Source organism: Mesoplodon bidens (genome assembly GCF_964165515.1).
Source record: "Mesoplodon bidens genome assembly, contig: HAP1_SCAFFOLD_863, whole genome shotgun sequence".
Classification (NCBI taxonomy): Eukaryota; Metazoa; Chordata; class Mammalia; order Artiodactyla; family Ziphiidae; genus Mesoplodon; species Mesoplodon bidens.
Window position 1 is genome coordinate 48,716 of NW_027671256.1, and position 72,089 is coordinate 120,804.

General features: G+C 41.3%; 2 protein-coding genes across 3 annotated transcripts; both read left to right on the top strand.

Moving 5' to 3' along the window:
* Window positions 1-3,869: 3,869 nt before the first annotated feature.
* Window positions 3,870-17,507, top strand: LOC308611659 (neuromedin-U receptor 2-like; the record flags this gene model as incomplete). The annotated part of the gene is given in 5 exon segments (XM_081260363.1): window positions 3,870-4,842; window positions 4,846-4,863; window positions 11,766-11,850; window positions 14,311-14,436; window positions 17,212-17,507. Coding segments are annotated over 5 exon segments (1,221 nt in total). The 5' UTR covers window positions 3,870-4,146.
* Window positions 17,508-64,171: 46,664 nt separating this feature from the next.
* On the top strand, window positions 64,172-65,703 carry LOC308611660 (casein kinase I-like). 2 transcript variants are annotated; one of them, XM_081260365.1, is made up of 2 exons: window positions 64,172-65,511; window positions 65,548-65,703. In XM_081260365.1, the coding sequence occupies exons 1-2, from the start codon at window positions 64,542-64,544 to the stop codon at window positions 65,553-65,555; spliced, it is 978 nt and encodes a 325-aa protein (XP_081116491.1). In that variant the 5' UTR covers window positions 64,172-64,541; the 3' UTR covers window positions 65,556-65,703. The 2 variants fall into 2 exon arrangements, with proteins under 2 accessions (XP_081116491.1, XP_081116490.1); XM_081260364.1 differs by having other exon boundaries at window positions 64,173-65,701.
* Window positions 65,704-72,089: the final 6,386 nt, after the last annotated feature.

Genomic DNA, 72,089 nt, shown 5'->3' on the forward strand with positions numbered 1-72,089 from the left:
TCTTACCTCTGGATCCATCTAAGAGGGGCCTATTGGCTGCCTTTCCAATGGGCCCCTCTTAGAGTGTGACCTAATGGATAATTTTTATAAATGGTTTAAAGAAAAGTTAAAAAAGGATACTTTAACATTTTTGTGCCATATAGACTAATTGAAAAGAAAAACTAACAAAAATGATACTAAAACATTTTAAAATAAGAAGCTTTCTAAAGAAGGCTACATGCACTCTGATTTGGGATATAACCCGATCAAAATCAAGTGAATAATTCTCCCAACCCAAACAAGATTGATTTAAAATTAAACAAGAAAATCAAAAACCGAAAAACACAAACTTCAGTGTTGTACAAAATTCAGGAAAATGTGAATTATCCTGTGGAAGACATAAAGTCATTCGTGAACCCTCTGAGATCCTGTAAAAGTGTACACAAAATTAATTAAATAAAAATGAAATAACAAGATTGTGCCAGAATTAAAGATTATGTATGTCAGCATCCAATAATTCTATTCCATGCTCAGTGTACCTGAGCCTATACAGCTCCAAAATGAAAAGGCATCTCCACTTAAGCCTCCATTGAGACTGTTGTGACTACAGGCAAGACAGAGTTCTGAGCTCTGCTCCGTATCTACTACTGCCAATAGGCCTGACGTATTATTAAGGACATTCTGAACTGTGATCTCAAAAGGTAACACCATTTTCCACACCCAATGTAACTGTTAGAGAAGGATACCACTCCTGCATCCAATGGAATAATCACCATGAGAGAGAAACACTACTTAGATAGAAACACTGTGACAGAAAACACTCTTGAGGCATCTTAATGGATCATAATGTAAAAAGTATTAAGAGATTGTCTCAGGAATGTGAGGCAGTAACAGGGGATTCCTGGTCCACTTGGCTGTAGCATGCTTCTTCTTCTTCAAAAAAAGAATGTATATATGTGTATAGCTGAATCACTTTACAGTAATAAACACAACATTGTAATTCAACTATACTTCAATTAAAAAAAACAAAAGGCATTAGTCTAGGGGTGAGATGGTGGGAAATGAGAAAACTGTTATTAGCAGATGGGAGGATCCACATGGGGAGCTGGTTACATGTCCTTCAGTTTATAGGTCTCAGGGACAGACAAGAGGAGTCACATGTAGATCTGATGGAGAGAATACCATGTATCACCCAGAGTTCCTGGACTTTTAACTTAAAGCTGTGTCTGGATAGGCATGTTGAGGCATCTCTGTTGGGGCAGGGAGAAGCGTATTTTTTCCTGCAAGAAAGAACACAAGCTAAATCTTTGGTATCCAGAGGGGCAGAATGTACAGTCACTAATTCTGTTTGCCAAATACTGTTGGTTTGCTCTTCCTAAACACATGGTAAAATTGTTCTTCTTATCCTTTTGGGGGTTAGGAGTGGCCATGTAATTTGATTTGGCCTATGAAATGTGATTGGTTGTGATATTTGTCTTTTCCAGGAAGAAAATTCAAGAGCCAAGGTCCCCTTTGGGCATCTTCCTTTGGGGATTATGGAAGCATAGATTGGAGCCTGCATCCCAATGTGAGAACAACATATAACAGATGCTACAAGGCAACCCTGAATGGATAGGTAGAATAAGCAGGAAATAAACTTTTGCTTACTTTAATGCACTAAAATTTGGGAATTTTTGTTACTGAAACATAACTTAACCCAAATGCCTGATACACTATGTGAGCTTGAACAAGCCCTATAAGTGTGTGCCTCTGTTTCCTCACCCGTGATGCAGACATAAAAAAAGAACCTACCTCATAGAATTATTCTTCCTAGGCACTATTGTAAATATTTTATATATAGCACATGCAGTCTCTACAATAAGTGCCTAATAAATATTAGCTACTGTTTTTTTTTAATTTGAAAGATTTTCACAGATGACACTGGTACCCCCATATCACATCCCCTTGGCCCACCTGATTTCAGCCACAGAGGGTAACCCTGTGTTTGCTCAGACTTACCTCTGTTGATAAATTCATGCTGCATTTCTATTGTCTACCATAATATGGAAGCCTGTTCAATCTATGGGCAGAAACAGTCCAGAGACACTGGGGAGTTATTGGCCCCAGGAGCAACCCTCCTGCTCAAAACCCTCCAAAGATTTCTCTGCAGCTTGAATCAGATCCAAAGTCCCTGCATTTTGAATAAGATCCAAACTCTATCAAATCCTAGAAAAATTTATATAATCTGGTCCCTTCCAGTCATTTCAGTCTAAACACTCATACTCTCCTGTCCACTCATTAAGTTCCAGCTATACTGGCCCTCTTGATGTTCCTGAAACACATCAGACTTGTTACTGCATCAGAACCTTTGCACTTGCTATAACTTTTGCTGGGAATACACTTCCCTCAGCTCTTTGATGCTTGACTTTTCATCTGACAGAACTCAGCCCAAATGACATCTCCTGAGATAAATTTTCTTTGACCATTCTTGATAAAAGAATGCCTCCAGGGCTTCCCTGGTGGTGCAGTGGTTGAGAATCTGCCTGCTAATGCAGGGGACACAGGTTCAAGCCCTGGTCTGGGAAGGTCCCACATGCCACGGAGCAACTAGGCCCGTGAGCCACAACTACTGAGCCTGCGCGTCTGGAGCCTGTGCTCCGCAACAAGAGAGGCCGCGACAGTGAGAGGCCCGCGCACCGCGATGAAGAGTGGCCCCCGCTTGCCAGAACTAGAGAAAGCCCTCGCACAGAACTGAAGACCCAACACAGCAAAAATAAATAAATTAATTAATAAACTCCTACCCCCAACATCTTCAAAAAAAAAAAAAAAGTCAACCTGGAATCCATTTCAACATGGAATTGACAAATAACAATTCTCACCTGATACTACTGATTCTTGTTAAAAAAAAAAAAAAAGAATGCCTCCAGTCTTATGTTTGTAGGTCCCTTAGCCTTCTTTTTCTTTACAGCAAAAATTATGATCTGTAATTATATTAATTCATTAGTTTGCTTTTACATTTTCAGAATTCCCTATTATAAGAAAAGTTCCATGTAGGCAGAGACATTTTCCTGCTTGTTCGCTGATGTTTCTACAAAGTCTAGAACACTACCTGGTACACAGTAAATCCTCAAAAAGTATTTGTTGAATAAAATAGAATGAGGGCTTCCCTGGTGGCGCAGTGGTTGAGAGTCCGCCTGCCGATGCAGGGGACACGGGTTCGTGCCCCGGTCTGGGAGGATCCCACATGCCGCGGAGCGGCTGGGCCCGTGAGCCATGGCTGCTGAGCCTGCGCGTCCGGAGCCTGTGCTCTGCAAGGGGAGAGGCCACAACAGTGAGAGGCCCGCCTACCGCAAAAAAAAAAAAAAAAAAAAAAAATAGAATGAATGAATCTCCAATTTACAGATAAGGAAATGTGGTTCTGAGAGTTGGAGTCACTTTCCCAAAGTCTTACAGGGTTTCTACAGATGTTCCTGATTTTAAATCCTACTGACTTTTGCAACAGCAAGGTACTGTCTAAAGAGATTGAAGTGTCAGACAGCAGGCAGGGCGAGATGACATGCAGGTGTTGAATTCCATCGTGGACACAATCAAACCCAAAAAGGCATATTGATCACACTTTCCCCAGGGAGCCCTGAATTGCCAACAGAACAAGATAACTTGAGAAATCTATTGATCTCCCATTTTTGTTATGCTGTACAGGTGACAAGGATCAATGAAGATTTGTACTCTTCTACACGTGACCTTGCGACCTAAATTTGTATTTCCACCCAGATTCCCAAAACTTTGCAAAATGCACAGCTCCGAGTGCCCACACCTTATTTAACTTAGTGTCACCGTCTGTGACAGCTCTGCTTTCCCAGCTCCTGTCAATTCAGAGAAACGTCTCCCCGTCCTCTCCTGCTTCCTGCACAGGAAGCTAGCACGCCCCACCCAGCTGTCCTCTTACTGAGCGTCTGACACACACATTGGCCCACAGCCCGCAGAGGGGTGGGGCTTCTGTCTCCCGTGGGGGGCTCTTCAGAAGAGATCTGAGGTCTGAGCAGCCCAACACTGCTGAAGCTCTAGCCCTCTCCCGGCCTCTTTCACTGAGCCTGTGCTTTCCTGCCTGCTTTCTCTTTCTTTTCCGGCTCAGCTTGGGACAGAAGATCATTCCAGAGGAGGCTCAGGTCTTGGATTTTAACGGCAGTGATGGAGAAACATGAGAATGTTTCCTGGATCTACCAAAAGGAACTGGAAGATCCATTCAAGAAATATCTGAACAACACTGATGACTACCTAGCTTTGCTCTGCGGGCCTCCACGCAGCCACCTCTTCCTGCCAGTGTCTGTGGTGTATACTCTGATTTTTGTGGTGGGGGTCGTTGGCAATCTCCTGGTGTGCCTGGTGATTCTTCGGCACCAGACTATGAAGACACCCACCAATTACTACCTCTTCAGCTTGGCTGTCTCCGACCTCCTGGTCCTGCTTCTCGGGATGCCCCTGGAAGTCTATGAGATGTGGCGCAACTACCCCTTCCTTTTGGGGCCCGTGGGCTGCTACTTCAAGATGGCCCTCTTTGAGACGGTGTGCTTCGCCTCCATCCTCAGCATCACCACGGTCAGCGTGGAGCGATACGTGGCCATCCTCCACCCGTTCCGCGCCAAGCTGGAGAGCACCCGGCGGCGGGCCCTCCAAATCCTCGGCATCGTTTGGGGCTTCTCTGTTCTCTTCTCTCTGCCCAACACCAGCATCCACGGCATCAAGCTCTGCTACTTCCCCAATGGGTCCTTCGTCCCGGGCTCTGCCACCTGTACGATCATTAAGCCCATGTGGATCTACAGTTTCATTATCCAGGTCACCTCCTTCCTCTTCTACATCCTCCCCATGATGGTCATCAGTGTCCTCTAGTACCTCATGGGGCTCAAAGTGAGTATCCAAGCTGGCTGCAACCGTTATGGCAGCATCCCTTCTTTTTTCTCTTACTCAAAGTTCGGAGAAACAATTAGAACTGGAGAAGTTCAGAATTGGAAGGGAGCATAGAGAAAAATAGGATGAGCTCAGAGGGGAAACTCGGAAGCTAAAGGACTGGATTCAAATTGGACAAAGAGTAACCACAACTATAACTCATTTCCTTTAACTCACCTTCCATTGTTCTCCCCTCTATACCTGTGGTTCTCAAACCCAGGTGTTCCTACAAATCACCTGGAAACCTCACTATGGGTACCCATGGGCAGGTCGCTCCCTCCAGGAAAATCTGATTCAGTAGGTCTGAGGTTGAGCCTCATTTTAAATAGCACAAGGCAGCTGCCCATGGAGAGACTGTTTCACACCCTGCTGTCTCTTTCCTGCGCTCACCTGCTTTGCCTGCATTGAAATTTTCCTCTGCACCAACTTGGTCTGAGTGTAAAATAAACTATCCCTGCCTATTTTATACTCCAAGACAGACAGAGTTTTAAAGTCAGACCCTTCTTTGTGGTTGCTTTGATCCTTTGCTTGAAATATCAGATTAAAATGTAAAAATATGGCCTAAGTGAGATCAACCTGGACTTCTTTTCAACAGGTGGAGACTGAGGGACGAGGAATTAAACAGAATACATAAAATAGATTAGAAGACAGTGTGAATAAGAGATAGCTGGAATTAATAGAATATTATTACTTAGTTTGCAACATTTTATAATTAGAGCTTTCTCTCCTGTGCTCATCATGGTAAACCGATTTCTTTCTTTTCTCTTTCTTTCTTTCTCTTTCTTGCCTTTCTTTCTCTCTGTCTCTCTCTCTCTCTTCCTTCCTTCCTTTCTTCTTTCTTTCCTTTCTTTTTCTTTTTTCCTGCATCTGAATTGTCTGAAACTGTTGTTTTGCTTTTGATGAAGGTAGGAGTGAGTCTATATGATTCCTTTCCTGGTATATTCTGCAGCCAAATTCATAGAGATGAAATCTAATGATGACAATTTTATACCCATTTAATAGGTAGGCTGTGTAGGAAATAGTCATGAGACCACTCAGACTCCCAGGTCTGAAGCTCACATATAATATGCCTTTAGGTAAAGCCCCTTAATTCTTTCCTGGAGTTAGGTTTTACATTTATAAAATGAAAAGCTTACATCAGATCATCCCTAAGGCTCCTGATAGCTCTAACAGCCTGTGATTCCTTAAAAAAAAAAAGGAAAGGAAAATCTGTGAGTGGGAGCAATGTGAATTATAAATGAAAGGAAAACAAAGCAGACATCACATTCACATCATATGTACCAAGATGGCTCTGATACCCTGTATTATGTGATAATTAATATACTCCCATCTCAGTGCATCTCTGAGAAAGGTGTGTGTCAGAAACGAGTGCTCCACAGATGGTCCTTTCAAATAAATACTGTGCCTAAGCAGAGTGGCAATGTCTAAGGAGAAAGAATAGATTTTAAGTACAACAGATGTCTGGACACAGGAGTAAATCTAATCAGGCAGAGTTATGCCAGTCTCCTGGAGGGCTGGCTCCTATAATTCCCAGAGACAAGTGTCAACCCAGACTAGTTTACAGTCATCGTGTCTTTAGAAAGCCCTGTGTATCCAACTGTGGCGGAAAGGACTTCTGCAGGATTCCAAATATCATGAGCCCTATGAGAAATATCCATCCCAAATTTATCAATACCATCTCTTCAAACAGCAAACAATCACTTGCCTTGGATCAATTTAGAGGAGATATTTAACTGTGAATAGGAAACATGTTTCCTCCTCCAAGCAATTAATTTAAGTGTCACTTTGTTTTGTTGTCATGAATCTACAGCTACCTTGTATCAGGAGCTCAGTGACAGCTCAGACAACAGCTTAGAAACCACCCTAGTTTGCTTTGTGTGTGTAGTGCAACTTATAGCATCCTATTTTCAGGAAGGATGAGGTGTTACCCAGAGGACACCAGGAAAGGAACTATTGCTTAGAATGTCACTGCTATAGTAACATTTAATTTAAAGACCTCTAGACTAGGAATCAGAAGTAGGCCTTAGTCTGTGGCATTGGTCTCAAGACCTTTGCACCTTCTGCTCTAGTTTTGCCAGAAATGTTCCTTCTGTCTACTACCACAATTGTTTTTGCCTTTCTAACTCCCACTGATCCTTTAAATCATACTTCACTCACACTTCCTCCAGGAAGCTCTCCCTGATTCCCTAACTACCTGGTCCCTCTCTAGGTGCTCATGATTCTTAGCAATTTCCCATCATTGCATTTATCACAATTTATAATTCTATATTTGTGGGTTCCTTAACTTCTTCCTCTCCAACTCGACTGTAAGCTCAATGAATGAGTGAATGAGGCTAAATTATTTCCTTTATTGCTGGACTTCAGCTTCTCTACCTTCAAAATGGGAGACTTGGAAACATTGTCTCAAAAAGCCTTTTTGAGCTAAAAGATTTTTGAAGAGATTCAATCAATTCTGAGGAGTACTGATTCTCATGGCAAGTCGAAAGTTATGAATGACTGTGGGCCCCATTGCCTTCAGAAGGCAGAAAACCAAGACTGATGTAATCCCAGGACCAGGGAAGAAGGAGGGGAGCAATATGTATGCTCAAAGCTGAGCAAGCAGAGCTGCTTCATCGTTACAGGACACAAGTGTCCACCGAGCTGCTCTCCAGGGTTCGAACATAATGGAGTTGGGAAACAGGCAATCCCAGGGCAAGTTCCTTCCCACCTGGGAAGCTCTCACTTAGTCCTTTTATCTCCCACATGCAGCATTAAAGCTTGAGCCGAAGCGGATGGATTATGAATTGTAGCAGAATTCAGCCAGGACAAACAGGGTTGGACTGATTTTTTTTTAAATAAACAGATTTTGTTCAGATTCTAGAGATATTTACACAAAAGCTATGATTATATCTTGGCATCCTAAAGCTATATAAATGAATCACAATCTATATAAATGAACAGCTGGTGAAATGATTTTAAGCAGTATAAACAACTGATCAGGATTATACATCAATCTGAATGATAATCAACCTCACGTCTCCCCTTCACCTTTTATCTTACGTAAAAATAACTAAAAGGAGTGAGGTAGGAAGAGTTCTGAACTTCCTATAGAGTGATGACCATTTTCCTCTCCTATTTCTGTAAGTTGACTTTTAAAGTGTTTAGGGGTGGGTGAGAATAATTAATGGATAAATATCTACTCTACCAAATATCTGAAGAGAAATGAAATTATTCAACAAGAAATAAAGCAGCATTTAATGTTGGCTAGACAAACGGTTTGGATTCTATTCTACTATGTCAACCCCTTCAAATTCTGCTGGAACAATGTATAATATGCATAAATATTCTGTTTCTGACTCTTCTTCTAGTTGGCTAGTTGTGTCACTGTGACCTAAGGAAGCTCAAATGTGATGATTAATAGACTCATAATTTTTCTTTTCAGGACAAACTAAGCTGTACAAGAAGCTTGTTCATATAAAGATTGTGTGCACCATTTGCTTGCTGTTTGATTTAAGGAAATTTTTCCCTGGGGTGGAGAAATCCCCAGTGAGAATTGTTAGAGCCACCGAAGAAGTGACTAACAGATCTTAAAACTCTTTCTTTGTTCTTGATTATGGACTGGAATCAAATAATGGAATAACTATCTTGTAATAAGGACAAACTTTTTTAAATGGTATGAAATCATTAGAACATAATTGAAGATGCGTTAGGAAGATGTGCAGTTTGATGCATTGCTCTAACCTTCAACACCAGTGGTTTTCTTCTCAGTGTATCTGGATGCTTCTTTGCATCAGCACGAGTACAGCTTGTGGTGAATGGTACCATGAGAAGGAGAATTACTAGAAGGGACTCAGTAATACACATGAGTGGGCCTACAGCTATAAATAAATATTTCATAAAAATGCCTTTCAAGTAAACCCAGGACAATAATCAGAATCACAATATATGAAACTTTTTTTTTTTTTTGGCCATGCTGTGCAGCTTGCAGGATCTCAGTCCCCTACCCAGGGAATGAACCCGGGCCATGGCAGTGAAAGCCCGGAATCCTAACCACTAGGCCACCAGGGAACTCCCAGAATCACAATCTATAACTTACTGAGTATCATGTGCCAGACATTGAGTTAAGAACTATACCTGCATTATTTTGTTTTACTATTATATTAATAACATCACCTTTAGTTCGCTCCCATTTATTCCTAATAACTGCACAATATTTTCCCCTATTTCGTTCAAGTTCTAGGTGACTCCAAAGGGTCAAATCTCACAGAACTTTAATCCCTCACTTTCTGAAGACACAGGTATATGTAGAGAACACCAATATATCCAAGAGACAGATGGCCAGTTTTGTTAATCATCCACATGGATACTTCAGGGCAGTGCAATGCTGAAAGCAACCTGACTTCTAGGAGCCTACATGTTTGTTAGAGACAGGATACTGATCTGTTGAACTTTGGAGGCAACTATTAATGATCTTTTCTTCCAAGTCTTATTTAATTTTAAATACCTTCTCTAAAATATTCTGTAGGGACTTCCCTGGTGGCACAGTGGTTAAGAATCCACCTGCCAATGCAGGGGACATGGGTTCGAGCCCTGGTCTGGGAAGATTCCACATGCCATGGAGCAACTAAGCCCGCGAGCCATAGCCACTGAGCATGTGTGCCACAACTACTGAAGCCCACGCACCTAGAGCCCGTGCTCGGCAACAAGAGAAGCCACTGCAATGAGAAGCCCATGCACTGCAACAAAGAGTAGCCCCCGCTCGCCACAACTAGAGAAAAGCCTACATGCAACAATGAAGACTCAATGCAGCCAAAAAGAATAAAATAAATAAATAAATTTATTAAAAATAAATAAATTAATTAAATATTCTGTAAAAATGCCATCTAGCCCAGGAAGCTCACTGCATCTTAGAGCATTCTGTTCCACTGTTGCACATAACCACACTAATTTCTTCTCTATCTTGAATCAAAATATGTCTCCCTATAATTCAATAAATTGATCCCAATCTACACTGAGACTATATAAAACAGGTTGAATTTTCCTTCCACTGATGGTCTTAGTTTGTCAAGACTTACTACATTGCTAATGAGGGAACTCCAACTCAATCTGACAAAATATGAAAGAGAGCATAGACCTGAAAAATCCAGAGGGAGAGCTGGCTCTTGGGGAAGATTAATCCAGTAAGACACACAATGTCAGCAAGGACTAACTTTATTTCTGTTTCTTTGATCTTCTTTCTATGGTATTGGTTTCAACCTCCAAATCTGCATAGCAGTCCACTGGTGGCTCTAAGCACATTCCTTATGGTGAGGAAAAAAACAAAAAGCTCCCTCTGGTAGTTCCACTAAAAGAGAAATGAAACTTTCATTCCTAAATGTATAAGCAAATATCTGAAATCTCATTGGTCTCAATTATCCAATCACTGTGACTGAAGGATAGCAGCTAAGTTATCCAGGGACTAAACCTGTATCTGGAGGTGGGATCATTCCCACCCAAATTAATGACTATGAAATGGAGAAGGAGTAAATCAACTAGGAAAATCAGGGCACGATTGGTAAGAGAAGGGGAGAATAAATGCTGGAGAGCCAATCGGCAAATATATACTATATTATCTTCTAGATATATGATGGTAGTTTATCATGAGACCTTAAAGCTTTTTTTATCTGGCTGACTATCACCACAAATTAGAAACATATGAATTAAAGAGAAAAAATTCACAACTAGATGAATGATGTAGATCTTCAGTGGTAAGTGAGTTCAGAGAAAGGGGAGGACAATGGGCTACAGTGGCCACAAAAGTCTTCCAGGAGTAGGTGGGACTTGAACTGGGCAAGAGAGATTGCATGTACAGGAAATGTTAATATTTGAAATTTTCAGATGCTACTTTAAGGATCACCATATCTTCCAACAAGGAAGAGTATATTTTAACATCTAAACTCAGAAACACATATACCCTTATGGGTAATATTTGTAAAGCAGAGTTTCCCAAATTGTGCTTCTCAAGATGGTACCAGGTGTTCCACTGAAATGCGTTGGGAAGGGTATTGTTTAGTCAAAGAAGCACTATCCCCTTTGAGGGTGGGAGATGTGGGATGTGCAAGGTAGGGGTGGAGGAAAGGTGATACATTGTCCCCCATGGAAATGTGTAAAGTCCATTAGCATTTTAAGGCTCTGAGATGACCCAAAATAAAGACTATAAACTTCATGAAGCAGCAATAATACCTGTTTTTGTTTTCTACTGCCTACCCACCGCAAGGCAGAGGGATGTCATTCTTTTTTTTTTTTTTTTTTTTTTTTTTGTGGTATGCGGCCCTCTCACTGTTGTGGTCTATCCCGTTGCGGAGCACAGGCTCCGGACGCGCAGGCCCAGGGGCCATGGCTCACGGGCCCAGCCACTCCGCAGCATGTGGGATCTTCCCGGACCCGGGGCACGAACCCGTGTCCCCTGCATCAGCAGGCGGACTCTCAACCACTGCGCCACCAGGGGAGCCCCGAGGGATGTCATTCTAATAGATGTCTAATAATTATTAAATAAATGAATGGATGAATGAAAAAGCCTATCTAACATTTTTTAACTTCAGAATTTCTTATTTTTCATGGAATATCTATTAATATGCTACAAAACTAGGGTTCTACAGAGTAGCATAGGATAAATGGTTGCCTGGAATTTGGCCACAACCATCTATCCAGTTGAGTTAGGTGACCTTGATCCAACTCCACCTCCAACTTATTGTTAAACATATTCTTACATGTTAACAAATTCTTACATTTCTTTAAGTCCAGTTTTTTGTCTGCAAAATGAGTGTTAGAGTCACACTTCTCAGATCTTAATGGGAGGGAAAAATGTTTCCCTTTCTTTATATCTCTTTGCATTTCTCTTGCAGCTGAAGAAAGACCAACCCCTTGAAGCAGATGAAGTAACTGCAAATATTCAAAGACCATCCAGAAAATCAGTCACTAAAATGCTGTGTAAGTCCTCCATTTTGTATTTTGCTTGTTTGTTAAAGTAAAGGAGTTATATTTGGTATTGATCAAGTACTGCTGGGATCTGGATCAAAATTCTTCTGAAGCACAGTGTCATGTTCTGATCTTCCATGGCTTACTCAAGCACCTAGGACCTGTCTATTTTGTTCTATTTTCGTTTTTTTTTTTTTTTTTTTCTTTTTTTTTTTTTGCGGTACGTGGGCCTCTCTCTGTTGTGGCCTCTCCCATTGCAGAGCACAGGCTCCGGACGCGCAGGCTCAGCAGCCATGGCTCACGGGCCCAGCCGCTCCGCGGCATGTGGGATCTTCCCAGACCGGGGCACGAACCCGTGTCCGCTGCATCTGCAGGCGGACTCTCAACCACTGCGCCACCAGGGAAGCCCTCTATTTTGGTTTTTAAACCTCAGAATAGCACTCTAAATCGCAACCATTGTAATACACTCTGTTCAATGCTTAGTAAATCATATCCACTCTAAGAGCCTTTAAGTATCTCTTTTCCCCCCTAAAATGAGCAGGTGGTTCTTAACCGATTTTGTGTTATGGGTTTCTTTAAAAATATTGTGGAAACAGTGAATTCTCTGCTCAGAAAGTGTACAAACAAACATACATCAAATGGTTTACAATCCATTTCAGGGGGATCCTGAACCCCCTGATACCCAAGTTTGGACTCCGTGGGATCTTTTACTTCCAGGATAAGGACTTCTGGCTAAGAATCCTTCTAAGTAGTCATTCCTGCTATGACATTGTATGATTTTATATAAATGGTGCACTCTTTTATGTAGATAAGATATTTTAAAACACATCCAGGCACTGATCCACACTCTCCCAAAAGAATGTTATAAAAATATATGATCCAACTGGTCTAATGAGATACCAATCAATTAGAGAAAGGAGGTTTATAATATACTTTCCAAGTCACAGCGTGAAAGTTGGAAGAAACAAATCCTCCAGGCGAATATGCATATGAAACACTCACTGTAACTACGTGATGTCTATGAACCAAACAAACAAACAAACAAACAAACAAACCCAGAAACCTCTGAGGTCACTGTATGTCTTTTCAACTCTACTAATCACCTTCTTGAAATTTTTTAGCCCCTGTTAGCACCTGACTTTCCCTACTAAGAAATCTAGTGTCTTCACTATTTCTCCCCAATTCTCTTTGATCATAATCTCTCAGATCATAATCTCTCACAAAAGGACATGAAGTGTACTCACATTATAGTTACAATGATAAAATATACTGTGAACTATTTGCCTTTGGGGACAGAGAGTTTAATTATAACACGAATTAAATTTTTAACTAGAGGGAATTGTAGGCAGTAGTAAGCAGATTAGGGACTTCTTCTTGGGAGGTAAATTCAGAAGAATCTTCCTGATATTCCTGAAACCACATCATGCAGGCAGACAACTTACTCTGAGTATTTTAATGCCAACAGGAAACATATGTACTATTTACTATGCAAAACATCAAATGTGCTCTTGAGTACAGAGAATTGTAAAATGAACACCAAAATACCCATCACCCAGCTTTAAAAGTTATCAGCTCATAGCTCATCTTGTTTCCTCTATATCCCTGTCTCTCCTTTAGCCCCTACTAGATTATTTTGAGGTAAATCTCAAGCCTCGAAAGGAAAGGAAAGTATTTTACAAATTCAGGGGAGAAAAAAACATACATGTTTATTTTTCTGGAGAATAAATGCCCCTTAGAGAAACTATGGTAGCACCAATCTCTGTCTTGGGAGCTGAAAATAAGAAACTGGAAGGTGCAACTTCCTGTAAATCTGTAATCATTTCAACATAAATGTAAAAACAAACATAAAGGAAGTGGAAGGAATTCCGTGCTCTAGCAATTTATAATATAATAGACACATCCCCATTCCAGTCCTAAGATGCTTGTATTATGCTCATGGTTGTTCGACCTTTCTCTTTCCCTTGGTGACTTACAGAATTTTAAATGATTAAAATCATAGAAACTTCTGATTTTTTTCTAGAAAAACAAGATAAATTCATACTATACTTCATAGTTTGTTATTAATCTATAACTTTAAAGAACACCAAATTGCTTGAACACAATCATTTTACTTATATATCCAGTTTATGTGATTCCAACAGTCTACTTGCAACATAATTTATTTTCCACAATAGAATGTTTTCAGAACTTTGAATACATTCAATACTATTCTAAATATCCTGAAGGAAACTTACATTACACAAGAAATCGTTTACAACCATATGGACAACTGATTCGCAATCCTATAAACTTCATTCTTATGTTTACATACTCTATGTAGAGTCTCTTTAGGATCTAGTTGGACTTTAGCAATTATAACTTAACAAAGATGGAGGGGAAATGCTAGAAGGAATGGATGAACTCAGTGTGGGCACTGTATACCTATTCTCGCTTTGACTGCCATTAATTCTCCCCTTCATCATCCTTTTCCAGTTGCCTTGGTCTTAGTGTTTGCTATCTGTTGGGCCCCATTCCACATTGATTGGCTCTTCTTCAGCTTTGTGGAGGAGTGGACTGAATCCCTGGCTGCTGTGTTCAATCTCATCCATGTGGTATCAGGTAAAATTTAGCTCGTTTGGGTGTATCACAGGTGTCCAGGCAACTGCAGCTTCTTCATCTTGCTTAGAGCAGTAGGTTCTATTTGTATATACCAATTTATCATGGGGATCTGCCATACTGTAATGAAGACACTAGATTTTTATTTTATTTAAGTATTGATTAGGTATGTTACAGGTTCAAAAGAAATACGCCATATTACTATTTGAGACACTACTTTATGAAAGACGTCAACTCTAAGCTTGATGATTACAGCAGGAAAATGGTCAAAGGAATGATTCCTTTGGTTTTCCTTTCAATGGCCATGTGATTTAATTGGTTCTTATTTATTAAACATCCATGTCCCTGAAATCCTGTATTGTCTTCAGCAAGTTTTAGACCCTCATGAAAGTCAGCCAAAGGGTATTCATGGGGCCTCAAGGTCTGCTTTTAGGCTACTTTAATGCTGCTTGTTAAAGACACCACAGAATATGAGAGAGAGTGGTTGAAAGGTTACTAAATCAGGGGATCTGGATTTGTATCTCAATACCACCGTTTATATTCTGAGTGATACGGAGAATATGGATTCCTTCTTGCCAAAGTTTCCTCAACTGTAAGGTGGCAATAATGCCTGCTCTATATACAACACAGGCTGATGGTAAGAAGCAAATAAAATAATTGCTATTGAAGAACTTTTTAAGCTGTAAAATGCTATAGCCTATCTTCTGCAACCATCACAAGTTTGTAAAGTAGATATTATCATCAACATTTTATGGTTAAAAAACAGTTCTACAAAGAAGAAATGACTTGTCCAAAGACACTCAGTTGGCAAATGGTAAAAACAAGGTTCAAGCCTGAGTCACCTAACTTCAAGTTCAGGGTTCTTTCCTCTAAAATGGAGCAAAGAATGGCCACCTGAGTCTTTCTTTCTCAGTCAGTGTAACTATTAGTCTTAGGGTCACACCGCTTCTATCCCTCTACCTCTGCTAGTCACTGGATGGTTCTATGGGCTCTTTATCAAAGACATCATTAAGGAAGAAAGATAAGATCAATTTATGCAAGTTAAGCTCCAGATGTGCACAGAACAAAAACAATAGCATTCATATGCATACTGAATACCATATATATTATCTATTTTCTACAACCATCTTTTTTATTTGTTATCTATTTTATATATAGTAGTGTATATATTATTTAAACACTCCCATTTTCTCAGACTAACCACAAAGATCAGAGCTATAAACAGTTTTGATTTTTTGTCCAGAATAATAAATAGTTTAACATGGAGGAAAGTCCTAATGTCCAGGTATAAACTGTACACAAGCCCTGCTGAGTACCAAAAAGATGGTTGTAGAGTGGACATTGAATGCTTGTCAAACTGGTGAATCAGGGATTTCTGCACGTTCTGCCTTATTCTTGCACAATAATCATTCTATAGCACACTGGTGCACGCTAAGCCTTCTACTTGCAGCACTCTCTCCTCTCTTCCCCAAGATCTCCTACCCATTTCATGGTCTCTCTAGAGTCCAATCACCCCCATTAAATTTGTCATGACCATTAGAGTTCTTGTGTTTATGCCATTATGTGAATTTCCATAGCATGACTGTTGGTATCTCTTTTCTTAACAGATACTGTTTGGTATCATCCTTTTGTTAATTACTGAAGTTAGGCATAAATCTTGTTCTGCAATATTATTCCAAGTCCTTGGAGAACAAAGTCTAAATCCACTACCTTCCAATGTGTCTCAAAGTCGTATAATGAGTTCAATCAGTATTTCTTTATTGAACAAATTAACAGTCTATAGAAATATTCCCCTCCTACACTCCTCCCTGCCCAATTCTGTCCACAGGGCATATGGCACTCTGAATGTCCTGAACTATATAAATGAGGACAACAATGAATGTGTTGAGGACAGCACCTATCGCTCGTTTTATATTCTTATCCTCAGCCCTTCTGTAGACAGTATCTCACTTTAATCCTCACAATAATCCAGGGAGGTGAGTTAAAAAGGTGTTATCATTCCCATTTTACAGAGAAAAAGAAATTGAACTGCCAGTTCTGTCCAGGGTCACAGAATAAGCAAAGGCCAAGATCAGAAACGAAGTCCTCTGATTCTCAACCTTAGGCTCCCCTTGTGCCTTGAGAAAATAGAATAGAATATGGTAATAAAGGAAAAGTGTATATCAACCAAGAAAATGCCAGTGTGCAAGACATTTGGTGGAGAAAACAAATGGAAAAATACAAATATTCAATAAGGTTGGAAATAAGGTGGGAAGAGCCATCAAGGGGAAAGGCTAGGTAGGGAAAGGACATTGGGGAATACTTCTTTGAAGAGATATTTAGCATTTTAAGGACTCTCAGCAGAGACTATGCCTTGACTGATTTACTATTCCTCCATTACCTGCAGTTTCAAATTATAGATTTAAGCAAAACTCCAATGAGATAAGAAAACATCTCTCTTTCCTCTGATACTTAAGCACCTCTCGTTAATGCTATGGGAACATGTTCTTTGATTAAACGAGTTGGCATCAAAGGAAGTTGCCAAACATCTCAGAGAGATCCCATGCGAGCCTCAATTTTTCCAAGACTCTTTAATCTTTCTGGGTTTGAATCCTAAGTACACAGCTGGTAGATCTGTTCAGAGTATTTTGTATTCTCATTTAGCGTCTTATGTATATTATCACTTCCAAACGAGGCAATCAAAGGGATTCAAGACCTTTGTTAGATACTTATGCTTCTCCCTGTCGTACCTCTCCCCCAGTTTCTCCTTGGCATGTCTCTTAATCCCCTGCATTCCAGGTGTCTTCTTCTACCTGAGCTCAGCTGTCAACCCCATTATCTACAACCTACTCTCTCGCCGTTTCCGAGCAGCATTCCGGAATGTGATCACTCCTTCCTGCAAACAGTGGCACTCCCAGAACCACCCCCAGGGGCCATCTGTGCAGCAGAACATCTTCCTGACAGAATGTCACCTTGTGGAGCTGACTGAAGATGTGGGTCCCCAGTTCCCTTGTCAGCTGTCCATCTGCAGCTCTCATTTCCCCACAGCCCTCTGTACTGGACAGGCACTAAGAAACAAACTCTCAAAGAGTTGACATTCCTCTATGGCTCCACACTAGATGGAGGGACATCCCATAATTTATGCCTTCCTATATGATATTAAGGAGGTAAAATGACCCTTAGAACTTATATATCCAATTCTAGTTTTTCTTTTTTTAACAAATGTGAAAATTGCTACTTAAATCTAGATCTAAAACCCAGAACCTCCTGATTTTTAGTTAGCTTTCCACTATCTTAACTGCTTCATGCCCCTTTATTAGTTCATGAAAAGAACATGACTAACAAAGCATGGCACCTATACTTTGAGTCATTTCCACTATTGGGAATGGTGTGTTCTGTTATTCACACTTTGAATCAGGCTGTCTTTCTTACAACCAGTGGTTCCTGTGAGACACAGAGGGAGACATGGAGAAGCTGTTTATATGATTTGAGGGGTCCATGCCAGTTCTTCCATAGCAAGCTGTTTACCCTACTGCCTCATATTGTGCCATTATAATGTGATTCTTTGGAGTCCTGACGCCTTTGACTTTAAGAGTCCTCCTGATAACACAGGAATGCTCCTCAGAACTATTATTCCCACTGTTCCAATCCCCAAGTCATTCTCAGACATTCCTCACCAGGGGTGGAATTAGATACAATTTCTGAAGAATGGGAAGAGGGAGAAGGCTATGGTGGAAGGTCCAAAGAATCAAACCATACCAAACATAAACTTAGTTGTCTCATAATTTGGTCTAGACTTCGATTTCTAATAACTTACGCCATAAGTAGACAGAGGTATGTCTACTGTCTCAGAACAGAGACAAGTCAAATGGTGACTACTGGTCTCAAACCCATGAGTGCCCCCTACTCAATCCTTCATTACCTCTATAACACTGTCACTCATATAATATGGGTAAAATCTACCTTCCAGACTCACCTTCCATTGTATCATCACAAATACTATATAGTTCCACTCAGATTGAATTACTTGCTCTTATGAAAACACACCCCAGTTTCCCCAGCTGCATATATATGTTTATAGAATACCTTCTATATTTCCATTCTCCATCTGATGAGATCCTACCCATTCTTCAATGTCCAGCTCAAAGTGGTGCCTCTTCCATGAAACCATGCTTGATTTATTCAAATAGAAGTGGTATCTGACTTTTCTATCAGTTTATGTCCCTTAAGCTCTTTCTTCACACTGCTCTGTATTTCCATGATTTATATTCTTGCTTTGCCAGAATGTACATTTGTCAAAGGCATGAAGTAACCTGTGTTCCTTTTTGCTGTTACTGGAATCCTGACAATATATCGATCACAATGGTAGATGTTCAATTAATATGTGATGAGCTGTCTCACATTCTGATGTACTGAGCCAAATAAACAGCTCCAAATGAAACCATGTTAAAGAGCTGAAAGACTAAGATTCTGTTTCTGACAGGGTCATCTGACCTTCAGTTGGCCGTTTAATCAGCCATGATTATAAAGGCATGCCTGCTGTGCCTGCCATGTGAGAAGGCTCTTCTCAGCACCAGGCTTTAGTGATGCTGAAACATGCAAGCTCTAGCTTTTAGTCTCTGAATTTTTGCCAAGTGGAAAGAACCATTCTACTAAAAAATGAGAACATTGGTCTCTGGCATCATTTCCTAACTGAACAGTCATCTTCACAGTGTTCCACTATATTTTTTAAATCTCTTAGCTAATTTTAAGCCAACTTTAATGAATCTGAATTCTTAGTGATGGTTTATGTTGGTGAGCAGAAATTCTCTGGTCATTTAAGAATTAAGTTGAAAAGACTCAACAAAACAAAACCCTCAAAAATGGAGGAGAAATGAGTTTCCTGCTTGCCTATTGAAGGTCTAGTATGATTATTCTCATCAACATCAACTCCAACTGACCAGGGCTAAAAATATTGCTGCTGTAGCTGGGTGGATAGAAAATGAAACAACACTAAAACTGAAGCTGGTAATTTGGTTGCTTCATTAAAACTTTGGTCTCTTTTTTTCTCCTTGTTTATCTTTTTTCTCTTAAACATTTATATCCAAAATATTATCATCAATTCTTTCATTCAACAAATTTTCAGAACCCATTAGGGAATGTGCATGTGGCATCACCTGGCCTTTAAATTATACATATAATAGAAGAAATGATTATTTTTGAAAATCATTACAAAATTAATTGTTTAAATCTAATTGTGAAGTGTGCCACAAAATCCAAATACAAGTACCGTGTGACTATGTAAAAAAGGTGTTTGACCAAGTCAGAGGGCAATAGGTTTAATTAAGCCTAGCCCTAGAAAAGGGAGAAAAAAGTGTTAATTTTGTCTATATAGACATACATACACATGCACATATGTACATATAGGAAGCTTGTATTTAAAAATGAAGATTGAAATATCACAAGTCCTACAGTTAGCTTATATAATAGTTCACACAAAATTAGTAGAATAAAGGGAGAAACTAAAACTAAATTGTTCAATGTTACTCAGTTGAACTCAGTAATGGACCACATCATCTCCTCTTGAATTCCCTGTGATCACTGAATTTTAGAATAATGACAGAAAAGGCCAGATAGTAAACATGATTAATAAAGTATTGGTAATTTAACTTTTCTGCAATGAAATGGTGATTTTGAGCTCTCCAGTCATTCACAAACTTAGTGAACTGAAGCAATGAAATTCACAATGTTGCTTGCCAAATTACTTTGGCCCAAAGAGATAGCAGAGATTATTAATCTGAGACCCATGGACAAGTTTCAGAGGTAGAAGAATCCCCTGAAATCGTATTCATAATTCTTAGTGTGTACTTTATTTTTTTCTTATAGAGAAGGTTTTATAGCTTTGATTAGCACCTCAAAGTAGTCTATGACTTAAATTATTATAATCTTATTCTAAAGGGCCCTTAACAGTCTTACATAAAGGCACTCTCTGAATGTATGAGTTGTAGTTGAATGAAGGCACTGCAGGATAATTAAAAAGCATCATTATTGTACATAATAGTCCAGTATGTACAAGAACTAACTGTTTAGTGGTGTGCTGCCTTGGACTGGCTTGCAAAAGTTTATTATTGCATATTTAGGAATTTTGAGGGGCTGTTGTCAAATGATTGGTAGCTTGAAAGGAGCCCCAGTGGAAATATTTACACCATAGAAATTGGTAAACACTGCCCATCAGAGAGCTGGCTTATCAGCACATGACTATCTATCAGTACGCTGGCAATCTGCCATCTTGCTGGAATATATGTGATTTGTTTGTAGATTAAATCCTCGATAGCACCGTTATAATTACAGACCACTTAAAGCTGCAGTTAACTCCTTGAAAAAAAGTCAGTGGACCATATTTTGACCAAAGAGGTAAGAGATAAACTAAGCTAAAGCATACTAATTATGACATGAAAGTCTCATGAGCATTTTATAATTAACCTAGAGTGGAAGAATTACCCTTGGATGCTGTCCATTAATATTAACACAGAAAATAGCAACAGATCTACTTTTCTTCCCTATACATCTGATTTAAATATCCCACAGGGTTCATTGTAAAAAGATGCAAAATTTCCACATTCTCTCTACTTGGCTGGAGACCTCATTTTTAAATATGTGGAAAGGTACTATATAAACATTGTAAGGAAGCTTAAGCTTGTCCGGGTTTATGCAAGCCAAGTGAAGGTTCAGTTCATCTAAACAATCTATTCCCTCTCTTTTTTTCATCCCTTTAAATCATTACATCACATTTAAACTCTACATTAGATATACATATATGTTATACTTTGGAAATATTTTCTAGGTAATGTGAACATTTGAAAGTTTTAACTAACCTAACACAGCCTAGAAATTGTTGCATATACTCAAATTATACTATTGCCCATTAAATATACACACTGTGAAAAAAAAAAAATATATATATATATATATACCGTGAATTTAGTAGGCTAGAATGGTTAGGCTGAGCTGGTTAAAAAAAAAAAAAATCAAAAAGAAAAGCACTTCATGGGCTTCCCTGGTGGCGCAGTGGTTGAGAGTCCGCCTGCCGATGCAGGGGACACGGGTTCGTGTCCCGGTCCGGGAAGATCCCACGTGCCGCGGAGCGGCTGGGCCCCTGAGCCACGGCCGCTGAGCCTGCGCGTCCGGGGCCTGTGCTCTGCAACGGAGAGGCCACGACAGTGAGAGGCCCGCGTACCGCCCAAAAAAAAAAAAAAAAAAAAAAAAAGCACTTCATTAATTTCAAAAACATGAAATTCCTTTTATGTTAAGAAGCCCACGTTAATGCATGATAAGAATGTTTTGTTAGTAAAAAGATATTTTGAAAATATGTCTTAATAAGCCTTGGGTAAACCTTGTTTATTTAAATATATCAACAGAAGGAATATCATAATTTCATGCTTCCCTCTGTAAACACTGAAAATTTTAATACCGATCCTAACTTGATCACCAATTCTTTAACAATAGAAACTGAAATGTTTTACTTCATAACATTTAGTTGTACTCTTAGCTCAGTAAGTTCTCACAGCTTCACTAAGAGGAAGGTATTGCTATTATTCCCCCTTTACGGTTGACAAAATAAGACTTAGCCTCACTTTACGCTTGGGAAAATAGACAAGCAAGCACAAAGTCTGAGTGAGACATACAACAGTAAGTGTTTACACCTCACTCATATATCTGCAGGGTGGCTGGGCTGGCTCCACTCCAGCTGAGGCTGGGGCACTGATGGGGACCCAGTGGCCACCTGGAGTACGTGCTTCTCATGGCAAGCAAGTCACATGGCCAATCCCAAAGTTAGGGGGCCCAGCAGTACACTCCAATCGCCATGAGATCCTCGCCCCACCAAGGGTGGGAGGTAGAACACTACCAGAGGGGACAAAATGTTGGGACTAAGGACACACATCTAGTAAGCAGTACAGTGAGTATGAACCCAGGACTATCTGACTCCAATGTCTGAGTTCCCCCATTTCACTATACTGATTCCACATGGGACTCTATTCCATCAACATCACTGAAAAAGCTTCTCAGTTTAATGTCATCCCCAAATATTACCTCTTCATTGACTTCCCACTAAATCACTAATACAGATGGGAGAGCAAACACAGAAGTCAAGAGCATGAGTACGAATGTGATGCTCAGAAAAGTTGTGACTTCTGTGAAATTCTTCTATCCATCTTCTTGAGAGAGAGAGACAGACAGACAGACAGAAAGAGATTTATCATAAGGTATTAGTTCATGTGATTATGTAGGCTGAGAAGACCCAGCATCTGTAGTAAACACGCTGGAGACCCAGGAGAGCTGGTTGTGTAATCACAGAGTCTGGGTCTGAAAGCCTGAGAACCAGGTGAGGCAGGTCCATGGTATAATTTCTAGCCCAAGGACAGCTCAATTAGTCAAGCAGGCAAAGTTCCCTCTTACTCAGCCTTTTTGTTCTATTCAGGTCTTCAATTGATTGGATGAGGCCCACTCACATTAGAGAGGGCCATTTGCTCTACTCAGTCTGCTAATTGAAATGGATTCAAATGTTAATCTCATTCAGAAACATCCTCATAGAAACACCCAGAATACAGTTTGACCAAATGTTTGGACACACCTGCTTAATACAGTCATGTTGACACATAAAATTAACCATCACAGGACTAATGTGGACTTTCACACAACCATTTCTGTGGAGCCTGGAAATTATTCTCTAGTAGTTTCCTTTACTTCAGTGGGATAAGGATTTTTTATGGTTAATATGAATAGTGTCCCACCTCCACCCCACTCCCTGACAGTGTCACTAAAAACAGCTTCTCATCTCTAGGCCTTGAATTTCTGCCTCAAAAGATCCCTTCCCTTTTAAACTGCAAATACTTATAAGTTATTAACACTTGTATATTAATTAATTTATAGAATTTTTTTCTTAATGGAAACAAAATCAAAATATTACAGAAAAGGAAATTATTTTTGTATGCTAGATTAATTATAGCTCTGCCTATATCTGTGGTCCTCAAAGTCTGGAGACATTTTTATTGTCACAAAGAGGGGGCTGATCCTGACATCTAGTGAATAGAGGTCAGGGATGCTGTTCCCTATCCTACAGTGTCCAAGACAGCTTCCCCCTCCAACAACAACAAAGAATTATTAGCCCCAAATGTCAACAGTGCTGAGGCTGAGACACTCTTGCCTAAAGGAAAGAGAGTTGGACCCTGTTAGAACAGAATTTTGTTTGTTGCAAAAGAATACCCAAACCAGAATGGATCTTAAAGACTATAATCCCAAATTCCCAACGTGGGATTAACATATACACACTACTATATATAAAATAGATAATCAACAAGGACCTACTGTGTAGCACAGGGAACTTTACTCAATATTCTATAATAACCGATGTGGGAAAAGAATCTGAAAAACAATAGATATATGTATATGTATAACTGAATCACTTTGCTGTACACCTGAAACTAACACAACATTGTTAATCAACTATACTCTAATATAAAATAAAAATTAAATTTTTTAAAAAAAGAGCATAATCAAATTGCCTCTCTTTGTTGACAAGGAAACCAAGGTTCATGACTTAAGTGCCTGAGATGCTGCAGCTGATTGGCACAGAAGAAGGACCAGAACCCCTGTTTACTGACACCAGGGCAAGACAGGTTCTGGTTACTCTGCCATAAAAATGGAAATCTGGGGCTTCCCTGGTGGCGCAGTGGTTGGGAGTCCGCCTGCCGATGCGGGGGACGCGGATTCGTGCCCCGGTTCGGGAGGGTCCCACGTGCCGCGGAGCGGCTGGGCCAGTGAGCCATGGCCCGTGAGCCATGGCCGCTGAGCCTGCCCGTCCGGAGCCTGCGCGTCGGGAGCCTGTGCTCCGCAGCAGGAGAGGCCGCAACGGTGAGAGGCCCGCGTACCGCAAAACTAAAAATAAAAAAAAAAGGAAATCTGATTAAGCACTGAATGCTGTTTTAGTCATTTTTCAAAAGAGCAATGATTTAAAACCATAGAGTTGTAAAATCTGTCTAGTGTTGAGCAGCCTGTAAAATGGCCCCCTGCGATGATCCCCATTCCTTGGAACTCATGTCCTATGTAATAGCCTCCCCTTGAGTGTGGGTGAGACTAGCTTCTACCTGACAGAAAATGACAGAGTGTCACTTCCAAGATTAGCTTACAGAAAGACTCTGGCTTCTCTCCTGGCATGTTCTCCCTCTCCCTCTCTCTTAGCTAGCTTTCTCTGGAGGAGCCAGCTGCCAGTGAGCTTAGAAGCAGATTCTCTCCTAGGCAAGCCCTGAACTGACTGCAGGACTGTGGACACCTTGATTGCAGTCTCCCGAGAAATCATGAGCCAGGGGTGCCCAGCTAAACTGCACCAAGATTCCTGACCCACAGAAACTGTGAAATAATATTCATTATTTTAAGCCACCAAGTTTTGTAGTAATTTTTGTTATTATGGTAAAAAATATAAAAATCCTGAAATAGTTTAAAAGGAGGAGAATAATTCAAGTGTTGGCATATCTTTACAACTCAGGAATTTTCAAACCATCTCAGGACTATCTCAGTGCATTGAATTTAATTGAATGTAATGAAACTACCATTATAGAATTAACTCAAATATCATTCAGCTTCTGGGCATATATGTTGCTGATAAAAGTTTTAATTTGTATGTTTTTAAATCTTTGGGCATTACAGGAAAAAAAAGGAAATGAAATCTGTGGTTGCTCATAATTCCTATTGTGTTTATGCACTAGAAGAAACTGTCACTTACAAAATACAAGAAATAACACAACATCTAGTTGGTACTATTTTCACTCACATGTGTACTCATGTATTCACAGAGAAAATGCTGAAAACTCCCTGGAGATACTGAAAAAATACTTTACTACCCCAAAGGGGACATATTATTTTTACAGAAATAAAGTGCAAAATTGACGTTGTCTTCGAAAAACAACAACAACAAAATGGTATGCAATGATTATAAAGAAGACTCAGAATCTCAGAGCTGGTTGGGACTTTAAAACTTTAAACTTTAAAATTTAGAATCCTAGAACGAGTGAGATATTTGAATTACCTCTACAATTTATCTTATGCTTGTACATTTTTAGTTATATAAGTTTGCTACCTACCAAGGCAGCTCATTCTCTTTGCAGACAGCTCCATTTAGTTACTCTAGTAAGTCTTCATTTCTCCTGCAAACTGTCTGCAAACCACGCAAGATCTTTCATGTCGCCTACACTGTTCTTAATGTTCTTAGTGATTTCCAGAAAAGGAGATGCTACAACTCTCTAGAAAACATATTCAAATAATGCAGAGAAATGGATTTTAACATTTCTTGGATCTTACCCTAAAAACCTTCCAACACTGCTTCCTTTGTGAAAATGACTGAACTGTTCCTAATATACAAAGAACCCCTGTAAAAAATTAATAAACAGGGGCTTCCCTGTTGTTGCAGTGGTTAAGAATCTGCCTGCCGGGCTTCCCTGGTGGTGCAGTGGTTGAGAGTCCGCCTGCCGATGCAGGGGACACGGGTTCGTGCCCCGGTCTGGGAAGATCCCACATGCCGTGGAGCGGCTGGACCCGTGAGCCATGGCTGCTGAGCCTGCGCGTCCAGAACCTGTGCTCCGCAACGGGAGAGGCCACAACAGTGAGAGGCCCTCGTACCGCAAAAAAAAAAACAAAAAAAAAAAACAAACAAAAAAAAAAAAGAATCTGCCTGCCAATGCAGGGGACACGGGTTCGAGCCCTGGTCCGGGAAGATCCCACATGCCGCGGAGCAACTAAGCCCATGCACCACAACTATTGAGCCTGCCCTCTAGAGCACGTGAGCCACAACTACTGAGCCTGAGTGCCACACCTACTGAAGCCCATGCACCTAGAGCCCGTGCTCTGCAACAAGAGAAGCCACCCAATGAGAAGCCCGCGCACCACAACAAAGAGTAGTCCCCACTCGCCGCAACTAGAGAAAAGCCTGCAAGCAGCAACAAAGACCCAACGCAGCCAAAAATAATAAACAAATAAATAAATAAAATTTAAAAAATGAATAAACAGAAATCTTAATTAAACAGTCTTGGGATACCAGGAGGGGGAGTTCTCATGCCCTCCAGTGATAGTAGAACCCTACAGGAAGAAGAAAGATTCCTCTCCTTCCCTGGCAAGGACTCAACCAATGAAAACCCATGGACTCTTTGTTAACCACAGCCATCCCAACTTTATTTCCCCCTCTATAAAAGCACTTTCCTTCCTTTGCTGTGTGGGGCTCACTTGTGTCTCGCCATGGTTGCAGACCCTGAATTGCAATTCCCTGCTGATCCTGGATAAACCCATCTTGGCTGGAGAAATATCTGGCAGTCTATTTGTTTTTGGTCTTTTTTTTTTTTTTTTTTTTTGGTGGTACGCGGGCCTCTCACTGTTGTGGCCTCTCCCGTGGTGGAGCACAGGCTCTGGACGCGCAGGCTCAGCGGCCATGGCTCACGGGCCCAACCGCTCTGCGGCATGTGGGATCTTCCCAGACCAGGGCACGAACCTGTGTCCCCTGCATCGGCAGGTGGACTCTCAACCACTGCGCCACCAGGGAAGCCCCTAGGTCAACATTTTGATGTCCCATACAGGGACAAGACAAGACACCCCAAAGGCCCCAGGGCTGGTGAGCAAAATAGGTATGGTACCCAAAATTGAGCCCACTGAGCTCATTGCTTTTCTTGCTGATCCCTGGATCTTTCTCCTGGATCCAAACTTACAACCTCTTTTCATTTGAAGTTCTCCAGGCTCTATTAGGGATCTGTTTTAAGGTTTCATCTTTTTGGTTAAAGCCTTCTTCTGTATGCAAATACTCACTTGGCACTTCAGTCTAATTTGGAGATCAGGTTATTTCAGTCGAAGCTGGCTGAGATGCCTTTGGCCCATTCCTTCAGGAACAAGGGCTGCTTCACTGAAACTATACCAGTTCAGCCATTGACCCACTCCTTTGGAATAGGGGCTGTCAGAGAATAAGCTGTGTCCTTAGAATTGGCTGGTGTTAGGCCTGCAGGCATATGAGTTGCAAGCTGTTTGAATTGAGCTGTTTGAGCTATGTGAAAATTACTCTTTTACTGTAGAGAAAAACCTCTGAGAAATGGTATCCCAGTAATCTAAACATTTTGAAGGTGCCCCCCTGCAAGGACTCTGATAGATTTTATGTTTAAAAACTGTGTTCCTTCCTCATGTGCATTTTTAACTGAATGGACCAACCTGACCAAAGGTGATTTAGAATATCATTGACCATTATGGGGAACTTTTGAAGTCCTCAAACTTAAATTTCTTAAAACCAAATCAGATTACAACAGTTCAAAAATGTCTAGAATTGAATGGAATGCCTATTTCAACTGGTATTTTGAGGCTTTCCAACCTTTTCAGGAGTCTAAAATTGCCTCTCTGCAAAATAAGATTCTAAATTAACTGAGATAAACAAATCATTCAAGAAACCAAAAAATGGCCCTTAAAGCCTCAGTCTAGTCTTCCTCGGCTCCTTTGTCGCAGGCTTGCCTCTGGCTCCATTTTGTTTCTCTCCCTTCATTCCTCATGATCAGACTCCACCTCTGGTGCAACCCTTTCCTCTCCCTTCTACGCCACCTATGCCTCTTCTATGCCCTCAATTCCCCCATACTAATTCTCTTACTGAACTTCCCTTTTCCTCTGAACATCTCAGAAGCTGTCCCTTTAAAATTAAGCTTTCTAAGGATCCAGAGGCTAAACCCTTAATTTCTTATATTCCCTGGACTAAAGCTGATATGTGAGCCACAGTCAAAGGCTTTTCCAAAGTAATCAAAGATCCTTACAGATTGGCTGGGGAATTTAATATAGTCATTCAAACGTATCAACCTGGTTTCTCTGACTTGTATCAGCTAGTTCATATGCTTGTCAGTGAAGGCCAGCCCAGCGTTGGATGAAAACTGCTGATTGGGAAAATCCTAAAAGGTCTCTAGAATTACAACTGGGAAACCAGTCCACTGACTTATTATATGATCAGGCTAGGCAACTTCACTGAGCAAGTCTTAGGGCTTTTCCAAAGCCTGTGCATTGGAACAAAATTTTTAAGGCCTTAAAGGAGAGTTTGATGAACCTACCTGCCCTTGGGCATCCCAATTATCAGATTCTCTTTTTCCTTTTTCTCTATGAAAAGGAAGGGATTGCCCTTGGGGTACTCACCCAAAAACATGGGGACCACCATAGATTCACAGAGTATTATAACCAGCAACTGGATCCGGTGGCATGGGGATGCTCCCTTGCCTAAGAGCCATTACAGCCACGGCTCTTTTGGTTAAGATCACCAAGAAATTTGCTGTGGGATCCCCTTTAACCATTTTTGTACCTCATGCAGTAGAAGCTTTCCTGAATTCTTATCACACTCAACATTTCTCATTCAGCCACTTCACCTCCTATGAAGTCCTTTTGTTAACTGTTCCTTGCATAACTCTTTATGTTGTAATAACCTGAACCCTGCTCCTCTTCTGCCCTCCATCACTGAGGAAGTCCCTTATGACTATTTAATACCAACACACCACCCCTGACTCCTCGTGAAGATCTACAGGAAATTCCCCTGGGGAATACTGACTTCTCATGATTCAATGATGGTTCTTATTCAAAAGATGACAATGGCAAATATTGTGCTGGGTATGCTGTTGCAACTCATTTTGATGTTGCTGAGGCAGCATCTTTACCTATGGCTACTTCAGCCCAACAGGCCGAATTATATACTCTTACACAGATTTGTACTTTAGCCAAGGGCAAAACTGCCAATATTTAACTGATAGTAGATATATTTTTCAGAGTATCTCATAATTTTGGAATGTTATGGAAGCAACATGGCTTCCTTACTTCCAGCAAAAGTACAATTAAAAATGGTCCCTATGTTCAGGAATTATTGGATGTAATACTTTTACCTGCCACTTCAGCTATTATTAGATTCTAGGACAGTCTAAACTTGACTCTCTGGAAGCTAAAGGAAATCATCTTGCTGATATTTCTGCAAGAAATTCTGTCCTTAAAGGAATCAAGAGCACTCAAACCTGTATCATGGTCCAAAGGGATATTTCCCCAAATGATAATTTGGAAAACATGATAAGAGAAACACACAATTGACCTCAGAAAAGGAAAAATAAGATTGGAAATTCAACAACTGTTAGTTTGATAAAAAGAGAAAGCTCTGGTTTGGACCAAAATCCAACCCAGTTCTACTAGAAACTCTAAAATTTCCACTCCTCCCCACTCTACATGCATTAAACTATTGGTCTACTAACAAAATGACAGCATTCATGAATCAATACTGGTGGGGAAAATGAACAAGGCTGCAAAAAGCACTTACCTCACTTATCCCACTGACCCCAAATACAACCCAGGGTGGCCTACTTGCACTACTATTGGACATTTAAAACTGCCTAATGGACCATTTGCGATCTGGCAAATGGATTTCATACAACTTCTTCCATCTAATGGATATAAATAAGTTTTAGTTATGAACTGTATGATTTCTCACTGGACTGAAGCCTTCCCTTACAGATGGGCTATTTCCTCTTCTGTGGCCAAAGTCCTTTTGGGAAAGATTGTCCCTACCTGAGGAACTTCTGTCAAACTTCAGGAGTCTGTGACCAAGTGACCAAGGAACCCATTTTACTGGTCAGGTACTTCGAAAAGCATGAGCTGTTTGGCTGGTTTTACACTTTCATTGCACTTACCACCCTCAATCCTCTGAAAGCATTAATGGCATTATTAAGACTTAATTGGCAAAATTTGTAGACCCTCAAAATACCTTAGCCACACGCACTGACCTTGGTCCTTCTAAGTGTCAGATTCACCCCTTTTGGAATTAATTACCTCTTACCCTTTGAGATAGTCACAGGACACCCAATGTACTTTTCTCCTGTTTCTTTTGACCCACAACTGATAGAAGGAGAGATACTCCAATATGCAGAAGACCAATTGCTTCTATTAAAAATAACCATATTTTGGACGAGCAATCTTTTCACAGTGCACCCTCAGAAGACAGAGACCTGAAGCATCACACTTGGCAAACGGGAGACTTCATCTATTGGAAAAGATACCTCTGGAAGAACTCTTTTCAACCTGGCTGGAAGTGCCCCTATCAGGTTTTGCTAACCAACCCTAGTGTAGCCAGACTCCAGGGAATAGGCTACTGGATTCACACCTAAAGGAAGCACCAAACCCTGAATGGACCTGCACATTATCTGGTGACCTGAACATAAAGATTTCCCAGAATTGAAGCAGACAGCATCTGATGAGACAGTTTTCCCAAGATATCCAGACCAGTCTTGCTGGAAGTTTGTTGTCAAACTTTTGATGATGACATAATGCTTCAATGATCTCCACTGTCTATGTTCTTGATAACATACGGACTTTAGATAAAAAGTGCCTGACAAACAGATGTATATGTATGACTGATTCACTTTGTTATAAAGCAGAAACTAATTTAAAAAAATAAAATTAAATTAAAAAAAAAAAAAAGTGCCTGACAGGGCTTCCCTGGTGGTGCAGTGGTTGAGAGTCCGCCTGCCGATGCAGGGGACACGGGTTCGTGCCCCGGACAGGGAAGACCCCACATGCCGCGGAGCGGCTGGGCCCGTGAGCCATGGCCGCTGAGCCTGCGCATCAGAGCCCGTGCTCTGCAACGGGAGAGGCCACAACAGTGAGAGGCCCGTGTACCGCCAAAAAAAAAAAAAAAAAAGTGCCTGACAGTTCTCCCTCCTAACCTCTCTTTGTTACTCATATCTGACCTCAATAGGTTTCCAATCTGTGCACTTTTTCTCCAACACTAAACCCAGGAATGGTTCTTCCTAGTATTGAGGGACAAGAAGACACTGAAACTGAAAAATACGACTCTTGATCAGTGATGCTTTTAAAGAAAGACTTTGATCAAAAGAAGGAATTTATAAGAATTAATAAACAGAAACCTTAATTAAATAGAGTTGGGAGACCAGAAAGGGAGCTCTCATGCCCTATAATGATAACAAAGCCCAACAGGGAGAAGACTCCTTTCCTGGCAAGGACTCGGCCAGTGGAAAGACATGGACTCATTGTTTAGTATATAGCCCTGCCAACTTGCTTTTCTCTCTTCCTTCCCTTGCTTCCCTTGCTGTGTGGGGACTTGCATGGGGCTCACCATGGCTGTAGACCTCAAATTTCTATTCTCTGCTGAACTCGAATAAACCTATCTTGGCTGCAAAAATATCTGGCATGTTGCTCCCCATTCATTCCCTTCAACTTCCTTTACCCATGAGTCTGGCATGAGATGGTTATATTCCAAGATTTAAATCAGGGGGAGGATAGAAAGCCTTATGTGCCTTAAGTTATAAATTGTGTGTTTCACTGTGGTCATTTACTGGAGAGCCCTGCATTGGAGTTTTGGACACCTGAGCAACTATTAATAAAGTGGCATTTTGTTCTCACTCCATTTTTCCTTATACATATTACTTGTCAAGGGAACTTATGGAAAGAAGTTCTTTCAGGCCAGAACTGGGCATTTTTAGGAATCAGAACCATAATGCCATCCTAATTCCCCTAAGATTTGATTCTTAAACGTGTAAAGCACATTTTATCCCCCTTTCAGAGACTCACATTTATAGTGGCATTTTAAGGTTCTGAAAGTCCTGCAGTGAGGAGATTTGCTTAACCTCATTTAATTTGGAGTTCTCATGCCTGTGTATTCATTGTATCCCACTGTGGTAATGTCACTGAGGACACAGTTTAGGAAATAGTATAGACTAGGGGGTCAGCAAACTTCTTCTGTAAAAGACCATATGTATTATATATTTTAGGTTTTTACAGCCATACACATTCTTTCACAACTACTCAGTACTGTCATTGTAGCATCAGAGAAACCACTGACAATATGTAAATTAATTAGCATGGCTGTGATCCAATAAAACTTTACAAAAAACAGGTAGTAAGCCAGATTTGGTGTATGGATTATGGTTTGCTGACTCCTGGTTTGGACTAAAAAAAGTCAACTGACTTTTTTTTTTCTTTTTACATTTTCTCCTAGGTTCACAACCTAATCCTGTTTTTTAAGGTCTTATTTTTTTGATGGGGAAAAACATTGGAAGAAAAAGAGAGAACTGATTCATCATTTTGACCTAAACTAATCAGAGTTAGTTTTTGCTTTGGATTTTATTGTTTTGGTCTCTCTCTCTCTCTCTCTCTCTCTCTCCCCACCCCCTTAATCTATAATTAGTTCTGACCAGGACATGGGCTTCCCTGGTGGTGCAGTGGTTAACAATCCACCTGCCAATGCAGGGGACACGGGTTCGAGCCCTGGTCCGGGGAGATCCCACATGTTGCAGAGCAACTAAGCCTGTGTGCCACAACTACAGGAGCCTGCTCTCTAGAGCCCGGGAGTCACAACTACTGAGCCTGTGTGCCACAAGTACTGAAGGCCGCTTGACTAGAGCCCGTGTTCGCAATAAGAGAAGCCACCACAATGAGAAGGCTGTGCACTACAAGGAAGTGTAGCCCTCACTCACCGCAACTAGAGAAAGCCCGCGGGCAACAATGAAGACTCAACGCAGCCAAAAATAAATAAATTAAATAAATTAATTAAAAAAAATAGTTCTGGCCAGGACAGCTGGCTTTCTGGAAAGTGAAATACAAAAGCACTGGGCAGAAACCCAAAATAGAAGAAAAGAGTATCATGGCCAAGAAAAAATGAGAACAAGAGGGAGAGATCCTAAAAGGGAAAAGAGAGCCTTTGCCCAGTACATAGCTGTTTTTCCCTTTATGCTTTACTATAGAACCTTTACCGTTAGCAAGGTGGCCTGGCTGGTACTTAGAGTCTATTTCATCCCTTATCCATAGGGAAGGTCTTTCTCCTCCATGTGGATAGAAAGAGGTTAACAGAGTAGAGAACAAAGACAGTCTCAAGGGTCCATTTAAGATTAGAGTAAGTGATCAATAGTTATAAATAAATCCATTCCCTCCCTTGAGTGTTATTTTTGAAAATTTGGTTCATTAAACAATCTTTTTATGGACACTACACACTTTCCTTCCATTTATCTGCTTCTCTTTTATAGCAAAATTACATGAGTCTATATTCTCTGCCTCTACTTCCTCATCTCGCACCTTCTCTTGAAATCACTCCAGTTGAGCTTTTTTTCCCACTACTCCAGGGAAACCACATTTCTTAAGCTCTTCAGTGACTCCAGGTATCAATTATCAAGCCTCTCTTTGCTCACCCTCTCCACGGGAGGAGGACTGATTTGATCCTCCTCCTTACTGAAATACTTTCTTCACTTGACTCCCTGGACACCACACTCACCCTCCAGCCGCTTCTCAAACATTTCTTCACTACCACTCTAATCCAAACCTTCCTCCCTTACATTATCTATCAAGTAGCTTCGTAGTTTGTTTTCTTGATTCCGCTTTTGTCCCCCATAGACTATTCTCTACACAAGAGACGCAGTGATAGTTGATTTGATGCTTTAAAAAGTCTCAATCTGTTCAAAATCTACTAATGACATGCCAACACACTTAGAACAAAACCCAAAACTAGTGCATGGCCTACAGAGGCCCTGCATTTAATGTGATCCTAACAGCTCTCTGACTTGCTCCCAAACGCACTCCACCCACAGGACAATGGCCTTACAGTTCATTCCCATCTCATGGCCTATGTGCCTCCTGTCCTCGCTCCCTGTAACACACTTCTCCCAGATGTTTTGCTGGCTTGCATCTTACTTCATGCAGATCTCTATTCAAACATCACATCTCAGAAAAGCTTTCACTGACCAATACTCCATCTTCACTGTCTATCTTCCTTATATGACTTTAATTTTATTTGAAATACTTAACACATCTTAATTATGGCATAATTTATTTCTTGGTTGGTCTGTCTTCCCCAATAGAAAATGAGCTCCACGAGGGCAGAGACTCGATATTGTTCATGACTCTATTTACAGCACCTAGAATACTGCCTGGAATATAGATGTTCAGTAAATATTTGTTGAATGGGCTGGGCACTGGGATATAAAATACTTATAATACTTGGCCTTAAAAAGGCCCTGTAAATCTAATTCAAAATATGGAATAGGAAGCAATGGAGAATCATGCATACAACTGGAAAGATATAAGGCAGAGTTATGGCTATAAATAAAAGAATAAGTTATATTTTATAAAAGCATGGTTGATTAGACATTACCTCTTACTAGGGAAAGACTTGACAGAGCAGATGACATTAAGCTGAATGTTAGCGAATGCATAGTGTTTTGCTTGAAATAAGAGGAAGAAGGAATAGTCCCTAAAGGTGACCCCAGCCCTGTGCTGAGTCTTTGCTCAAGAAAATGAAGCTCTGCCAAACCACAAAATGTGCATTGGTCCAACTCACACTGCCAAAGCATTTTCGGTAATTCTCCACTTATTCCTTTCTGTAGTTTTCCACTTTCCTACAGCCCCCAATTCCTTTTCGTTCCCCCTTTTTTACTTTCCCATAGCCCTTTTGTGATCTCTCTCTGTTTTCCCTTTAAAAATCTCAGTTACCTTTGTCTTAGCTGGAGTTGAGCTCAGTTTATACTAGAGTCTCTCTCCCTTACTGCATCAGTCTGAATAAAATCTGCCTTGCCACTTTTAACTTTTAAGTTTTTGGTGCTACTGCTCTCTGATCAAGTAAAGAAAATAGATTTCAGAACTAGAATGAAACATCATGATGAAGGATTATAAGTAGGGAATGAACATAAGGAACAAATCAAGGTTGACTCCTGGGATTTCAGCCTGAATAGTCTCTGAGTGGGTTCTCAGGTAGATGAAGGTTCCATTTAATGATATGAAATTGTCTTGGTGGGGGTGGAAAGCATGGAAGAAGAGGAAGGAAAAGTTTTAAATTCTGTTTTGAAAATGTTCATTTGACATGCCTATCATATATCCAATTGTAATTAGTAAAGAATCAGATGGATATATTAACCTGGAACACAGGAAAGAATACAGGATGCAGATACAGATTTGGGAGCCATTTTCATCTATTTGGTATTTAAAGCCATGAGGTAGATGAGATCACTGTAGGAAAATATATAGCCAGAGAATTGGTCTGGGACCCATTAGTGGAGAACTCAAACAAAGGTAGGATTGAGACGGTAAAATCAGGGGAATAAAGGGGGATATAAAGAGACAAGTAAAATATTATGAGAGGGTTGTATCCTAGATACCAAGATAAGAGTTTTAAGAAGGAAAGTGTGGTCAACAGTAAATGACGAGTAAGAAGTTTGAAGACGTGTCCATTCGTTTTGGTAACATGATGACCATGGATAAGAAAGGTTTAGAGAAGTAATGATGGTGAAAGCCAGATTGAAGTGGATTAAAGAAATAGTGGAAGATAAGGACCAAGGTCCAGTGAGTGTAGAACAATTCTTCAACATTTACTGTGAAGGAGAATAGAGAAATATGATGGTGGTAGAAGTCAGATCATGAGAAGGTAAATTGTGAGAAACTGGAGTACATCTATATGCAATGGGAATGATTTGGATAAAAGGAAGAATTTGTGATGTGGGAGATGGGGAAACTACAGAAACACTTATTATGAAAATGCAAATGAAAACGACATACTACCATGTACCTATCAGAATGGCTAACATAAAAATTTAAAAAACAGATAACACCAATTGCTAGCAAAGATGTGGAGCAACAGACACTCTCATCCACTGCTGGTGAGGATGCAAAATGGTGCAGGTACTTCAGAAAACAGTATGGTATCAATAGTTTCTTATAACACAAAACATAGTCTTACCACACAATCAAGCAATCATACTCTTAGGTACACAACTGATTAGAAAACTCATGTCCATACAAAAACTTGCTCAGAAATGTTTAGAGAATCTTTGTTAATAACTCCAAAAACTGGACGCAATCAGGATATCCGTCACTAGGTGAATGGATAAATAACCTATAGTATGTTCAAACAATGGAATACTATTCTGTGATTAGAAAAGAATAAGCTATCAAACCTTGTAAAGACATGGATGAATTTTAACTGTATTGTGCTAAGTGGAAGAAGCCAATCTAAAAAATCTACAGACTGTATGACTTCATGTATACCATGTACATAAAAGAGTTAACATAGCAGGCCTGAGACTTGTATCCTTCGAAAGACCTGCTTGCAAGCTGCTCCTTGGCTGGTATCTCAAGAAGTAGATTTCAGAAGGATTCCCAACATTCCAAGAATTCATAAGAGTGGATCATTATGTTGAAACTGCTTGTGAAAACAATGTGGTGTATGCTGAACACCTTCTTTTCTTCTAAGAATGTGGAATTTTGGTATGTGCTAGACAGAGAGTGCCTGTGTGACCAGCCTCTGATAAATCCTAAGTCTCTAATGAGTTTTCCTGGCAGACAACACTTCACACATGATGCCATAACTCATTGCTGGGGGAATTAAGCACATCCTGTGTGATTCCACTGGGGGAGAACTCTTGGAAGCTTGTGCCTGGTTTCATCTGGACTTTGCCCCATGTGCCTTTTCCCTTTGCTTGTATTACTTGGTATTCTTTCACTGGAATAAATCTTAGCTGTGAGTATTACATTCTGAGTCCAGCAAGTTCTCCTAGTAAATCATCAAACCTGGGAATGTCTTGGAGATCACAATACATATTACATTCTGGAAAGGCAAAATCACAGAGTCAGTAAACTGATCATTTGTTTCCAGGAGTTGAAGAGGGTGATTAAAGCACACTGGATTTTTCAGGGCAATGAAACTGTTCTGTGTGATACTGTAATGGTGGATATGTGACACTACACCTTTGTCAAAACCTATAAAACTTTGTAGCACAAAGAATGAACCTAACATACACAAACTTTTTAAAAATAATGATTTAGGAAATCAGGGAATCTCAGGATGGAATGCAAAATGTGACGGAGGAATCTAACTGTATTGCAAATGTATGAAGCATCCTTACTTGTGGGAATGGAATAAACCTAACTTTGGAAATTAGTGGAGCCTGAAAGATTAAAGGGAAAAGAAACTATACATAAGCACTGGATTCTAGTTGATAATTTTTTTCCCCATGGGGGTGCAGGTCAACTCTGAAACCATTAAGCATGTATACTGGAGTGGAATAATTAAGAAATTGAATAACAGATGGTGGGAGGAAGGTTCTTCATTGGTGAAATCAGAAATTATACATAAGCAAGGGGAGAAGCCTAAAATCATCTATGTGGAAATGGATTAGAGTTGGAGACACCAAGATGAACTCTTATTTAGCTTAATATAGATATAGACAGTTAAATATAGAACTATTTATAGATATGTATATATACACCAAGTTAGTATATTTCCTTGCTCTGTCAGCTGAGACTGCCTAGCAACCATGGCGCCCTAGTTGCAAAAAGCACATCTAGCACCCAGATCTTGGTTCCAATATCATTCATACACATACACACACACACACACACACACACACACACACACAAACACAGAACCAACTATGCCTCTTTTGTAAAAATGGCTGATTCTACTAATTCTAGGACTGGGACAGGAAACGTATAAGATGAGCCTGAAACATCCTACAGTGCCAGAAAGTAAGGAAGTACTAATTTACTAATAAATAAATCAATACCCACAATGATAAAGGTATGTCAAAAGAATATAGGAAACAACTTAAAAAGCTCCCAATGGCCAAAGATGGAATAATTTGAGCAACAAAATAAAATCACATTGAATAATAACAATAATTATTATTATTATAATACCTGGATTTCTGGTACAAGCTTTCCAAATGACCACATGCAAGCTATTACTTCTCAGGAGTAAAAGAATGGTCACTCCTGCCTTTCAGTGGTTTTGCTTGGTTCACAGTGTCCTTGAAGATTCCTCTAAAACTCCCACTCTGCTATCCCAATTTCAGGTTTCTCCCTCTAGGATTTACAGTTCAAGCATGACTTGATTCTATTGTTAAAATAGATTCTTGTTGGAGAGAGCGATTTCTGTCCAGGTCCTTACCTGACAGATGAGCAGCAACTGACTGACCTTCCATTTGGATCCAGCTTCATGTTGCATTCTATCTGGTGCCATGTGGGTTCAAGCCATGATTCTTCTCCTTACAAAGTGGGGAGTTTGGAAGCATCATTTTCCCCAAGTGTCAGAATCTTCACCTCTGAAAAGGAGATCATTCAATTACCATGTTCATGAAAAGGTTGTCACAGTCAAATGAGAAGATGAATGGCAATAAACACCATGAACTGCAAACCCTTACCTACCTATGAAGGTAAAGGATGACTCCCTTATACATATACACATCACTCACTTCCAAGGATGTGCTAACAAGATCATCCTCACAAAGAGCACAACCAACTCTCCTTATAAAAACTAACCCAACTCTCAAGGCTTACCTCAAATACTACTTCTTCCATGAACCCTTCCTCAGTTCCCAAGTCAATACTCCCATAGTTCTCAGCACTGTTTCTTTACTGCTAATAAACCCTTCCCTTGTACTTCATTTTCTGTCCTGTAGTCGTCATCTCATTCGAGAATTATCTGAATGGTATTCTTTTTTTTTTAACATCTTTATTGGAGTATAATTGCTTTACAATGGTGTGTTAGTTTCTGCTTTATAACAAAGTGAATCAGTTATACATATACATACACTTATTATTATTTTTATCTCTCTCCCCATTGGACTGTGAGTTCCTTATCAGATAAAGAAACAAATGAATGAAGTCTATACCATATTCCAGGAAGTTCCATCACCAGGGTGGTTTGTGCTAAGAAAGACTGCTCTGAAGCTAGTATTTTCCTTTTGAAGTACCTGGGCCCATGGCCTAGTTTCTGGAAAATTAGCCTAGTTTATTATAAACTATAAGCTAGTCTTCCCCTGGTTGTTGGTGACCTGGAACAAATTAATTTCAAATACTAATGTGTTACTCAAGGACTTTATGTCCTAAAGCCAGCTGGAGGGCTGATAAAATAATTTAATTCAGTGAAACAAGGTATTACTTACAGTCACTAATTAGGTGTTTTCAAACCAAATTGTTGTCTCTGCCAAAAAGAAAACTGTCCAATTTCACAGAATCAAATTCCTGGCCAGGTGGCCCAACACCTCCACATTTTTCTCAAGAAGCCAAATGACATCCTCTCATGCACGGGCTGAGTAGATGGAAAACTACCCAGTGTGCGATGAGGGGTAAGGAGAAGGCCTATGAGGAAGGCCCCTACAGTGCCCCATCTAGGAAAATCTTTCCCCTTTAGAGAATTTTTGATTCCAAATTTGCTAACTCATTCCTTTCACTAGGTCTGGACACCTAGGATAAATTCTAGTTCTGCCCTCGATGGAGTAGATTGTATCAGATTTAATCTCTCCTATAAAAGCTGAACTATATATATATATATATATATATATATATATATATATATATATAAAATTGTTAACAGATATTGGACAATTACTAAAGCAGGGCTATTAGAAGGAAAGCACATGAGGTAGAACCCCCCCCATTCACACCAGCTTTTTTCTTGAGGGCATTTTCCAAATTGTGATGCACAGAGAGTCAGGCAGACAGCAACAGTTTTGCTGCAATGAGGAAAAAGTTCAGAGTTCACTGCTGCTAAGACGACTGGGATTTGAGGTGCAGAGAAAGGAGAGAGCAGCAGAGAAGGAACCCCAAAGAGCTATGTAAAAATCCCTCTTGGGTCCTGGAGTGGCTGTTAGCAATCATGATAAGGACAGACTATGTCCTTTGTAGACATAAAATTTATTGACTTTTATCTACTTCTGGGCATTTATCCAAAAGAAGTGAAAGTAGGATCTGGAAGAGATATGTGTTTAACCATATTCACTGCAGCACGACGCACAAGAGCCAAGAGGTGGAAGCAATGCAAATGTCCATTAATGGATGAAGAAAAATGTGGTCTATACACATGAAATGTTATTCAGCCTTAAAAAATACGGAAATTCTGACATATGCTGCTACATGGATGAACCATGAAGACATCATGCTAAGTGAAATAAGCTAGTACAAAAAGATAAATATTGTAGGATTCCACTTATATTTAATGTAGTCAAATACATAGAGACCCAGCGTAGGATTGTGGTTGCCAGGGGCTGGGAGAGGGGGTTGGGTAGTTTTTGTTTTATGGGGACAGAGTTCAAGTTTTGCAAAATGAAAACGTTCTAGAGATCTAGTAAATATAGTTAACACTACTGAACTGTACACTTAAAAACTGTTTAGATAGTAAATGTTATGTTCTGAGGCATTTACCACAATTAAAAACAAGCAATCTTTTAAAAAAATCATCCAAGTTTTAAAATTGCTTACACACACCTCACCTCACTAACCTTTATAACAATCAATGCAGAGGAGGTGAAATGAGGAGAGGAAAACTCAGAAAAGCTTTAACTCATAATGAAACACATGCTTTTAGTCAGTAGAAGAACTAGAACCTATAAGAAGGTGATGAGACTAATAGTAACTTATTTACAAATATGGCATATATATTTATAACACTAATAATTATTTTGACTAACATTTATTGCCCACCTCCTCTATGCAGATACCATGCTAAGCCCTTTCCATCCAGTACCTCTTTTTAATCAGCAAATCTGCTCTAAGAAGTACTATTACACCGTGCTCCACCCTCATCACCAGAGCCTTTGCCTCCGGTGCTTTTTCACGGCAATATGACTTTGTATTTGTGCTTCCTTGGAACTGAGATTGTCAGAAACTGGACTCATTAACACCATTAGTTTATTTGTCTGGATGTGAGAAGTAAATCTGTTTCCTAGCAACTCTGTCCCCTGCTCCCTCAATTCCCCTTACTCATTATCTTTCCCACGATCAACTACAAACTAGCCAAATTATGGGCAGGTTTTAGACCTCCCAGAAACAGAAGGGGCACTTGCAAACATTTTTCTTTTGGCATAAAGTAGTTCTGAAGACCCATGCTTCCTGAGGATAAAGCAGGGAAATGGAAGTTAATCTTAATGTGCCTACGGATTTGGGAGCCACGTCTCCCAGGGTGGTCGAAGTGCAATCTTTTGGCCATTTCATGTAAAAACTAATGTTAACCCTAAAGGAGTCATCATTTTGGTTCAAAAGGGATCCCCATGACAGTAATTGCCACTATGGTGGTTTTACTCTCAGCTCTATTGTGAAATCCCTAAATGACCACCCCCATTACACCTCCCACACTTTAGTATCTTGAGAATCGGACAACTATTCAAACTGGCCCGCCAAATACCCCTGTAGGAACATGAAAAAATGACCCCTATATCAATACAAAATGCAACTAGGGACTCATGCAGCCCATATCCTCCTCAAGCTCAGGGCTTTCCAATCATGAATAATCTACATTGATTACACATTTAGGAAAATTTGTCCTTTTTCCCAAATGTAGTCCTTTCTGGAGTTATCTCCTAAAATGTTCCAACAAAGAGAATTTCAGAACTGTGTCCACGAACCAAGGTTAACCCTGGGTGATACATGTTGTTAGTTTACTTTCATATATTTATCCCTTCCTCTGTTTAACCAATGCATATTTTTAAGCACCTACCATGCGCCAGACACTATTCTAAATGCTGGAGATGTGGCAGAAAACAAGCCAAAATCCCTGTGCTAGGTTTTATGAATGGGTCTCTTCTTTCAGGCCCATAGTAGGACTACATTTCCCTGACTATGTGAAGTAAGGGCTTGATTTGGCCAATGAAATATGAACTATACCGATGTGTGTCACTTGGGTGTAGAAGCTTTAAAACCCAAGGTATTTTTGCCATGCTCTACTTTCCCCTTGCCTCAGCAACTAACCTCGGTCCTGGAATTAGGAAAGCTCATAGGAAAACTCCCAGGAGACGCAGCATAGATATATAACAGCAGCAATAAAGTCTTTGTCAATGTATGTCACTGAAAAACATTTTATTAAAATATAACCTTTTTTCATTGATAGAGCCCATTTGCTATGGACAGATATATTCAAAATTCAATCTCTTAAAGCTGAACCTGAGTTCTACTAGCCTGATCATATGGCATAAAAGCTAATAGTAGCCCAAGACAAACCCTGTTTCTCTGATATAAAAGAATGTTGGGATGTCCTTCTTCAACTCTAAAGGCAGCAGAAAGATATAAAGAAAGGAGTCCTAGACTAGTGAGCAAACTTAGGCTCTTGCTGCTGTAGCCTGGCTCAGAATCTAGTGTATGCAGGCAGCTGGGTGCCTAGTAAGTCAGTGCTTTCTAAATCTGATCCGCCATTAGATTCACCACCTGATTTTGGCCAAAAGCATTCCCTAAGCAGATCACTAGGTCTGGGCAGGTGCCCTGAAATTAAGCTCCCCAGGTGATTCTGATGCACCATGTAGCTTTTGCTGTCATTGCTGTAAGTCATAAGCCTTCTAATAACACATGTCACATTGGCCCATCCATGTGATACAACCTCTGTGTTGGTTCCTGATTTGCATACCCACTACCATTCTGAGACTGGGATCCCGTTCTGAACCTAAGCTTACTAGGCTGGAGCCTTGACCACACACATCTCAATATCTTTGTTCTGGTAACTGAGTCCTTTCACCCAAACTCCCAGCCACTGGTTTGAGCCCTGCTTAACAGAGATGACAGGGGACAGACACATGACACCTCTGTGATTCAGGGTAATAGCACTACTTAAAGAAGAAGCCCTGCTGAGACTCACTGTGGGATGTAATGTCCGGATAGAAGTAAGCCCACATTCTCTTCTCAGAGAAATTCCCTCCCAACCCCTGTTGAGGGGTGAATAAAGGTAGGTGTGTTTTAGCATGTGCTCCACTACAAGTCATAGCCAATTGTACAACCTAACACTCAAAAAAGGCAACACAAGAAAAGCCAAGCTACTGATTGGCTAGCAAATAATTAGTGCTCTTCCTGGAGAACTTGAACAAAGAAAAGAAAAAAAACTCTATAATCCGAGCCGGGAGTATGTTTAGATTGAAAAGGCATGTGGAGTCATGGAGTCGTGGAGTCATAGACGGGATGGTCATTTTCAGCTACATTTGCACTGAGAACTTGTCTTAGAAGGTTGTATTACAGAAACCAATCAACAATTTTTAATACAACCAGAGAAAGAAAAATGGACAGAGGAGGAAACTTAATCCTTAGGACCTTTTCAGCAAAACATGTGCCTTTCTGAAGCAAAGCACAGTTGACTCCTGAACAACTTGGGGAGTAAGAGTGCTAACCTTCCACACAGCCGAAAGTCCGTGTATAACTTTACAGTGGCCTTCTGTTTCTGTGGTTCTGTGTCAGCAGATTCAACCTACCGAGGACAGTGTAGTACTTTTCAATGCATTTATTGAAAAAAAAAAACCCAGTGTAAGATGACCCACGCAGTTCAAACCCGTGTTGTTCAACGGTCAAAGTATACAGCTGCATTTCATTTTTGTGAATGCCCCTGTAAACTTTTAAAACTCTCCTTTACTTGCACCAGCTTGAATAGGTTCAGTGCTTTGCAAATAAAAAGATTTGCCTATGTTGAATTCCCTTAAGTGGTGAACGTTGATCTTATTCAAGCCTGGAGATGATTCTTGGGTATGACAAATTAGACTATCACCCAGACTAAGGCCATCTTTTCCCAACAGCCTGGCCACTGAAGTCTAAACATTACTCTCAGCTGAGTCAATCTTAATTATGCAAACATTTTCCCAGCTTTCTTGATTTATAATTGACAAATAAAATTGTAATATATTTAAAGTGTACAACATGATGATTTGATATATATAAACATGAAAGGATTCACACCATCTAGCTCATTAACATATCTAGTACCTCACATTTTTTTTTGATGAGAACACATTTTACTCTGTTAGCAAAATTCAGTTATACAATACAGTATTATCAACTATAGTCACCATGTAATATATTAGGTCCTCAGATCCTATTTCTCTTATAACAAAGTTTGTACCCTTTTACCAACCTCTCCCCACAACCCCCACCCCTAGCAACCACCATTTTACTCTCTGTTTCTATGAAGTCAAACTTTTTTTTTTTTTTTAAAGATTCTACATATAAGTGATACCATGCAGTATATGTCTCTTTCCGTCTGGTTATTTCATTTAGCATAATGTCCTCCAGATTCATCCATGTTGTTGCACATGGCAGGATTTTCTTCTTTTTTAAGGCTGAATAATATCATTGTGTGTATGTACTTATATTTTTAATCCTGAGGAACCTGCATACTGTTTTCCATACTGGCTGTACCTATTTACATTCCCATCAACAGTGTACAAGGGTTCCCTCTTCTGCATATCCTCGCCAGCAAATTTCATCTCTTGTCTTTTTAACAAAAGCCACTGTATGAGGTATGAGGTAGTATCTCATTGTTGCTCTGACTTGCATTTCCCCGATGATTAGTGATGTTGGCCATTTTTATGTATTCTTTGAAAAAAATGTCTATTCAGATCCTTTGTCAATTTTTTAATTGGGTTATTTGAGTTTTTTGCTCTTGAATTGTTTGAAGTCTTTGTATATTTTGGATATGAACCCATTATCAGATAAGTGGTTTGCGAATATTTTCTCTGATTCCATAGATTGCATTTTCATTTTGTTTCCTTTGCTGGAAGAAGCTGTTTAGTTTGATGTAGTCCCAGTTATTAACTTCTGTTTTTGTCGCCTTTGCCTTTGGTGTCAAATCCAAAAAAATCATTGCCAAGACCAAAGTCAAGGAGCATATCTATTATGTTTACTTCTAGGAATTTTATGGTTTCAGGTCTTACATTCGAATCTAATCCATTTTGAGTTAAATTTTGTGCATGGTATAAGGATCCAGTTTTATTCTTTTGCATGTGGGTATCCAGTTTTTTCAGCACCATTTATTGAAGAGACTGCCCTTTCCCCATTGTATATTTTTGGGCACATTTATGAAAAATTAATTGACCATACATGCAGGGTATTTCTGGGGTCTCAATTGTGTTCCCTTGATCTATGTGTCTGTTTTTATGCCAATACCATACTGTTTTGATTACTATAGCTTTGTAATATAGCTTCTGTGTAGGAAAGGCAAACTTCTCCTGTGTTTCTCCTTTACTCTCACACTACTCTACTGTACTTCACTTCATTTCTGACATCAAATGTATTTGATTTCCACATATCAAGCAATTCTACATAACATCAACTGTGTGTCCTACAATTTACCTCAATGCTGACACTATTTTCCTGGACATAGCATCAGATTCCACAGGTTAAGGGCTCAGAACCACAAGATTGCCCTCCAACTTCAGATGCCAATCATAAGTCCAGGTTGTTACTTGTGCTTCTAATCAATGGCTATAAGTCAGAGGTTCTCATGACACCCTCTTCAGGTTAGATTAATTTGCTAGAGTGGCTCACAGAACTCAGGAAAATCACTTACTTAACTATATTCTTGTTTTATTATAAATGGATATCACTCAGGAACAGCAAGATGACAGACATGCATAGAACAAGGTATGTGGGAAAGCGTGCAGAGCTCCCATGCTCTTTCCCAGTATGCCACTCTCCTGCAACCTGCATGTGTTCACTGATCTAGGAAGCTCTCTGAGCCCTGTACTTTGGGGATTTTTACAGAGGCTACTTCAAAAAAGCACGACTGATCATTAATTCAATCTCTAGTTCCTCTACACTTCCTGGAGGATGGGAGTGAGGATGAAAATTCCAAACTTCTAATTATGGTTTGGTCTTTCTGGTGGTCAGCCCCCGTCCTGAAGCTATACAGGAGTCCACCAAGAGTCACCTCATTAGAACAAAAGATACCCTATCAAACAGGAAATTTTAAGGGATTTAGGAGTTCTGCATTAGGAACCAGGGTCAAAGACCAAATATTAGACTAAAAGCTGCTCCTAGTGCTCTTATCACTTAGGATAAGTGCCAGGATAAGGGTTTTAGGATCTCTGTGCCAGGAACCAGGGGCACACACACACACACAGACACACACAGACACACACACATATTTTTTCTATTATTTCACCGTTTGTTATCAGGAAGTGTGATGCCTTCAGCTTTGTTCTCTCTCAAGATTGCTTTGGCTATTCAGGGTCTTTTGTGGTTCCATACAAATTTTAGGAGTTTTTATTTTTTTTTCTAGTTTTCTGGAAAATGCCCTTGAAATTTTGATAGAGATTGCACTGATTCTGCATTTTCCACAGCTCCCTCTGCCCTGGGGAAGGTGGAGCTGTGCGGTGTGCTTGTGCACCTATTTAACAATTGCTTCGTTGTTTTCTACAGTCTTGTGGGACTCATGAATGCATGCCTCACTGGCTCTCAAAACTAGGGGATTTCAGGGACTATTTCTCCACCCTAAAACTTGGGGCGCTATATGTGTGGTCCAAATCCTTTGCTCCTCAGGGAGAAGCTGGGAGTTGGGGGATTCCTCCTAATTGTAAGGTGCTGTGCCAGGGACGGGGTTTATAGTGAGACAGTGTCTCAACCTTTCCTACTCATTTGGATGTGAGGTATTTTCTCAGATGCTCAACACGCAGGAGTCATTCAATTAGTTTCTGGATTTGGAACTGACTCATGTACAGTTATATATTCAGTGCATTTACACGGGGAGGGAGATTCAGGACCTCCTATGTCACAATGTTGGTGACGTCCTCCCAAATACTAATTATGCTACTCTACCAACAAGATTATTTGTTTACTTTTACCTTCCCCTACTCCTAAATTGAAATAGCTTTATTATTCTCTGGATGCTTTTGGAAAGTTATTAAAACAATCAATTGGTAACAAAGTATTAAATACTTGGGTGAGGTATAGGATATGAAAATACATCCTAGTATCTTAAGAAATTTGCCCCATGCTTTCTTATAAATCCATATGTGCCCTGATTTAAGGAAATTTATAACGATAAATATTGCTACTTGTAATAAATGATGAGGTAAATTTGCTTTTCTAAATCAACTCTTCAAATTTAGAGCACTCTCCTTCCACATATAGGCGTATATTTCAAATATAAAAACTACCCAGAAAAACTGGGTGGGAGAGGGAGAAAAGACAGCAGGGCTCACTGAAGACTATCTTAATGACCTGTGAATATCAATAGGAAAGCAAGATTCGATTTGCATAGATTTCCAGGACATGCCACTTATTAGTGACAGGCAACCCACAGAGCCTATGACTCCTGAGACTCTGGAATGAGTTTCGCTGGCTCTAACCTCACTCGAACACACTCAAGACAATCCCCAGAAAATGATGTCACAGCGCTATTTTTTTCTAGGAATTAAGTCTTACTGCGAGCTGGCTACATTTGTCTCCTCTTTGCACGGCACAGATATCTTAATGTTAAGAGCCCTGGCTGCCTCCACATCTCTTTTTTTTTCTTCCAGTTTTTTAAATAAATAAATAAATAATTAATTGATTAATTTTGGCTGCGTTGGGTCTTCGTTGCTTCACGCAGGCTTTCTCTAGTTGCGGAGAGCGGGGTTACTCTTCGTTGCGGTGTGCGTGCTTCTCATCACGGTGGCTTCTCTTGTTGCGGAGCATGGGCTCTAGGCGGCACATGGCTTCAGTAGTTGTGGAATGCGGGCTCAGTAGTTGTGGCGCATGGGCTTAGCTGCTCTGCAGCATGTGGGATCTTCCCAGACCAGGGCTCAAACCCATGTCCCCTGCGTTGGCGGGCGGATTCTTAACCACTGCACCACCAGGCAAGTGCCTTCCTTCCAGTTTTGTTGGGATATAATTGACATAAAGCCCTGTTTAAATTTAAGGGGTACAGCACAATGATTTGACTTAATACATCATGAAATGACTACTACAATAAGTTTAGTGAACACCATCCTCTCTTATAGATACAAAATTAAAGAAACAGGAAAAAAATATTTTTCCTTGAGATGAGAGCTCTTAGGATTTACTCTCCTGAAAACTTTCATATATAATGTACAGCAGCGTTAGTTATATTTATCATGTTGCACATTACACCCCTAGTATTTATTTATCTTATGACTGGAAGTTTGTACCTTTTGGCTACATTCATCCAATTCCCCTCCCTCCACCCACCTCACCACCTCTGGTAACCACAAATCTGATCTCTTTTTTTTTATGAGTTTGTTTGTTTTTGATGTATAATTGACCTACAACACTTTTAGCTCCTGGTATATAACATAGTGATTTGACATTTCTATACATTTCAAAATGACCACCATGATAAATGTAGTTGTCATCTGTCACCATACAAAGATATTACATAATTATTGATTATATTCCCCATACTGTACATTTGACACCTGTGATTCATTTATTTTGTAACTGGAAGTTTGTCTGTCTTACTCTCCCTCACCTATTTCTCTCCTTCCCCCACTCACCTCCCCTCTAGCAACCACCTGTTTGTTCTCTGTATGTATCACCCTGTTCCTGTTTAGTTATGTTTGCTTATTTGTTGTGCTTTTTAGATTTCACATGTAAGTGAAATCATCTTAATGTACTGATTACTTCTTCTTACTGAAATGCAACTAGTATAACCTAGGACATTCATTGTGAACAGAAGACTGAATTCCCTACCACATTCTCCAGTGTTTGCTAAGCAAAACTCTCCTCCCTGTATCTTGTCTTTCTTCTCCAGAATCAGAAAAAAAAAATTAAACATGGATTTGTTGGAAGACTGGTGTTAACAGTACACTTAGTTACTCATCTATAGGAATTTATGGATGTCCAATGTAATGAACATATTATTAGTGATTATATTTTTGTTAAATTTCTATATGAGAGTTCTAGAAAAAATTAATTTAAAAACATTTATTATAGCATAGTGGTTAAGGATGTGGCCCCATGAGTCAGGTGCCTGGATTTGATCCCTTACCAGCTGTTGTTATTCAGAGACATGACATAAACCTTCCAAGGTTTAGTTTCCTTGCCTTTAAAACGGGAATAAAAATAGAAATAACCTTGCAAGATCATTGTATAAGTTAAATGATATTACTCACACGTGATGGTTAATCTTATACACCCACATGACTGGGCCATGGTGGTGGTTGGGATGAGAGGTGTCAAGATAGCTTATCAAATATTATTCTGGGCATGTCTGTGAGAGTGTTTTTGGATGAGATTAACAATTGAATCAGTGGACTGAGTAAAGCAGATTGACCTCCCTAATGTGTGTTGCCCTCATCTAATCAGTTGAAGTCTTGAATGGAACAAAAAGGCTCACCCTCCCTCAAATAAGAGGAAACTCCTCCTGCCTGAAAAAAACGTACTTATGCTGGGACATTGGTCTTTTTTGGCATTCAGATTTGGGCTGAAACATTGGCTTTCCTGGGTCTCCAGCTTGCCAGCTGCAGATCTTGGGACTTCTCAGCCTCCATAATTGCATGATCCAATTCCTTATAATAAGTTTCTTTATTATTATATATACATATGCATATATATTAGTATGATTGATTCTGTTTCTCTGGAGAACCCTGAATAATACACTATGTAAAGAAGTTAGCACAATGTCAGACTCATAGTAAACACGTGATGAAAGTTTAGCTCTTATTATAAATAATAGACTATTCTGGGCAATGGAGGAGAAACCACTGAGATGTCTCAAAATCAAACATTTGCCTTCAGGAAACTCACAAATTAATAGGAAAGATAGAGTGTGCATACTACTAAATGTTATTCCCTTGCTTAAAATCTTTCAATGGCAATTTATGAGCTTCAGGATAAAATGCCAAACTCCTGAGTATGGATTACAAGCCCCTTCATTATCTAGTCCTGGCAACACCTTTGCTTAGAGGCAAGACCTCTGTGTTGATAATGGTCTCTTCCTATCACACACTGAATTCCCTCCTGTTCCCTCTGCCTCTGATGATGTGTTCTCTTTGTACTCCTGAAGAGCTCCTATTCACCTGTCAAACTGCATCTCATATCACGTTAGGTGTTCCTCCCTATATGTTCCCTTTAGCAACTTTTCTTCCACTTTAAAGCATAGTCTACAATACACCACCACTGTGGGTTTGCAAGTTCTGAAGGGGTTCCAGCATGAGTCTAAATTGCATCCCCATGTAGGATGCCGACGTGTTGAAGAATTTCCAAAGAGCAACCAGAGGACACATGTTAGTGTAAAGGGCCCAGGACTCTCTGGGGAGAACATAACCTCAAGGAAGATGAAGTCTGACAGACCTGCTTGGCCCAGGAACAAAGCCTCAGGCCCGGACAGGAGGGTATTTGTACTCAGTTAACTGAAAGTCTCAAAAGCTGGTGCTCATCTTGTTTTTCTTTTGGTAGAAATACTAATTCCATTTACACTTTCTCAGCCCAGACTTTCTTCTTTTAATTTTCTAGAACACAAGACAGAATAAACTTGCATAGCCAATTCAGCCCATGAAAAGTTTAAATTTACCTTCTTGAAACCAGTGTGTGCGTGTTTATCTCAGGAGTTAGGAGCCACAACATGGATCCAGTCACCATGTAGACCAGAAAATCCCTACAGCCTGGGTGTATTTAATGCCAATATGAAAAGATTTCAATCTAAAATGGAACCGAAGGACATGAAATGGAGAATGTCACTCATGCGCCCTCAGAAGAATGGAATATAACCGAGAGATTGATTTCCCATAAATGCCTGCTTTACAGAAGACCAAGACTTACCTCCTGATCAATGAACATCCACCCACAGTCTCTTCCCATCATCAAGCCAGTGAACTTCCTGCCTGGATTCTGGCTGGACTTCTCCCTCTTTGCACTCCTTGCCCATAAACACAGCTCACCCCAATCCCTCAACAGACTCGCCTCTAGCTTACTATAGCATGGTATGTGTTTACAGAATGGCTATTCCTCTACTCTTCCTGAATAACCTCAATTTCTGGTAATTTGAGCTCGCCTCAGTTTACGCCCTTATTTAAGTTGACACTAACATGTAGGAGAGGATGGAGTAAATGAGATGAAAGGAGGTGCAGAGCATCCTCTCTTTCAGTAAAACAGGAACATGCCCTGCTGTTGGAATGTTACAGAAGCGATGCCTGACGCTTTGCTGTTCCCAGCCCCTTCCCAACCCCTAGAGCTGAGGCCCTTCGGTCCCCTCTGCAGGTTCAGACACACTCGAGCGATAAGACCCAACTTCTCATCAGGAACATAATCCTCAATAATGTTCATTCTTATTTTAACTGATGAAACATTCAATGTAAAAACATTGGAAATGACAGACAAGCTCAAAAAGCTCAAAAATAAAATTATCTCTAATTTAATCACTCAGAGCAACAGATAATATTTTAGTTTATATCGTTCCAATGTTACACTCACACAAGCACACATAACACAGAGTGGTATTATACCAAAATATTGTTGTGCAACTTGCTGTTTTCACTAACTACAGAATTTGGATATTCTCTCCTGTTATTAAACAATCTTCTTCCTTATTTTTATGGCTTTGAAACACTTTATTGAATGGAAGCATCATAATACAGTTAACCCATCCTCCTTTGGTTGAATAGCAAGTTCTTTCCACCTTTTCTGCTATTCCAAATGATCTCACAATGAATGTTCTTGAGCCATAATCCTTCTGAGCTCTAGGGATTTTCTTAGGTTAAATCCTCAGAAGTGAAACTGCTGGATCAAAAGTTGTGCATAGTTTTAAGAATTTGAGAGCAGATTTCTGAATAGTCTCCTAGAAGCATATCTGGGGCTGAGTATATTCCTCCAACACTACATGAGACTGATTCAGAAGAATTTAAAGAGTCCTAAGCTAATAGAAAGATAACACAGCAGCCAGCTGGCTGGCCAGCCAGCCACACATGCAACAAATATTTATTGACTGAATACTCTACACTTGTGCAACGAATAGTGTAGCAAAAAAGAATGACAACCCCTTCCCTCCCTGTACACACAGTCTAGTAGGAAAATCAGACCAGCAATGATAACATTGATCAGTTTTGCCTTGATACTGCTTCCATTCAGACAGTATGTCTCATTTTAAAATCAAGCCCCCTGCTTTATTGCTGGGACTAAGTGTCCTGTGCTGGAAACTGGGCCTCCTTATTTTCCCACATTAGGGACCATGTCTTGCTCTTGAGAGTTCTCTTGGAGATGTTACATGGTGGACCTGAAGCCAACCTGCTGAGGACATTTCCCTGCTGAGTAATGTGCCAGACTCCAACTGCACATAACTCCTTTTCTGGAAAAGTAATAAAAATCATGGCCACTTTGGGCTTTACTTTACTCACTCTGTGCCAGGCCCTGTACCATGCACTTGATAGAAATTATTTCATTTCATCTAAACACAACAACGTTATGAGAGTGATACTGTTGTTATTTCATTTTACAAATCAGGAATAGGAGTTCAGAGACTTTTTAATTTGCCCGCTGCCAGCCGGCAGAGCTGGGATGCAAATACAAGCCTCTCTTACCTGTATTTCTCTGCATTGTTTACCTGGGTCCCTGTCTGTGCCCTGATACAATGCCTGTGTTGCCAGGCTAGACATTCCCTGGTCATCTATTGCTAGGTCCATCTCTAAAGGCCTACCACACCTAGTGAGCAGCGGGGGCCTGGCACTCTCCAAACTCTACTCCAAAATGGCATCAGGCTGCCCTGGGCAAACCTAATGATCTCCACTGCCAATGATCCCCAACGTATGGACCAAAGACGACATGCTACAGAACCAAGGGAGGCCTTGGTTTAAATGAATAAGCAAAATGTGACGTGCATACAATGAAGTATTACTCAGCCATGAAAAGGAGTATGGTACTAGGACATACTATAACATGGATGAACCTCAAAGCAGTATGCAAAGTGAAATATGCCAGATGCAAAAGGACAAATGCTGAATGATTCCATCTATATGAAATATCTAGAGTAGATAGACCCACAGAGACAGAAAGCAGATTAGTGATTGCTAAGGGCTGGGGAGGAATGGGGACGGAGAGTGACTGCTTAATGGATACAGGGTCTCCTGATGAAAATGTTTTGGAAGTGGATAGAGTTGAGACTTGCACAAAATTATGAGTGTACTAAATGGCAATGGATTGTTCACTTCAGGAGGGTTAAATTCATTATGTCATCTAAAGGTTACCTCAATTTATAAAGGAGGTGGGGGCAACAACCTACGAAGCTGAAATATATGGAACCAGAAATGTCCTTTTATACAAGATTCCGCATGATACCGGTGCATGCTACCATGTGTAAAACGGTTCTAAAAGTCTGCCAGTTTGGCTACATAGGACAATCCTCTAAAAGAGGCCAAAAATTAAAAGTTTTTTTTTTCAAAGCTTGGTTTTAAGAACACGAATCCTAAAGCAAAAGCATGGTTATAACCAGGACAAAAAGCCCCAGAACAAGGTGGCATCATTGACCTGCATGATAGCACTATTTCCAACTGGCAAGGAATTCAGAGGGTTCACCCGGACCACGTACGTGTGTCCAGCCTAGTCACTGAGATGGGGGAAATGAGGACACAAAGCAGGGGGCAGGGAATACCTGGTGGCGCAGTGGTTGGGAGTCTGCCTGCCGATGCAGGGGATGTGGGTTCGTGCCCTGGTCCAGGAGGGTCCCACAGGCCGCAGAGCGGCTGGGCCCGTGAGCCATGGCCGCTGAGGCTGTGCTCCGCAACGGGAGAGGCCACAACAGTGAGAGGCCCGTGTACGCAAAAAAAAAAAAAAAAGCACGGGGCAAGGAGGGAAGGATTGGGAGTTTGGGATTAGCAGATACAAACTAGAGGGTGGATAAACAGCAGGGTCCTACTGTAGAGCACAGACAACTATATTCATTGTCCTGTGATAAACCATAATGAAAAAAATATGAAAAAGAATATATATATATACATAAAACTGAATCAGAAATTAACAGAAGAAATTAACACAACATTGTAAATCAACTATACGTCAATAAAAAAGAAGAAGGAAAATAAAAAAAATAGAAGCCAAGGTTGGGTTCCCTTTGTGGGGAGGGAGCACGCAGAAGAGGGGATGGCAGGGTTCTATTTCTTACTCTGGGTGGCAGCTACAAGGGTGTTCACTTTCTTGTTACTCATTAAGCTATACATTTATGGTTTGTGCACTTTCATGAATGTGTGTTATATTTCACAATAAAAACAGTTTCTAAAACTGTAAAAAAAATAGAAACAGAAATATAAATATAAAAAGTTAGCCTCCTTGAAAAGAGAAAATGGGTGAGAAAATTCTCCATATCCTGGAAATGACAGTATCAGTGGGACTCTGACAGGTAGCACTCTTTCTAAGTTCCTGCCAGCACTGTGCTGTATACACTGGGGGCACAGAGAACAGCAATCCCCATAGGATGCCTGCCCTTAGCAAGTACATGGTGCACTTCCAGGATTTTATCCCCAGGACATCATTCAGCAGAAGCGCCAAGATGATGGAGATCTGTAACAACAACAAGACTGGAAACGACCCAGATATTTACAAGAGCAGGAGGGTTTTCTCAACCTTTTGAGTAGAAAGACTATCCAGCCTACCCACACCTATACCCTGGCAGGGTCAGCCTCTTCCCTATGGACGTGGTGGTTGGTTTAGGGGGAGGCTGGTGAGCCTGCCCCAAGGGGGTGGGGGCTTGGAGGCTCAACAAAGGGGTGTGTGATGCGATGGTGACGGGTCACAAAGGGCTTGCGGTATAAATAGGGTCGGGTCAAGAGACTCTGGCAGAGTCCTGCAGGGAGGTGACGAGGTGCTTTCTTTCCCTCTCTCTCTCTCCCTCCGAGACTCAATTTGTGGCTGGTGGCTCTGTCTTGAACGAAGAGAGCCATGAGCAGTGAGAGTTTACCTCATTACACGGCCAATAGCTACTGTTCAGTGGGGGTGTCGAGGAGCTCCATGGGGGTCCTGCAACGACAACTGTACGAGGGAGGAGAGTATGACATTTTCAAGTACGCTCCCATGTTTGAGAGCGACTTTATCCAGGTCAGCAAGGAAGGAGAACTGATTGACCTAGACAACCGCGTCCGAACGGTGACTGTGGGCGTCGCATCCACCAGCCCCCTCTTCCCGCTACCTGACGTCATGCTGCTGGCCCGACCAAGGAGAGTCTGTGCCGGGGTCACCAAGGGGAGAGGTTGCAAGCCCGTGAAGACCCTAGAGCTCACCAGGCTGCTCCCCTTGAAGTTTGTCAAGATCTCCATCCACAACCGGGAGAAACAGCAGCTGTGCCTGAATCTTGCTACCGGCCGGACTTTCTACCTGCAGCTGTGCTCCTCTTCCGACGCACAAGAAGACCTCTTTTCCTATTGGGAAAAGCTTGTCTATATCCTGAGACCACCGGTAGACAGTTACAGCAGTACCCCGATGCTCCAAACTGGAGATGCAGCGACTACAGAGGATGCCAACATCCTAGTGGTAAGCACCGACAGGGACTCAAGAACACGGGGCAGGGTGCTTTGGGAGAGCAGGGCAAAGCTGGTCCTTCATAGCCTTTGGTGCTCTCTGAGACTCGCCTGGGAAATACCTTCTACCGTTGAAAAGGGTCAGGGACAAACGAGCTATCACTACGGGAGTCACCACACGGGAGAGGTTCCGAGTGCTTCTCCACCTTGTCCCACGAGGCCGAGTTTCAGAGAGACCTTAGGTATCATCTCGGCTGCACTGGTCTCATCACCAGGGCTGTAATCCCTCCTACAGCATCCTGACTGTCTGCTCTCTTCCTGAACACTTACCCCAGCCCAGGTAGTCTCAGCAGGTGGGGAACATCATTCACAGCTAGGAAGTCCTTCCTTCATTGTGTCTCCCCGGGACTCCGACATGCTGACTCAAATCAGCCCAACCCGTGGAGTCACCAAAATGTAGAAGGTGTGCATCCCTTGACCCAGGAACCCCACTTCTAGGAATCTGTCCTGCAGGGAGAGAAGCACAAGGGTATAAAGTTAAAGTGCATAGCATCATGGAGAATTGTATCAGTGCTCTCCCTGGCCCTGGGACTGTTCAAGTACAGTGGAGTGGCCGTTTGACAGGGGTGCCGTAGATGGGGTCTTGCATCCAATGGGAGCTTAGACTGGGTGATTTCAAAGGTTATTCTAAGTATAAGGCCTTGAGTTGCTCAGCTCCAGGATGAGAGAGGAGCGGACAGTTCTGAGCTCACTTTCTGTCATCTCTATCTTACCTGTCTCTCCTCCCCTTGGCTCAGACCACAGAGCTCCACAGAGAAAGGGATCAGGATGAGGTTGGGCTTCACAAGCTTCGTGACGTGACTGGAGCCACGTCTTGTGCTTATGTGGGGGGAGAGGGAATCCATCATGCCCCCCGTGGGTCACCTGCAGCCCTGAAAGGCGCCGAAGGATCGGCGGCAGGGATGACCGTGGGCCTGGCGGGAGCCACCATCGAGGACCCAGGAGAAAGCGGATCCGGCCAGGCCACTGCAGGTGCTGCAAGCCTATCCCTGCAGGACACGAGCCTGGTCTCGGCGGTTGTTGCCAGCACATCCTCGACGGGGGCAGATGGTCCAGAGAGCAGCATGAGCATGGTGTTGCCAGGTGCAGTCACAACCAGCAAGCCTGCTGCTGGAAGAGCTGAAGGGAAGGTCGCAGCCCCCGTGGTCTCCACCTTGCAGAGCGAAGGCTACACGTCTGAACGGGATGGAAGCCAGAAGGTCTCCCACCCCAGGGATGAAGCCTGGAAGGAAAAAAAGGAAAGAAGGACACGTCTTCATCGAGGAAAAGTTCCCATCACCGCAGGACAGGTGAAGGTCACCACAGGACACGAGGGGACAAGACCCAGAAAGCATCCTCCCACTGGTCCTCATGCGGCCATGAAAACCCCAAAGCTGACAAAGGAGGGGAGGACAGCTCGCAGACGGAGGAAGAGCCAGCCCGCCACCAGTTCGGGGACTCTAAGTAAGACCGCCAGTGAGATCCGCTCCGTCTTTAGGCGCTTCAGTCATTCCCCATTCAGCACCAAGGCTCACACATGACCACTGGGAGGTAGACAAAGCCCCGGTTGGCTTGGATCCTTCCCTAGAGAGGCAATTCCTACTTTCTCTAATAAAGGAAACCATACAACTCCAAAAGAAATGCTATCTTGTGTTTTCTATGTCCCCTCGCCTGGTAGGGACTTCTCTGATGAGAATTGTGCTTTGGCCTGACACCCAGCCTCCAGTCAAGCAAGACCGCCACCTCCCACCCATGCCCAGCAGAGCCAGCATTAGTGCCCTGCCTTGCCTCAACCCCTTTCTGCCTTTAGTTTCCCCAAGACTATGGCTGCAAGTCACAGACTACGGGCTGGGATGCATCACCACCAGAATGTCCCCATGCCCTTCTTTTTCTCCCTGAAGGTCCCTGAACATGGTATTTCAGTCCAGTCCATAGACTAAGTGAAAACAGGACTCCTGTCTCCTCTATGGATAATCAGCGAAGATCAGAAGGGGTGCCTCAGCATTTGTAGGCAACCAGAATAGTGAAGTTTATCATCTTGATCAGGACTGACAGCCTGAGGGTCAAATCTTGCCAACTGCCTGGCTTTATGAATAAAGTTTTATTGGGCATAGCTACAGTCATTTATTTAAATATTGTCTAATGCTGCTTTCACATGAAAATGACAGATTTGAGTAGCTGTCTCAGAAACCACATGGCCTGCAAAGTCACAGAAAAGTTTGGCCCACCTGATTTTAATCTTAAAATTCTTCTTCCTGCTGGGTATATATTCTGGGTAAACTCTCACAAACGCTTGCCAGGAGACAACTAGGAGAATGTTTGTAGTAAAACCGCATTAGCAAAACCCTGGAAACAGTCCACATGTTCGCCAAATGGGAGAAATGATCAGTCGTGTCATATGCCTACAGTGCATATGACACAGCAGTGAAGATGAATAGCAGCTGTACAGGTTAGCATGGGGGAGTCTCCCGTAATGTCGAATAAGAAAAGCAAGTCAGAAAAATACATACAATACAGTTCCATTTGTAGAAAAGTGCAAAAACAACATCAAACAATATGAGTAGGGGCACACATTTGCTAAAAGGGGAGAAAAAAACAAGGACATGATAAACACAAAATTCACAATAGTGGATTTCTGTAGGGTCAAAAGAAGGGAGGGATGGTCTGGGAGGAAAAGCTTCAACAGAGTGGGAATGTTTCTATTATGCAAAGGGGTATGTCCGTGGGAATGTATTATCGTTTCCATTTTATTTTAACATCTCTGACATCAGGATGATTTTTATACTGCTGTCAGCCAAGTGGCAGTCACTGCCTTAGAAATATCTCAACCAATTTCTTTCACTTTTGTTTTCCTTTCAATATATGCACAAGAGATGGATGACAAAGTCTGAAAGATGTCTTGCAATAACTATAAGATAAAGAAACTAAGGGACATAAATACTCACTATCCAGGAACACAAGAAAGGTTTAGATATATTTTTAATGAATAACAGAATAATCCAAAATGCTCTGTACTGATGAACTCTGTAAATTATGTATGCATGTGGAAAGCGATTCTAAAAATAAAAAAATCGTAAATGAGATTATGAAACCTCATTTCATAATGAGATTATGCATTTTTAAGTGTCCATTATAAAAAAGTCTTTCCAATTTAAAAAATGTTGTAAATAAATTTCATGAGTCTGTGAAAATCATTAAATTGTTACCAACAGTTGATAACAGCTGGACTAGAGTAACTGTTGATAACAGGTAACAACAGCTGGATTTGAGAAGAATGCCTCTGAGAACCATGTGTGTTTGTATGAGCCAGGGAGTCATCTGCTAGCCTTGCAATTCTCTGCTCATTCCCTTCTGTGACAACAGGGTCTACTAGGACAGAAGTTGGGTTTCCAGTAAAACTTAGGGACTTTCTCTGCAGAGCAAATTAAGTGGTAGAGGTGGAGGAGGTGAGAAATATGATATGGATTCTGGGAGGAGTGGTAGCTTGGGAGGATGAGAGGAAGCCCTTCTCAGTTGCTCTGGTGGGTGGCTGGAAAATCCCATCTTGTGATTTCCGATACACAAAGACCAATAGATTGTGGGGATCAATGTGTCCTTGGAGTTCACTCTTGAAGCAGTGGGTCTTGGTAAGAGGAGAGAAAGAGCCGTGTTCTCTAAGACCTGAGAGGGGTTTGGGGGAAGCCTTCCGGAAATGTGAGGAGTTACGGGGTAGAGGAGGGAGATAAAGGGGAACTCTTTCCAAAGCCTTTGACTCAGAGCCCCAGATTTTCACTATGCCAGAGGCTGAATCAGCCTACTTAAAACAGCTTCATCTTAGGATTCTGCACCCTTGGCTTTACCTTTTGTCTTTCTTAGCCTGTATTAGGCATTCTCACTCCCTCACCCCAAAGGACTTCTTTAACACGAACCTAGTCAGTCCACTATGCAGGGCGTTCGCTGAGCAGACCCACAGTTTACACAATTTACACCTCCAGTGCAGTAGTAAAGTGGAGGTGGGGACTTGCCCACCGCAACGTGCCCTGCCTGGCACTTTCTCTGGATTTCATTTTCTATCTTGACAGTTCATCAAGAGGCACATGCACAGACACCTACGTATTTCAAAGCAACAGGCATCTTCCTCTGGAGGGAGACATCAATTTGGGTATCAAGTCAGTACACCCTATCAGATCAAGGCCAATAGTTTGGACAGCAATATTCATCACCATGGTAGCAATTCTGCAGCTGCCAAGTGCAATTAGGCAATGGATGGTTGATTACAAACTGACCAATGTCCCAAACTTCAAGTCTGGCAACACACATACATACTAGAAGGGGTTTTTTTCCCTACAGCAAAATAAGGTCATTCACAGGATTGTTGTGATCGACTGGAGTCTTTCAGACAGAAGAAAGACGTGCTATGGTGGGAGGCATATTGAAGGCAGTGTCATGGCTGGCAGAGCAAGCGTGATGTGATGCTGGGGAACACAGCAGGGGCCACACCATGCAAGGTTTTGAGGTCCATTTAAAGGATTTTGATTTCTGACCTTGGAGTGATGCAAAGCCATGATATGTTTTCAATAGGGGAGTGGCCTGATCAAATGTGCACTTTGTGGAGGGCACTGTGGTTTCTGTGAAAAGAAGTATTTGGCTGGGGGGTTGTTAATATAGGACTTTATGTTACTTCCTATTTTTGGCCACAGGATCTATATAATGAGGAGATTTGAGGGTATGTTTTGAAAGGCACCGTTCCATTTGAAATATCCACGTGGGGTGGGCATTTCTTCAACGAAGGACTTGTGGCCCCAGCTGCTGGGGGTGCTTCCCACAGAAAGCCTTCAGCTGGCAGTGAGTTTGGAAATTGCCTGGGTTCCTCACCCGAGGTGCACGGCAAGAAATGATTGATGTGGAGTGTGAAGGTCAGGCCATTGTAGCCCAACACAGACCCTCTCTGAAGGGTCACTCCACTTCAAGAGCTCAGCTTCGGGTTTTCCTGGTGGCGCAGTGGTTGGGAGTCCGCTTGCTGATGCAGGGGACACGGTTTCGTGCCCCGGTCCAGGAGGACCCCACATGCCGTGAAGCGGCTGGGCCCGTGAGCCATGGCCGCTGAGCCTGCGCGTCCGGAGCCTATGCTCCGCAACGGGAGAGGCCACAACAGTGAGAGGCCCGCGTACCGCAAAAAAGAAAAAAAAAAAAGCAGGGGACATGGAGGGAACGGTGACATATGTGAAGAAGAACAAACACAAGGCCACAGCAGGAGGGACCTTGGCTAATCCATATGACCAGGCAAAGCAATGGTATCGCTCCTGCATAGCCCTGAATGAAAGCAAACAGGAATCACTGGGCTAAACACCATGGATTCAATAAAGCTATTAAGTCACAGCAATTCCTTTTTTTTAATTTAATTTAATTTATTTATTTTTGGCTGCCTTGGGTCTTTGCTGCCCTGTGCGGGCTTCTCATTGCAGTGGCTTCTCTTGTTGCAGAGTACGGGCTCTAGGTGTGTGCGCTTCAGTAGTTGTGGCACACAGGCTCAGTAGTTGTGGCACATGGGCTCTAGAGCGCAGGCTCAGTTGTTGTGGAGCGTGCTCTTAGTTGCTCTGTGGCATGTGGGATCTTCCTGGACCAGGGCTCGAACCCGTGTCCCCCGCATTGGCAGGCGGATTCTTAACCACTGCTCAACCAGGGAAGCCCCAGCAGTTCCTTTTGAGGCCAATTAATCCTTCCGTGGCTATATCCCCTGTTGCTCCCAAGACTCACTACTCTCCTGCCAAGGAATTTGGGTATCATGGTTCCCAATAAAGGCTTTGTCATCGTTTGTCTCCTGCCAACCATTTTATCCCTGTGGGAGGGGGACTCCTTGGCATCGGCTGTCTTCCACCAGCACATTGTTCTTGCTACAACCCTAAGTCAATTGCTTTATGTTGCAAGGGAAACCACTTAACCTCACCGGCTAACACCTAACAAGGGGCCAGATCTCTTGATGGTTAGTGACGCTGTTGGCACCCTTCCCAAGGAAACAGATCATGTTACCATGTGTTCCTTTGCTCATGAACACAGTAGGGAGACTTACCCTGTGACAGGTGCTGTATTAAGAATATCATATGTATGTGTCTTATTTCATTCCTGCAATGGCCCTATGAGATAGGCACTATTGTGTCCATTTAGTGGACGAGGAAACCGAGTCTTAAATGGTTTAGTAGCTGTTCAGTGTCTCAGGACTCCAAAGCCTGCCTCATGACCACCATGTTATACTGTCTCCATGTGCCTCCCCAATGGAAACCCTCCAGGACTCCAGGAAATGACCGAGTCCCATCCCGCCCACCACCCACTAGCATCAGAGAGGATGGCTGAGAGCATCAGACACACATAGAGGAGTGGACTTCCTCCCAAATACAAAGTCTATGTTCGGAGAGAAACTGACGAATAGACATCCACAGTCCCCTGGGCTCTTACCAGCCGAAACTCTCATTAGCACCAAGCCAAGCAGGAGGGAGTGGGGGAAATATGGCAGGTGAATGAGTACTAAGGACCAACAACCTAGATTGGCTACAAGGAGAACTCTCATGCAATACACGAAGGTAAATTCAAGCCATTGCTTTGGGGTTGAACAAGCTGGGTCCTAATTCCCGGCTCCTCCTTTAATCTCTATGACCTCTGGCAGTTTGGGCCCTGCCGAGAAGCCACATTCCCATTTGTACATTGGAGATGTGTATCCCACAGGGCAGCTGGGAAGAATGAAGGGGGTATTCCACATAAGAGCATTTACCACTTGCCTGCCTCAGGATGAATTCTTAAATGCCAGCTGTCGGTAGTATTCCCAAAACCAGACCACAGTCATGCCAACACAACACACACACACACACACACGCTGCCTTAGGCCTGCCTTGCAAATTGAGAATCTGTGCTCACAGAAACCTGACTGTTCTTTCCCACTAACCAGTGTGTCCCTGGCTACTTCAACTCTCTGCCCTGCGTTTACCCAGCAGCTAAACGCGGATAACAGTATTGTCTACCTGCTAGGTTTGTGGTCTGGAATATTCAAAAGAGAAAGATTTTAGGGACAGCCTGGTTCCTGATTTTACAGGTAAGATCACCCATCGTCATGCCCTCTTTGCCCAGAGTTTTAGACTCCACCATTTGGCTGTCCCAATACTGCAAAATATGTTGATTGGGGCATTAATCCAGTGTTTGAAAACGGAGCAGGGCAGAGCCAGAGGTGAGCGCAGAAACAGCCAAAGCTCCCCGCTCACCGCACTTGGAGCCACTGGCCACTAGGGGCCGCTGGTTAGCCACAGAAAGCTGGAAGGATGCCTACCTGGCAGGTTTTCAACACCGAGGTTCTTATTTAAATGGCTTCCTGGACTATCAGAAATCCAGCTCAGGGACCCTTGCAAGGAAGGCTGACTTTATTTTCCATAAGGGGGTTAACCCGTTTCCCCCTGAGGTGGAAAGAAAAGGAAGAGGGGCTGTAGCCTGCTCCCACCTAGTCTGTGAGCCACAAGGCTGGTGGGGGAGGAAACACCTGTGTGGCAGCATTGTGAAGATCGATCCTTCACCTGCAAGAATTTCCCCAGTGCCCAGTGACTGAAATCCCTTTAAATCTTATAAACGCTGTAAACTTCCAAAGCCCACTGATAAGTGTAGAGTTTCAGGGAAGGGGCCACATGTCAGGCCACTAGTAAATGCTATTACATAGGAAAAGGAATCCGTGCACAACGAGGAAGAGCGTGCAAACCTAGAGTTACCAGATAGAGGTTGAATTCCAGTTATTAGCTGTGAAGCCTTGGACAAGTTACTTAACATCTCTGAGCTTCAGTTTCCTTTAAAAGCCCTACTTCATGGGCTTTTTGCGTGGGTTTACTTGAATGAGATAACGTACACAAAATTTCTGACCTATTGAAAGACTAAGTAATTAGCTGTTCTTCTTTCTTCAGGTCAATGTAAGCTGCACTGAAGGTCTGGAGAGCAGGCATGCTGGCAGGGGTTAGGGGTTTAGGAAGAGGAACGGGGGTGACAAGGAAAGTTTAAAAGGCAGGAGGAGACCAACGTAGATGTCTCCAGTTCACTGATATCCAGAGAAAGCAAGTCAAGAAGCTTCAAGATGTGTGTTCACATATTCAGAATTCTTTTCCCGTTGTGTGTTTGTAGGGTGTGCCATGCAGTGTGTGTGTGAAGTTAGCGGTGGTATAACTAGAGCCTAACTTTATATCCCAGATGCCAGAAAATGAGTAAAGTCCCCTGGAGGCAGGACACCTGAGGCAAAATGAGACTAGAAAAAATATCAGTTGTCAGAGAGATCAGGAACAATTAGGGAGACTCTAAGACTACCCAGTTCCGGATCCCACGCTGGGAGAAATGCAAAGTGAATCAGAGCACATCCACAGGGGAACGAATGGCTTGGGTGGGGGACACAAACAGTCCCCAACGATGAGTTGAAGAAATCTGGAGAGAGCGCTCTGCGCCGTGAAGAAGCGGCTCCGGAGCGCTGGGGGCATTTTGTGCTGGCTGGAGCAGGAGTAACAAGATGGCGGCGTCGGCGGAGTGACAGGGGTTCCTCCGGGCGGGAGCCGCCGGCAGTGGTGGCAGCGGTATCGCCGCCCTAACTCACCTCTCTCCTTTTCCAGCCCGCGACGTCGCCGCGAAAGTGAGGCAGCGGCGGCCGCCAGAAGCAAGTGGCCCAGCCTGGTTACCGTGAGAACCCCCTCAACAGTCTGCGGCCTGGCAGAAAGAAACCTGACAGCAGCGGTGATTAGGTTCTCCTTGGCCGACTCTGGGCCCTGTAACGCCAAGAAAAGAGCCAGCGTTTTCTGCTTCCTGCCGCCCTCCGGAGCCTTGCTCCGTGGACGAGCCCTAGAGATCTCCCGTTCTCCCCTTAGAGGTGTCGGGGCTTAGCCCCAGCCTCCATCTTCGTCTCTCAGGATGGCGAGCAGCAGCGGCTCCAAGGCCGAATTCATTGTCGGAGGGAAATATAAACTGGTACGGAAGATCGGGTCTGGCTCCTTCGGTGACATTTATCTGGCGATCAACATCACCAACGGCGAGGAAGTGGCAGTGAAGCTAGAATCTCAGAAGGCCAGGCATCCCCAGTTGCTGTACGAGAGCAAACTGTATAAGATTCTTCAAGGTGGGGTTGGCATCCCCCACATACGGTGGTATGGTCAGGAAAAAGACTACAATGTGCTAGTCATGGATCTTCTTGGACCCAGCCTCGAAGACCTCTTCAATTTCTGTTCAAGAAGGTTTACAGTGAAAACTGTCCTTATGTTAGCTGACCAGATGATCAGTAGAATTGAATATGTGCATACAAAGAATTTTATACACAGAGACATTAAACCAGATAACTTCTTAATGGGTATTGGGCGTCACTGTAATAAGTTATTCCTTATTGATTTTGGTTTGGCCAAAAAGTACAGAGACAACAGGACAAGGCAACACATACCATACAGAGAAGATAAAAATCTCACTGGCACTGCCCGATATGCTAGCATCAATGCACATCTTGGTATTGAACAGAGTCGCCAAGATGACATGGAATCATTAGGATATGTTTTGATGTATTTTAATAGAACCAGCCTGCCATGGCAAGGACTAAAGTCTGCAACAAAGAAGCAAAAGTATGAAAAAATTAGCGAAAAGAAGATGTCCACACCTGTTGAAGTTTTATGTAAGGGATTTCCTGCAGAATTTGCCACGTACTTAAACTATTGCCGTGGGCTGTGCTTTGAGGAAGCCCCGGATTACATGTACCTGAGGCAGCTATTCCGCATTCTTTTCAGGACTCTGAATCACCAATATGACTACACATTTGATTGGACAATGTTAAAGCAGAAAGCAGCACAGCAGGCAGCCTCTTCAAGTGGGCAGGGTCAGCAGGCCCAAACCCCCACAGGCAAGCAAACTGACAAAACCAAGAGTAACATGAAAGGTTTCTAAGCATGAATCAAGGAACAGAAGAAGCAGAGCAGGTGATCGGAGCAGCATTTGTTTCTCCCCAAATCTAGAAATTTTAGTTCATTATGTACACTAGCCAGTGGTTGTGGACAACCATTTACCTGGTGTAAAGAACTTAATTTCAGTATAATAAACTGGCTCTGGGCAGCAAAAAAAAAACAAAAAACAAAAAACAAAAAAACGAAATGTGGAATGCTCCTCTAGAAAAAGAGAATCACAAAGGGAATTGGATCCCTATCTTTGGAGCGCTCAAAGACTGTGGAGAAATAGAAGCAGCCGGCTGATTTACGGCAGGGGCCCAAGAAGGTAAACGTAGGACCAATGAGCAGTGGAGAGTCCATGAGTCCCCTAATACCTTCACTCTGTGTGTGTGTGTGTGTGTGTGTGTGTTTACTGTACATATTGTGCATCTTTTAGGGGGAAAGGATTGATCTATGGCTTTCATCAGATTCCCATGACCTCAAATAAGTTAAGAATCCCACATATAAATAGTAACAGCTATAGTAACAGCTAACACTTGTGTGCAGGTTTTTGTGTGGCAATTAAGTGTCTGAGGCATTTCTAACTTCATTTTTTCGTTTTGATTTTCAGAACATTTGTGGGTAGGGTAAATGAAATAACATCATACCTGTGTTACCCATTGGAAAAGACATGGAAAAGATGAAGTTCTTCCCTCAATTTGTACAACTGGTAAAAGAGCTGAGACTTGAAGGTAAATCTTCTAACTCAAAATCTCTGTTCCTCTATTAATTCATAATTCATGTATTATGTAGCTCTCAGTAAATTATTTGAGAAAATAATTGAAAACTCTTATATACTACCCAAATGTTAGTTATTTTATTAAACCAGAGCTTCTTGTTGTTGTTGTTTTTTATTGTCTTTGTCACTACTTCCATCCCCCCTAGAAAGCACAGACAATGAAAGAGTAATCGGCTATAATATAAATTAAAAAGGGAAATACAAAGGTCACCCCTATTCTTTGCTACTTTTCATTTTATTGCTTTACTTAGAGAATGCTGCTAAGACACCTGTTCTTCATGTTTTGTCATTACCCTTTATTATCCTTTGCCATTGCTTTCAATAATTTTGGGTGGTGTATGAAATGTATTTTAACTTAATAATCATAATTTTTAGTTCAAATCATAATATATAGCAATTGCACATTTACCGTATACTAGACACAGGGCTAAGCCATTCACTTTCTTCCTTTGTTCCTCACAACCCTCAGAGGTAGCTTCTGTTATTATCCCCATTTTTCAGATGAGGAAACTGAGGTTCAAGGAAATTATGTAATTTGCCCAGGAAACAGGAGTAGGGGTCAGGATCTGCTGAAGTATTGTGTTTTCCACATTTTATTAATGATTTCCAGAGATGCATTACCTTCAGAAGCAGAGTAGTCATGTTAGGAATAAAAACTTGATATTGAGAGCATGGGAGAAGGAAAGCTACTGTGGGGGTATGGCAATGCCACTGGACCTAGAGTGGCAAACCAGACAAGGGTGTCCTGTAAACACAGTTACTGAACAAAAGAAGTTGAACCTAAGGAAAGAGGAAATATAGTATTTCCCCCTGGTGACACCATCTAATAAGAACAGAAGTTGCTCTGGGGTACTGGCCCATTATGTTAAAGTGATAATGGTGCAATTAGCTCTTTCTTCATTTTCCCATGTTAACCCAGGGGTAAAATGGCACACTGAGCAAATATACTAAATTACGTTAAACTTCGTGTTCAATTTGAAAATCTTAGCTGCTGGCTGCAGAGAGATTAGCGGGCTCTAGCAATTTTTTTTTTTTTTTTTTTTTTTTGGTCTTGTACTTCACCTCGGCCTTAATGAAAAACCTTAGCCATAGCACTGATTGTTTTTATCAGATGCAACACAAGTTCCTGCAGGCAACTCTGAGTTGGCACTGTGAGGTTTCCAGAGAGAACTCTTGGCATAGGTTAGTAGAGTGGAGCTTATGTAATAACCAATAAATGTTTCTTGGGAAGAATATTAGTATAGTGCTGGGCATAGTGCTGGGCATAAGGATGATGACCATTTATACCAAAAAAAGTTTGCCTCTGGAATCCTGGTCTAGTCAGCATCACTGGCATTATGAAGGCAGTGCTAGTCAGGAAGTCAGAAGTGGGACCCCAGTGTTTTGGAACCCTATCCCTGCAGAAATTCAGCTGGCTTTCAGCTCAGTGATGATCAGTGACCTCCAGAATTTGCTAAGTGTTTCTAACATGTGGCTCTGGTAATCAAGCCAAATTGGGGAGACTGAGGTCTTTGGCCTATTAAGGTCACATTTATACATTTGACAAATTTTTACTGATCATGTATACTATGTATCAGACACTGTACTATGTTCTGGGTTCATGAGGAAAAATAAGAAACAATTCTAAACTCAAGAAAATCACAGAGAGGGGTTGAGACAGACAACTATATAATAATGTATGAAGTATAATGAATACTACTTCACACATTATTATAAAAAAGGAGGGCCATATCAATTTATTGAAACATTGCTTTATTGTGATCTTTTCCAGCTACAGGAGACCAAAAATGTATATGTGTGTGTGTGTGTGTGTGTGTGTGTGTGTGTATGTGAGAGACAGAGAGAGACAGGGTGAGGGCATCCCCTTCCCACACGCATAGAAGCCTTTGAGCCTGCTGTTTTGTCAAGGATTTGATAAAAAGACAAACAAACAAACTAAACTTGTTTTTTAGGACTACAAATGAAAGTTGCCAGACACAGAGTGGAACTGGCCTGTCCCAAAGAAAAAAGGTTTAGCTCCTCCTAGAATCAGTCAATAGGGCAATGGAACCATGTGTGTCTAAACTGTACTGCTATGTCTTTCCTCAGCACCCAGAGAGGAGATGGGACCTCTGTTGAGATTAATACACTGGGTGGGGATGGGAGATGTCTAATGAATATTACAAGGTGAACTTACATTTAACACAGGACCATCTTCAAATAGATCAGATGGTCATGGACAGTGAGCAATGTAATGGCAGCCATAATGGACTGAAGACCAGAGATATCTTTTCTCTATTTTCTTGGTAACATGTAAGTACCCCCTCGCTTACCACCACCTCAATGCATAAATGATACCATGGAGGTGGTACTCAATTGTGACAATTAAAAAATTTTTTCAATCCTGACATTTGAGGGTTTGAAGTTAAATTATTTTTTAATTAAATTAAATGTAAATATAATTTAATGTAAATATTAACTTGAGAAAGTAAGAGTGTAACATTAAAAAAAAATAAACTCTTTGTTTTGGAATGACTTTAGATTAACTAAAAAGTTGCAAAGATGGTGCAGAGAGTTCCCATAATCCTTTACCTAAATTTGTATCCCCTGGTAAATTTCTCCTAATGTTATTGCCTTATATTATCTTGGTACATTTGTCAAAACTGAGAAACCAACAGTGACACATTATTATTAGCTAAACTCTAAATTTTATTTAGATTTCACCATTTTTTTCCATTCATGTCCTTTTTCTGTTCCAGGAACCAATCCAGGATATGGCATTGAGTTGTCATGTCCCCCTAGTTTCCTCTGGTTTATGACAGTTTCTCAAACTTTTTTTTTTCTTGACCTTGAGGAGTACTGGCCAAGTATTTAGTAGAATATTCCTCAAATTGGGTTCATCTGATCTCTCTCTCATGATTAGTCTGGAGTTACGGGTTTTTGGAAAGACCACCACAGGTATAAAGTACATTTCTTATCACTTCATTTCAGATGTTCATGACATCAAGGATACTAACCTGATCACTTGGTTAAGAAGTGCCTGTCAGATTTCTACAGTCTATAAAGTTACTATTTATTCCTTTCACCTGCATTCACTAAGTTCAGCCCATACTCAAAATGTGGGATAGATTGAGAAGGCAGAGGCCTTCTGGAGGGAGTGTTTCTACATGAATTTGGGATTCTTCTGTAGGGATGATTTGTGTCTTCTCTCCCATTTATTTATTTAACTGGTCATTTCTTTATTATATCAGTATGAATTCATGTGCTATAGTCTGAATGTGTCTCCCCCAAATTCATATGTTGAAATCCTAACAGACAAAGATGATGGTATTAGGAAGTGGGGCCCTAAGGAGGTTCTTAGGTCATGAGGACAGAGCCCTCATGAATGAGACTAGTGCCGTATAAAGGAGACTTCAGAGAGATTTCTAGCCCCTTCTACCATGTGAGGAAACATTAGGAAGCTGCCAGCTATGAACCAGAGAGAGGGCCCTCACAAGAACATGACAATGCTGATGACTTGATCTTAGACTTCTGGCCTCCAGGGGTGTGAGAAATAAATTATTGTTGTTTATAAGCTACCCAGTATGTGGTATTTTGTTGTGGCAACCCTAATTGGCGAACATCGTGTACATTTAGTTTATATTCTGTGTTATGATCCAATACGCTGTTATTGATATTGCTGCATACGTTTTTCCAGCTTTGGTCATTGGGAGTTCCATTGGTTTAGTTCTTGTGTCCCTTTGAGATGTCCTCATTGTTCTATTTCTTGAGCATTTTCTAACTTCCTGATACTACCCAATGTGTCAGGCTTAACGTTTAATTTCCCTGCCATGACCCTAGAATCAGCCGTTTCTTCAAGGAGGCTTGGTTTATTTTATTGGAGGATGGTATTTTGAAACCAAGGTCTGGGCCCTGGGAATGATGGTTACTACTGGGGTGACATTGCTTGGTAGAGCTTGGTAGTACATGTGCATATACTAACCCATGCACTCATCTACAATTGTTTCTGTATCTATCCATCTATGTATGTATATTAAGCTAAACACAAATTTATATTGATGTACTACAGGGTTATTTCTGCCTTCTATTCTTGTTTATCAGTCAGCCTTGTCTTCTTGTTTATCAGTAAGTTTTCTTTCCAATAATGAGAATTCTGGCACCTGCCATCCATCATCCATTTACTTATTTTTCAACCCCAGTATACATATAAAGCAGTTTCATATGTCTGCATGATAAAGAACTTTGACAACTAGGATGTATTGCTTATGTACAATTCCTTTTTTCTTTGCCCTTACAGTTTCCAGTCTAAACACAATTTCCAAAATTAATTAGGTCATTTCTATTTCTCCCTACCCCCATAGTGCAGTTATATCTTACATTTGTAATATAGTTAGATTAATATTTTCACAGTCTGAATTTTATCTTGTGATCCCCTGACATTCTAGTTAATTGTTTTTTATTTTGTAATTTGCATATATCAATGTTTACTCTTTGTGCTGTAAAGTTTTATGAATTTTTACAAATGCATGGAGTCATATGTCCAACACTGCAGTAGCATATAGAACAATTCCATAAAATTTCCTCTGAAGAATACAATAAGTTAATATTTTATGCAACTTCGCGTAAAATAAATTTATCAGATCTTCCTGAGACAGATACTGTATGTTGGCTCACTCTACACCTATCTGACCCCTCCTTATCTTAATTCCTCTTCTTTGTCTTATTTATAACCTTAGAGGCTGGATACCTTATTATATCTATGTCTATATCTATAGCTATGTTTTTATCTAGTTTATATCTATCCTAAATTGATGCCTCCCTTGCAACTAAGTGTGGCCAGTAATACAGTTCTTGCCCTTTGGTTGTTTACACATCTCTCATTACTTTTCTGTCTGCCTGCAATATGGACTTGCTGATGTAGATGTTGGCTCAAGGTTCAATAGCCATTTTAAGACAATGAAAACAAAAACCAGAGCAAAAACTATAGGAAGAGCCTGGTTCTCTGACGGCATCATTGTGCTTTTGTACAAGCCCTGGGCAACCTATCTCCATTCTTTTCTTGCATGGGATAAATAATCTCCCATGAATTTAAGCTACTATTGTCTTGCTTTCTGTTGCTCACAGCCAAAGACAATCCTAAGCAATACACACTTCAATGATATATATTAGGTACTCTGGGACATTAGAGAAATGAATAAAGATGCGTGGCAATTCAGTAAAATAATTTTTTATCTTTAATGAACAATTTTGAGTCCTTATTAAATGAAAAATACTATGCCAAACCTTTCTATAGATACAAAGATGCCTTAAAAGGAATCTTAAATATGGCACAAATGAACATGTCTACTAAACAGAAATAGACTCAGATATAGAGATCAGACTTGTGGTTGCCAAGGGGGAGGGAGGGAGAGGTATGAACTGGGAGTTTGGGGTTGGTAGATGCAAACTATTACATTTAGAGTGGATAAAGAACAAGGTCCTACTGTATAGCACAGGGAACTATATCCAATCTCCTGGGATAAACCATAATGGAGAAGAATATAAAAAAAAGAATGTATATATGTGTATAACTGAGTCACCTTGCTGTACAGCAGAGATTGGTACAACATTGTAAATCAACTGTACTTCAATAAAAAAAAAGAATTTTCTGCCACAAAGAAGCTTATAATATAAGATAGTCAATGTAGTGTATATTCAAGAGAGCTCTGCACTTAGAGTTGAGATCTGGGTTGAGAATATGCCTTTTAATTAGCCATGTAACATATCTCATTTATTGAT

Coding starts and splice junctions, on each gene's coding strand:
- LOC308611660 (XM_081260364.1), top strand. CDS start 64,542: ATGGCGAGCAGCAGCGGCTCCAAGGCCGAATTCATTGTCGGAGGGAAA.